Raw genomic sequence first — 72,089 nt, 5'->3', positions numbered from 1 at the left:
TTCTCAGATATCCATTTCAATGGAGCATGATCAGAAATTTACCTGAATTTTCTTCCCAGCAAGTAGTACCTGAGAGTTTCTAATGCCCACTTTATTGCCAATGCTTCTTTCTCGACAGTGGCATAGCTTCTCTTGTGTACATTTAACTTTCTGTTAAAGTAAATAATAGAATGTTTTTCACCCTCTTTGTTCTGGGACAGGACTGCAACTATCCCTACATCTAATCCATCAGTTTGTACCACAAATTCCCTTCAAAAATTAGATGTCATCAGAACTGGTTGGGTGCACAATGCTACCTTCATCTCCTGAAAAGTTTTTTCTCAGGATTCCATTTAACCATCAATTTCTGGTTGCCCTTGGTAAGTTCTGTCATTGGTACTGCAACAGTGGCAAAATAGGGTATACAATTTCTATAATACACTGTGATTCCTAAGAATGCTGTCATCTGCTGCTTATTTAGGTGTTGTGGACAATTTTGTATTGCCTCAATTTTATTAACTTGAGGCTTTATCAAACCTCTGCCAATGGTGTATCCAAGATACTTTACTTCTTCCATCCCTAGAAACATTTTTATGGGTTGACTGTCAATCCTGCCTTATGGAAGGAGTTCAACACTGCTTGTACTCTGGGTAAGTCAGACTGCCAATCAGGACTATAGATAAAATCGACATAAGCAGCAGCATATTGTCTATGAGGCCTAATAACTCTGTTTATCATACTCTGAAAGGTAGGAGGTGCCCCATGTAACCCAAATGCAACATCTTGTATTGGAAGAACTCTTCTGATGCAGACAAAGCTGTCTTTTCTATAATGGTACTTGCAAATACCATTTGGGTAAGTCTAAAGTGTTCAAGTACCTTGCTGTTCCTAATCTTTCAATAAGTTCATCCCAAGACATTGGGTAGGCATCAATCTTTGACACTTTATTCAACTTACAGAAATCATTGCATAAGTGCAAATTCCCATCTAGTTTCAGAATAAGCAATATGTGACTCTTCAATTACCCCCAACTCCAACATAATTGAATTTCTTTAGATACTGCTTCCTTTTGGGCTTCTGGTATTCTATTGGGCTCTAGGTTAACCTTAACCCTGGTCTGTGATTATGTCATGTTAAATAACTGTTGGTTTACATAGTATGTCAGAGAACAAAAACCTATTTCTTATTAGAAATTCTTATCCTTCTGCTGTTGAACAATTGTGAGCGTTTAAGCTACAGTATTGCTACTTCGGAACTCAAAGGCACTGGGTTTACTGGAAAGGCTGGAATGGCAGACATAGCTGTTCTATCCCTCCAAGGCTTTGTAAGATTTACATGGTAAATCTTTTCTGGCTTTCCTTTCAGAGGCTGGTATGCTTATTTATTTATTTATTACCAGTCATTTATGTAATGCACACATATTCCGCGGTGCTTTTCAGAGAATATTTGACCATTCACATCAGTCCCTGTCCAGTGGAGTTTACAATCTATATTCCCTACCACATGTACACGCATTCATGCTAGGGCTAATTTTGTATTATGATCCAATTAACCTAACAGTATATTTTTGGATTGAGGGAGTACCCGGAGGAAACCCACGCAGTTACGGGGAGAATATACAAACTCCACACAGTTAGAGCCAGGGTAGGAATCGAACCCATGGCCTCAGTGCTGTGAGGTAGTAATGCTAACCATTACACCGTCCGTACTACCATTACACTTTATAATTAACCTCCCATACTTTTTCTAGGATTTAAAAGGGCCCTTGCCACTAAGCCTAAAATGTAATTCCACTGTGGGAACCAAAACAAGCACTCTGTCCTCAGGAATAAAAGTGCATAACTGGGCATTGCGATTGTTCACCCACTGCTGTGCCTGTTGAAGCAAGGATTATATATATCAAGTATATATAGTCAGGCGCTGTGATGTGTAGCTTAGCCCAGCAGCTGTATAGATAAGGGATAGTCAAACCCTTAGAAGCCAGATAGAAAAAGAGATAAAATTATACAGCGCTAGATTGACACAGAATAATTTTCACAATGGATTTGTTTAATTATATAGAAAGTCAATTACACGATAAAAAATGGTTTAATAACACTATAATAAATATAGGTAGAACTTCATACCCATGTATGTCTCACTAATATGACCTTGGTGTGCTTACTGACCCTTTTGAGTTCTTGCACCAATAACAATACAGTCACTAATTAGGACAAACATAAGGATGAATCATCCAATTTGATGTGTTTTACCAAAGCTGTGTTCCAATTTGGGAGGCTCCTGTAAAAACCGGTTTGTATAGCAACGGCAGCAGATGACGGAGTCCTGGTTCACAGAGGTCAACAAACACCAGTGGTGGAGTCCTGATTTTGGCAAGTATTCTGTGTTCCAAATGGTTGAGGTCTCCAAAGAAGATTTAGAATCAGTAGCACTGTCTGCACTGGAGTCCTAGTCCACAGAAAGAAATAGGTCCACAAAAGTCCTGACTGTAGATGTATGGATGGTGATGGTGCTGGTCACAATTGATACACCCAAGGTCACAACCTGACGCGTTTCGCTGCACCAGGCAGCTTTATCAAAGGTGGTATACTATGGAGACTGATACCCCTTTTATAGGGGAAGTGATGTCATAACAGGAGACAACTGGTTCATAATTGGCACAATTGCATTTCTTTCTTACTAATAAAAATCACATAATACTATAATAAATTCATTTACATTTGCATTCAAAAGCTATTTCATTATATGCAGGATTAAAAATGAAACTGTAGACGAGAGTGTTTTATTTCTATTTCTATTTCTACTTTCAGCAATGCATTCAGTCATGTGATCTTAGATGCAATCACATGTGAAGGGACATCCAATGACAAAGGTCACAAATGGTCATGTGGATAAAGTCCGGTCACATGACCAGAAGTTAACCACAGTTGCTCTAGTCAGAGCTATTGTATATGTGACGTCCGACCATGTGACCGAAGTCCCGATCACATGGTGTTGGTCACATGTTCATAATAGCCAATTACAAGACCTGATGGTTTCAGCATGAGAAGTGCGGTTGCTAGGCAACCCGTCTCTATGAGGGAAAGAATAATCTCTCAAGAACGGGCATATATCAAAAGATCCCAATGGGTCAGATAGATGTACGTATAAACACACAGAATAAAAACTTAAATCATTCAAAGATCCTTAGAATCGGGTCTCTTGCACTTATAACATCCGGACACCTGATCGGAGTCCCGATCATGTGACATTGGTCACATGTTGATGTTTACCAATCGAAGTGACGTTTATGTCGTTGCTAAGCATCGGAATCTCTGCAAACATCTTGAAAGGAGAATAAATATGTGACATTGAAACACATGACCGGAGACCCGATCACGTGACAATAGTAATAATATACAAAGCACCTTATAGGGATGGTTTTAGTTGCAACTCTTCTATAGTTTTTGCAATAATTAAAAACACACATATACAACAATAAGAAAAATATATGAATAAAAACAAAAAACAGAAGGACAGGTAAACATTATGGTCTGATACTTGATATATTTACTAAATAACCAAAGGCACTAGTAGGTATGAGAGGGTTTTTTTATATATATTCTCTCGTTAAAGTCTAACAAAAACCCAGAATACAGTTTATAATATGGTGCTAAGTTCTAAGGCTTCATTCAAACCTTCCGGGTGTAAGGAGTTTAGTTGAAAGGTCCAGTAAATCTCTTGCTTACATAATTTGGCAAATCTATCTCCTCCTCTCTTCGTAAGCGGAATATGTTCAAGGCCAATAATTTTCAGAGTTTCAGGATTCCCCTGGTGATGCTTACTAAAGTGCTTTGGTATGCTATGATTGGTTATCTTATTCAAAATATTTTTTCTATGTTCAGTAAAGCGGGTTTTTAAGGATCTGGTGGTTCGGCCTACATACAATAAGTTACATCCACAAACTAAAACATATACTACCCAGCTCGTATCACCTGTAATAAAGCTGGTATTATTAATTTCTTTATCTGTAGTTATATCTGGTAATTTTGTAGTTTTATTTAGTGCATGATTACAAGTAATGCATTTAGTTTTCCCGCATTTATAAAACCCAGTTTGTTTTGGAAACCAGGCATTCTTCCTGGAGAATGTTTGTATATTAGAGACCGGTTTCTTGATAAAGCTCGGAGCTAAATAAGAGCCCAAAGACCGATTCCTTCTAAATATGAACCGTGGTTTTGAAGGTAAAATATCTTTCAGGATTGTATAATATCTAAGAATATTATAATTATTATTAATTATTTGTTTAATTTCATTAGAACGGTTATTCAATGTAGAGATAAAGGACAATTCATTCCCTAAGGTTTTCTGTTTAACTTTTGGTTTGGTTTTGAGGAGCTGTACTCTGTCCATTTTACTCACTTCTTCCAAGGCATTGCAAAGTAGTTCCTTAGGATATCCCCTATTCTCAAAGGCTACCAACATATCAGATGCTTGTTTTTGAAAAACTGCCTCTGATGAACAATTTCCTCTAATACGCATAAATTCAACCTTTGGAACATTGGTCTTCCATGGAGTGTAATGAGCACTTTTAAAATGTAAGTAGGCATTGCTACATATTTCTTTAATATGGTTGGAGGTCTGGATGAGGCCATCTATAATGTTAAGGGTCACATCCAGGAAGGAAATGCAGGAAGGGTGATAGGTATGGGTGAATGTTAAATTAAATTGATTAGAATTGAGAGAAGTGACGAAATCATGTGCAGTTTGTGAATCACCATCCCAAATGAAAAATAGATCGTCTATGTAATGGCCATAGAAAACCAGGTGAGCGCCGAAGTCACCCCCCCACACGAGATGGTCTTCGACTGCTCCCATGTAAGGTTGGCATACCCCAGCGCAAACCTGGTTCCCATGGCCGTTCCCATAACTTGAAGGAAAAAAGTGTCAGAAAAAAGAAAGTAATTGTGCTGGAGAATGAATAATATGGAATCTAATAAGAACTGTCTGTGTCTCTCTGTGAGGTCACCGTCCTGATCTAATTTTGTTTTAATCGTTTCTACACCCAAAGTGTGGGGAATGTTCATATATAAACTTTGGACATCCAAAGTAAGAAAAGCATAGGTTGGTTTCCATTGTACATTTTGTATTTGTTGAAGAAAATGGGTAGTGTCTCGGACGTGTGACCTCAACAGAGAGACCCGAGGCTGGATGAAACTGTCAACATAGGCAGAAAGGTTGGATGTAAGAGAGTTGATACCAGAAATTATTGGGCGACCCGGAGGTGAAGTGAGGGACTTGTGTATTTTGGGAAGGTGGTAGTAGATGGGAATAGTTGGGAATGAAGGAAAAATAAATCTGTATTCCTCCCTGGATATGACCCCTGCCTCAACTGCATCTTGGAGCAGTGTTTCTAATTCCGATGAAAAGAGGGCGGACGGGTCTTTCGGCAGCTTCTTATAGAAGCTCTGATCTTCTAATTGTCTAAGGGCCTCTTTTATGTAGTCTGCCCTATCTTGAATGACCAGTCCGCCCCCTTTATCCGCTTCCTTAATAATCAATTAAATATCCTTGGTTAGCCTATTTAGTGCTTTTTTCTCTTGCTTTCTAAGGTTATCATTTTTAATCCAACCTTTATTTTTTGTATTTTTTGTACACATAGTCCTAAAGTTATCCAATGTGGTTCTGTAGAAACATTCTATATTACTACTTTTAGTAGTAATTGGAAAAAAAAATCAGACTTTCTTTTGAGGTGATCCTTATCAATATCAAAAACTTTTTGTTCCGAGGAAGGTGATAAAGTGAGATTGATATTGAAACGCCAGATGAATCAATGGACAACTATCAACATGTGACTATTGTCACGTGATCGGGTCTCCGGTCATGTGTTTCAATGTCACATGTTTATTCTCCTTTCAAGACGTTTGCAGAGATTCCGATGCTTAGCAACGACATAAACGTCACTTCGATTGGTAAACATCAACATGTGACCAATGTCACATGATCGGGACTCCGGTCAGGTGTCCAGATGTTATAAGTGCAAGAGACCCGATTCTAAGGATCTTTGAATGATCTAAGTTTTTATTCTGTGTGTTTATACGTACATCTATCTGACCCATTGGGATCTTTTGATATATGCCCGTTCTTGAGAGATTATTCTTTCCCTCATAGAGACGGGTTGCCTAGCAACCGCACTTCTCATGCTGAAAACATCAGGTCTTGTAATTGGCTACTATGAACATGTGACCAACACCATGTGATCGGGACTTCGGTCACATGGTTGGACGTCACATATACAATAGCTCTGACTAGAGCAACTGTGGTTAACTTCTGGTCATGTGACCGGACTTTATCCACATGGCCATTTGTGACCTTTGTCATTGGATGTCCCTTCACATGTGATCGCATCTAAGATCACATGACTGAATGCATTGCTGAAAGTAGAAATATAAATAGAAATAAAACACTCTCGTCTCCAGTTTCATTTTTAATCCTGCATATAATGAAATAGCTTTTGAATGCAAATGTAAATGAATTTATTATAGTATTATGTGATTTTTTTTAGTAAGAAAGAAATGCAATTGTGCCAATTATGAACCAGCTGTCTCCTGTTATGACATCACTTCCCCTATAAAAGGGGTATCAGTCTCCATAGTATACCACCTTTGATAAAGCTGCCTGGTGCAGCGAAACGCGTCAGGTTGTGACCTTGGGTGTATCAATTGTGACCAGCACCATCACCATCCATACGTCTACAGTCAGGACTTTTGTGGACCTATTTCTTTCTGTGGACCAGGACTCCAGTGCCGACAGTGCTACTGATTCTAAATCTTCTTTGGAGACCTCAACCATTTGTAACACAGAATACTTGCCAAAACCAGGACTCCACCACTGGTGTTTGTTGACCTCTGTGAACCAGGACTCCGTCATCCGCTGCCGTTGCCATACGAACCGGTTTTTACAGGAGCCTCACAAATTGGAACACAGCTTTGGTAAAACACATCAAATTGGATGATTCATCCTTATGTTGGTCCTAATTAGTGACTGTATTGTTATTGGTGCAAAAACTCAAAAGGGTCAGGAAGCACACCAAGGTCATATTAGTGAGACATACATGGGAATGAAGTTCTACCTATATTTATTATAGTGTAATTTTAACCATTTTTTATTGTGAAATTGACTTTCTATATAATTAAACAAATCCATTGTGAAAATTATTCTGTGTCAATCTAGTGCTGTATAATTTTATCTCTTTCTCTATCTGGCTTCTAAGGGTTTGACTATCCCTTATCTGTACAGCTGCTGGGCTAAGCTACACGTCACAGCGCCTGACTATATATACTTGATATATATAATCCTTGCTTTTACACATAGTGTTTCAGGCAGCAGTGATGAGTTGCTTTTCCAATTTTGACAACAAAAATAGTAGGAGACAAAATTATATACACAAATGGGATGTTATGCGGGACGTTGATCCCCAGCTTGAGGAAGGATCTCTTAGGGGAGACTTAATCAAGCTGGAGGATCTTTTGAAACTGGAGACGAGAAACTGGTTAGATTGTATTAACCTACAAAAATATATAGATAATAAAATGATCCCACGTGGATTACGTATTTTTAAATCGTCTATCTTTGGGAATGATAAGGACTTTAAGGATAAATGGGAAACCATCCTAGATAAATGTTCTATTATGCTTATGGAATTAGTAATACAGTTCCGAAATGAGAAGGTTAAATTAGCAACAGATGAAATTGATCATTTGAAAAAGAAATTAGAAACACACAGTACAACACAGGTTTTTAAAGAATATGACACAGGACACTTACTGAAAAATTACTTAAATATGAACAGACAATAACAGATACAAAATTTAGAAAATTTAAAAGGGATTTAGAGTACTACAATAAAGGAGAAGTTAGGTCCTATAAAAATAAGAGAGATCAGGGAAAACCCAGTTATTATTCACTTAGAGAGAATACTTCCAACTTTACTGGGACAAAATCTACTAGAGATCCCTCCTCAAGACGCCCATCAATAAGACAACAAGATCCTTCTAATCATTACAGACCTAGGGATTATAGGTCCCAAAATACGAGTATGAGAACATATTCTCACTCAATGGATGAGAGAACTGATGAGCAACAAATGGGAGCTAGACCTAAATGGAATGCGAACCGGAGGCCAAATCAATCTAGAGATTTAACAACTTCCTCAACTTTTTTAGATCAGGATCATCACAAACCAAGGTGGGACAATCGATCCACCTTGGAACAGACTCCAAAAAGAGGAAGAAGTAACAGTCAAGAGGGAGAAGGGGTGGGAAAAAAGAGAAACGTAAGAAATTAAATATCAAATCCAATAAATTAGAAGAGCTAAAACCAACAGGGATCTTCAACCTGTCCAGCAAAATGTTGACTAGAGACAGAGCCGGCCCTAGGCATAGGCAAACTAGGCAATTGCCTAGGGCATCTGGTATGCCTAGGGGCACAAGCAGCTTCTGCTGATTAAAATGATATGCAGCATGCCTATATTGTGTGTAGCATTTCGTATGCAGATACAGCCACAGTCGCACGCAGTATATAGGCATGCCACATATCATTTTAATCAGCAGAAGCTGCTTGTGCATCCTAGCCACATAGCAATGCAAATAAGATGCATTTTCATAAAAAATAGGCACCCGATGTTAGCAGAGCTGCCAGTTGACTCACGCCAGGAACTATATGTGTCATTATATGTATAAGGGCACTAATAATGTGCAGCATATGTGTAAGGGACATTATGTGTGTCATTATGTGTATAAGGGAACTAATAATGTGCAGCATATGTGTAAGGGACATTATGTGTGTCATTATGTGTATAAGGGCATTAACAATGAGCGGCATTTGTGTAAGGAAAATTATGTGTATAAGAGCATTAATAAGGGTTGGCATAATGTGTAAGGCGCATTATGTTTATAAGGACATTAATAATGTGTGTTATATGTGTAAGGGGCATTACTGTGTGGTATTATGTGTATAAATGCATTACCAATGTGTGGCCTTATGTGTACAAGTGCTCTAATGTGTGCGTAACTTATAGAAAGGGCACTACTGTGTGGTCTAATGTGAATAAAGAGCAATATGGTGTGGTGTAATGTGAATAAGGAGCAATATGGTGTGGTGTAATCAGAATAAAGAGCAATATGGTGTGGTGTAATGTGAATAAGGAGCAATTCAGTATGATGTTATGTGAATGAGGGGCACTACTGTGAGGAGTAACATATATAAGGTAAAGTGGTACTACTGTGTGATGTAATGTGAATAAGGGACACTATCGCATGATAAATTGTGAATAAAGTTGCACAACTGTGAGGCATAATTTGTATTGGGGGTACTATTGTGTGGCCATGCCCCTTGCCAGCAAAAACAAAAACCTTTTTGGGCTGTGAGTCGAATGTGCACACTGTTCCTATTTAAATTACAGGGGGTAGGAAAAAAGAACTGCTATGGGGGGGGGCTGATAGTGCTGGGAAAGGGGTGCAGGGTCAGAGGCGGAACTAGCGGTGGTGCTAGGGGGCACCAGCCAAAATCTTGCCTAGGGCATCATATTGGTTATGGCCGGCTCTGACTAGAGATGAAATCTCTCTTTTACAAAAAGGTCTAAAATTCTCACCAGCTGCCGAACCAAATATCTTTGATCTTTTTGTGGAGCTAAACAGGTTCATTCGAACCTTGTGCCGAAAAAGATTCTTTGCACAGAAGGGTCTAGATAAAGTTGAACCAAATCTAGCACCCATCATTCTAGATAGTACAGATGATCCAATGTTGCAGATCCTTGAGGAACTACAGCAAGAAAATCCTAATCTCACTTTATCACCTTCCTCGGAACAAAAAGTTTTTGATATTGATAAGGATCGCCTCAAAAGAAAGTCTGACTTTTTTCCAATTACCTCTAAAAGTAGTAATATAGAATGTTTCTACAGAACCACATTGGATAACTTTAGGACTATTTGTACAAAAAATACAAAAAATAAAGGTTGGATTAAAAATGATAACCTTAGAAAGCAAGAGAAAAAAGCACTAAATAGGCTAACCAAGGATACTTCATTGATTATTAAGGAAGCAGATAAAGGGGGCGGACTGGTCGTTCAAGCTAGGGCAGACTACATAAAAGAGGCCCTTAGACAATTAGAAGATCAGAGCTTCTATAAAAAGCTGCCGAAAGACCCGTCCGCCATCTTTTCATCGGAATTGGAAACACTGCTCCAAGATGCAGTTGAGGCAAGGGTCATATCCAGGGAGGAATACAGATTTATTTTTCCTTCATTCCCAACTATTCCCATCTACTACCACCTTCCCAAAATACACAAGTCCCTCACTTCACCTCCGGGTCGCCCAATAATTTCTGGTATCAACTCTCTTAGATCCAACCTTTCTGCCTATGTTGACAGTTTCCTCCAGCCTCGGGTCTCTCTGTTGAGGTCACACGTCCGAGACACTACCTATTTTCTTCAACAAATACAAAATGTACAATGGAAACCAACCTATGCTTTTCTTACTTTGGATGTCCAAAGTTTATATATGAACATTCCCCACACTTTGGGTGTAGAAACGATTAAAGCAAAATTAGATCAGGACGGTGACCTCACAGAGAGACACAGACAGTTCTTACTAGATTCCATATTATTCATTCTCCAGCACAATTACTTTCTTTTTTCTGACACTTTTTTCCTTCAAGTTATGGGAACGGCCATGGGAACCAGGTTTGCGCTGGGGTATGCCAACCTCTACATGGGAGCAGTCGAAGACCGATCTCGTGTGGGGGGGTGACTTCGGCACTCACCTGGTTTTGTATGGCCGTTACATAGACAATCTATTTTTCATTTGGGATGGTGATTCACAAACTGCACATAATTTCGTCACTTCTCTCAATTCTAATCAATTTAATTTAACTTTCACCCATACCTATCACCCTTCCTGCATTTCCTTCCTGGATGTGACCCTAAACATTATAGATGGCCTCATCCAGACCTCCAACCATATTAAAGAAGTAGGTAGCAATGCCTACTTACATTTTAAAAGTGCTCATTACACTCCATGGAAGACCAATGTTCCAAAGGGACAATTTATGCGTATTAGAAGAAATTGTTCATCAGAGGCAGTTTTTCAAAAACAAGCATCTGATATGTTGGTAGCCTTTGAGAATAGGGGATATCCTAAGGAACTACTTTGCAATGCCTTGGAAGAAGTGAGTAGATTGGACAGAGAACAGCTTCTCAAAACCAAACCAAAAGTTAAACAGAAAACCTTAGGGAATGAATTGTCCTTTATCTCTACATTTTATAACCATTCTAATGAAATTAAACAAATAATTAATAATAATTATAATATTCTTAGATATGATACAATCCTGAAAGATATTTTACCTTCAAAACCATGGTTCATATTTAGAAGGAATCGGTCTTTGGGCTCTTATTTAGCTCCGAGCTTTATCAAGAAACCGGTCTCTAATATACAAACATTCTCCAGGAAGAATGCCTGGTTTCCAAAACAAACTGGATTTTATAAATGCGGGAAAACTAAATGCATTACTTGTAAGCATGCACTAAATAAAACTACAAAATTATCAGATATAATTACATGTAAAGAAATTAATATTACCAGCTTTATTACATGTGATACGAGCTGGGTAGTATATGTTTTAGTTTGTGGATGTAACTTATTGTATGTAGGCCGAACCACCAGATCCTTAAAAACGCGCTTTACTGAACATAGAAGAAATATTTTGAATAAGATAACCAATCATAGCATACCAAAGCACTTTAGTAAGCATCACCAGGGGAATCCTGAAACTCTGAAAATTATTGGCCTTGAACATATTCCGCTTACGAAGAGAGGAGGAGACAGATTTGCCAAATTATGTAAGCAAGAGATTTACTGGACCTTTCAACTAAACTCCTTACACCCGGAAGGTTTGAATGAAGCCTTAGAACTTAACACCATATTAAAAAATGTATTCTGGGTTTTTGTTAGACTTTAACCAGAGAATATATATAAAAAAACCCTCTCATACCTACTAGTGCCTTTGGTTAATTAGTAAATATATCGAGTATCAGACCATAATGTTTACCTGTCCTTCTGTTTTTTGTTTTTATTCATATATTTTTCTTATTGTTGTATATGTGTGTTTTTAATTATTGCAACAACTATAGAAGAGTTGCAACTAAAACCATCCCTATAAGGTGCTTTGTATATAGAGATATAGGTTACTTAGCAACCGTATGAATCCGTTTGGATTGAAACACCAGATGAATCAATGGACAACTATCAACATGTGACTATTGTCACGTGATCGGGTCTCCGGTCATGTGTTTCAATGTCACATGTTTATTCTCCTTTCAAGACGTTTGCAGAGATTCCGATGCTTAGCAATGACATAAACGTCACTTCGATTGGTAAACATCAACATGTGACCAATGTCACATGATCGGGACTCCGGTCAGGTGTCCGGATGTTATAAGTGCAAGAGACCCGATTCTAAGGATCTTTGAATGATTTAAGTTTTTATTCTGTGTGTTTATACGTACATCTATCTGACCCATTGGGATCTTTTGATATATGCCCGTTCTTGAGAGATTATTCTTTCCCTCATAGAGACGGGTTGCCTAGCAACCGCACTTCTCATGCTGAAAACATCAGGTCTTGTAATTGGCTACTATGAACATGTGACCAACACCATGTGACCGGGACTTCGGTCACATGGTCGGACGTCACATATACAATAGCTCTGACTAGAGCAACTGTGGTTAACTTCTGGTCATGTGACCGGACTTTATCCACATGACCATTTGTGACCTTTGTCATTGGATGTCCCTTCATATGTGATCGCATCTAAGATCACATGACTGAATGCATTGCTGAAAGTAGAAATAGAAATAGAAATAAAACACTCTCGTCTCCAGTTTCATTTTTAATCCTGCATATAATGAAATAGCTTTTGAATGCAAATGTAAATGAATTTATTATAGTATTATGTGATTTTTATGAGTAAGAAAGAAATGCAATTGTGCCAATTATGAACCAGCTGTCTCCTGTTATGACATCACTTCCCCTATAAAAGGGGTATCAGTCTCCATAGTATACCACCTTTGATAAAGCTGCCTGGTGCAGCGAAACGCGTCAGGTTGTGACCTTGGGTGTATCAATTGTGACCAGCACCATCACCATCCATACGTCTACAGTCAGGACTTTTGTGGACCTATTTCTTTCTGTGGACCAGGACTCAAGTGCCGACAGTGCTACTGATTCTAAATCTTCTTTGGAGACCTCAACCATTTGTAACACAGAATACTTGCCAAAACCAGGACTCCACCACTGGTGTTTGTTGACCTCTGTGAACCAGGACTCCATCATCCGCTGCCATTGCCATACGAACCGGTTTTTACAGGAGCCTCACAAATTGGAACACAGCTTTGGTAAAACACATCAAATTGGATGATTCATCCTTATGTTGGTCCTAATTAGTGACTGTATTGTAATTGGTGCAAGAACTCAAAAGGGTCAGTAAGCACACCAAGGTCATATTAGTGAGACATACATGGGTATGAAGTTCTACCTATATTTATTATAGTGTTATTTTAACAATTTTTTATTGTGTAATTGACTTTCTATATGATTAAACAAATCCATTGTGAAAATTATTCTGTGTCAATCTAGCGCTGTATAATTTTATCTCTTTCTCTAGCTGTGCCTGTTGAGCCTGTTCCACGTGCTCTCTCACGATTGGCACCACTGCAGCAATCCTCTCCTGCATCTCAAGCACATATTCAAAATAGTTTGTAATCTCAATCTCTTCCATCTTTATCCACCACTTTCTTTAATGTGTATTTTAAAGGTTTGTTAAACCTCTCCACTAACCCATCAGTGTAAGGGTGATATACTAACTCAGGAATTTTAAATAAGCATCATTCTTTCATGATTTTTTACATAAATGTGGTATCCTGTGAGGATTTCCTTAGGTATTCCCAATCTGATATAGACTATGTCTAGATCACTAGCAATGGTCCTTGTTGACGTATTGCGCAATGGTATTGCTTCCGAATATCTGGTAGCATAATCCACTATCACCAAAATATATTGATGGCCCCTGGCAGATTTTATTATAGGCCCAACAAAATCCATAGCTCTTCTTTTAAATGGAACCTCAATACTGGGTAATGGGACAAGCAGAATTTTAAAATGTGGCCTTGAAACATGATATTGACATTCAGGGTACGATGCACAATATTCAGATACCTCTTTATGGATCTCTGGCCAGAAAAACCTCAGTAAACTTCTCTCAATGTTTTTTTTCTAACCCTAGATGGCCGGCAGTTATGTGACCATGAGCTAGGTCTAACAGGACACTTGATTCAAAAATTCCTGGCATAGTGCCATGTGAGAGTATGACAACCTACTATCATGGTCTACAGGGTTTCCATCAACTAAGCCTTGGGAGTTTTTTTAGAACTGGTGATGATGCCCATAGCAACCAATCAGATTCTATCTATTATCTTCTAGAAGCAGCTAGATAAATGTGAAGTAGAATCTGATTGGTTGCTATGGGCAACATCACCAGTTCTAAAAAAAACTCCCACCTTAGTAAATATACTCCAATCACTTTTACATTATAGGCCCTTTAAAGGACAAGCTGGGAGTCTTAATAAAAAATGATAATGATATACTGTAGCGGGAAAATTAAATTAGGTTTTTCTCATCAGTTTTTATAAGAGAGGACTAGATGCAGGTATTAACACACAATCTCAACAAAGATAATATTCCACTGCTAAGTGCTTATTTAAGTTTGGATATAGCATGTGACCGATTAAAAAAAAAAATAAGATTAATAAGTGACATGGTCCCGTCAGAATTCACCCAAGCATTCTCATGGACCTTCACTCTGAACTAGCAAGACTGCTATTTTTGATCTTCCATGACTCACTTACATCAGGCATGGTTCCCAAAGACTGGCGTATAGCAGAAGTAGTGCCAATATTCAAAAAGGGAAGTAAACTGGGTAATTATAGACCAGTTAGTGTTACATGTATTGTGGGGAAAGTTCTTGAAGGTATTCTAAGGGATAGTATATAGACGCTCCTTGAAGCCAATAAGGTTATTAATAGGAACCAACATGGATTTGTGAAGGATAGATCATGTCAAACAAACTTACTAGGCTTTTATGAAACAGTTAGTGTGAACCTTGATCAGGGTAATGAGGTGAATGTAATAATTTTAGATTTTGCTAAAGCTTTTGACACATTACCAATTTACCGCACATGAGACTTATCTATAAGGTACAAGAACTAGGGCTAGGGAGCACACTATGCACTTGGGTCAGAAATTGGTTAGATAATAGGGAGCAGCGCATTGTGGTAAATGGAACTTTTTCAAATTGGACTGAAGTACTAAGTGGTGTGCCACAAGGGTCTGTACTTGGACCACTATTGTTCAACATTTTCATTAACGATCTAGCAGTAGGTCTAGAGAGCATGGTATCAATTTTTGCAGATGATACCAAATTGTGTAAGGTTATAAATACGGAGGGGGATGCTGAGTCTCTTCAGAACGACTTAGTTAAAATGGAAGCATGGCAGCAAAATGGAGAATGAGCTTCAATACAGACAAGTGTAAGGTAATGCACTTTTGTAGCAAGAACAAAAATAACACCTACATACTAAATGGGGTAAAATTAGTAGACTCTGTACTGGAAAAAGACTTAAGTGTTCACATTGATAGCAAACTAAGCAGCATTACCAAAAGTAGGATTGCACCAAAGAAGGCTAACAAGGTATTAGCATGTATAAAGTGGGAAATTGATGAAAGAGATCAGAGTGTTAAACTCCCATTAAGTAAATCCCTAGTGAGGCCTCATCTTGAATACTGTGCACAATTTTGGGCACCATACTACATAAAGGATATCTTTGAACTAGATAAGGTTCAGAGGCAGGCGACCAAACTAATTAAGGGGGTGGAAATGCTGGAAACGCTGGAAAATGAGGAAAGGCTTGCAAGGCTAGGCATGTTCACACTGGAAAAGAAGAGACTAAGAGGGGACATAATCAACATTTACAAATATATAAGGGGACAATACACAGAGCTTCCGGGGGATTTGTTTTTAGTAAGATCAACACAGAGGACATGTGGATACGCGCTTAGGTTAGAGGAGAGGAGATTTTGCAAACAGAGGCAAAAAGGTTTTTCACAGTAAGGACAATACGTGTTTGGAATTCCCTGCCTGAGAGAGTAGTAATGGCAGACTCGGTCAACACTTTTAAGAATGGGCTAGATAAATTCCTAATGGAAAAGGACATACAGGTTTATGGTGTGTAGTCACGCACTATAGTTATAAAAAAGAGGAATAATTAATAAACACAATGACCGACATTAGCAACAGACAAAATTAGTCCTAAATATAATACTATGTTACTATGTTACATTCTCTCTAGCTTTTACCAGAGTAGGGTCATTTAATTGCAAAAATCTATTTTCTGACTTTAAGATCAAGCAGATGATCAACTGGTTCAGAAACATTTTCTATTTCAATAGGAGGTATATACCCACTAATGTTCTTATCATTCTCTGGCTCCCCATTTATGCTTAAGATAGGGCACATTTCATACTCGGAAAATACTCCCATTGCCACTATGTCAGTAACATTCTCAAACGGGTCTGGGTAATTTTCTTTTTTAACAAATCGGCTTTTCCATGGCTTCTGGAAGTGGAAGTCTTTCCACAATATCACATCATAAATCAAGCCAGAACCCAAACCCACAAAGACTACAGGGGAAACACACTGCGTTTCTATGTTCACCCCCGCAGTAACATAATGCCGACTATCCCCATGTATGCAAGGCACACCAACAGTTTTCTCTTTATGGTTTAAGGAATTTCCCAATACGATTTTCTTAAAAGTAACCAGGATACCAGAATATAACAAAAGCCTCTACCCCGTTGCCTTCTATAGTGACTTAACACATTTGCTTACTTGTCTCAGAGTGTTGGGCTGCAGTGCAGGCTAGCTGAGTAAAGAAAGACACTCTATGATTGACATAAGCAGCATCACATTGCATCTATATATATATATATATATATATACACACACACCTTTTATGGCCGAGGCTGCTGCTGACTCAGATGAAACCTCATACTGTGATTAAAGTAGTCTTCCAGATGTCCTTTGCACCCTAGCTAAAGAATAGGTGTTCCCATTGTTGCTCCAGAAGTATAATGAAATATCTCAATTATCCCACACATGACAACTTATATCAGTGTGGCAGGGATGGCATGAACAATCCTGGCATGAATATAAACAGCAAGGTTGTATCTGGAAAGAATCCAGCAGGGTACTTTGTTTGGTCAAGTCTAAGAAACAGCAATCATGATTGCAGACACCTGTCAGCTTGTTTTAAAATGGAGTCAGACAGAAGGAACAGGGTGTCATGACCCGGAGTATTACAAAATTATATCTACCACTGCAGAGTCTCTCCAGGTTAGCGCTGCGGTCCGCTCTCACTGTGCCCTCATGGATAGCACTGAGATCTATGCGTGGGAGTTGCTTTCAGTAGATACAAAGCTCTGCTCAGAAGTTCTCAGCAACATGCCGGGGCCAGACATCTCTCTCCACAACACTCCACTTCCTCTCCATTTCACCAGAGACTCAGGCCTACTTCATCCATGCCAAGTTCTCTCAAAAATGTTGGCATGGGTGGAGCCATATTGGAGGAAGTCATCTCATCGTTCTTAGCCGTTTCGCCTGCTGCTTTCAGTCAGCTGATCACAGCAGCCAATAATAAGGTACTTACACCTATAAAGCGAGCAGCTTGGACACTCATAAATCATCAGTACAACTTTGCTTCTTCAGTGAATGCAGCTCTGTGCTTTGCTCCCTGATACTAGGGTTTCAGAATGGCTCCAGTCCATTTTATCCAGTTCCAGTCTGGTTATCTCCACTCTCTGTTACTGCTACAGTTATACTAGCTCAGTATCTCTAATCTGTTTCAAATCCGGTCACTATCCGGTTTACAGTCCAGTTTCCAATCCAGTTCCAGTCCGGGAACTATCCTGGTGCCAATCCATTCATTGTTCTAGTTCCAGTCCAACTCTATTCTAGATCTAGTTCCAGCATCTCAGCCTACACTAGCAGTCTGCCATCATATCTGCATTCAGCTGGGAATTCAAGTATCACACTCTGCTTTACAGTAAAATGATTTATTTGTAGTCTCACTCCTTTGGGCCAGCCACTGCTAGAGCTCCAAAGTTCGTTTAGAGTTCACTAACCCACACTTCAACCTGTGCATATCATTCCATGAAATAGAGTTGGATTACACCTCCATGCTTCAGCTCCAGCCTCTCACACCAACCCAAGGCAACCCAGACCCACAGGCATGACACAGGGCTTCTGACCGTGAACTAGTTGCCAAGGTGATAGGCCAGGAATAGCTAATATTAGGGGTCCTGATTCTCAGTGGTCTCTGGAGAATTTACACCTCTGTCTGCAAAGATCTGCTGTGAACTGTTTTGTGACCTGTGACTTGCTCATTACTACTAATGTTCAGCGGTGAACTGCCTGTCTGTGGAAATGCTGTGAATAAATGTGTTTGGAACTTTTACCCAGTGTATGTGATCCTTGTCACATTGGATTCTACTAACGTGTGTTAACATTCCAAAGTAAGTATAAAAACAGCAAACTCCTGGGAAGGTGTAATTATGGACTGTGATCACTGCTTAGGTGCATTAATAAGTAAAATGATCAGATCCAGGAATTACAGTGCAAAAAATAAAAAGAACAACGTTGAAGTGGTGCATCTGAGGCCCATCTCATTTCACATTCACTGGGACTAGATTGTTTTATGAAAAACAAGCTTTAATCTACCAAAGTGTGAGTCCTTTGTTTCAACTGTTCTGTGCTGTAAATTGCACTAAACCATATGTCGATTTTCATTTTTAGAATAAAGAATGTTTTGTATCTCTTCACATTGATTAGTTGTAATTAGGGATGTGCGCCGGGCCATGCTGGATTTGGATTTGGTTCTGATTCGTCATCCAGTTTTGGATTTGCCAAACCACCGTGACTGGCTTTATATTTGGATTTGGATTTAAATTTTTTGGAAAAATTGATAAAAAAGCTGAAATCGCTTAATCTGGGCCTTTTTTGTTCCTTAGAACAGAAGAGTATTATTAACCTCACTAACATTAATTTCCAGTAATTTCAGCTCAATTTTGACCACTTCACAGCTCAGAATATTGTTTTCACCAATATTGGCCAAAGGCTGCGGTATACAGTGTGGGTTGGATACAGTCCGGGTCAGATATAGTGCAGGTTGGATACAGTGTGGGATGCAGGACAGGTTGGATACAGTGCAGGATGGATACAGTGTGGGTTGGATATAGTGCTCATTGGATACAGTGTTGGTCAGATACTGTGTGGGATATATTACTGGTTGGATACCGTGTGGAATACAGTGTGGGTCATAAACAGTGCAGGTTGGATACAGTGAGGGCCAGGTACAGTGCAGGATACACTGCAGATTGGATGCAGTGCAGAATACACCGTGGGTCGGATACAGTGTTGGTTGGATACTGTGCAGGTCAGATAAAGTGTTAAATAAATTGCTGGTTAGATACAGTGTGTGATACAGTTCAGGTCAGATACATTGCTGGTTGGATACAGTGTGTGTTGGATACAGTGTGCGTTGGATACAGTGTGGAATGGATATAGGGGGTCATTCCGAGTTGATCGCTCGCTGGCTAGTTTTAGCAGCCATGCAAACGCTATGCCGCCGCCCACTGGGGAGTGTATTTTAGCTTAGCAGAAGTGCGAACGCTTGTGCAGCTGAGCTCTGCAAAAACAGTTTGTGCAGTTTCAGAGTAGCTCTGAACCTACTCAGCGCTTGCAATCACTTCAGCCTATTTGTGTCCGGATTTGACGTCATACACCCGCCCAGCGAACGCCCAGCCACGCCTGCGTTTTTTCAAACACGCCTGCATGTTTGCAAACACTCCATGAAAACGGTCAGTTGACACCCAGAAATGCCCCCTTCCTGTCAATCTTCTTGCGGCCGTCAGTGCGACTGAAAACTTCCGTAGAACCTGTGCACAACCACAATGGGCTTTATACCCGAACGTCATGCGTGCGCATTGCGGGGCATACGCATGTGCAAAAATGCTGTTTTTTAGCCTGATCGCTGTGCTGCGAACAAAGGCAGCTAGCAATCAACTCGTAATGACCCCCATAGTGTGGGATACAGTCTGGGGCGGATATAATGCAGGATATAGTGCAGAGCGGATACAACAATAGTGCACTTACTGTAACAGGGGATGCCAGTGGTGTGTCCTCAGTGCATAGTGTCAGCAATGCAGGGGTACTGGCAGAGTCATCAGTGTGGGGTTGCAGGCGGTGTCGTTACTGCTGGGGTGCTGGCGGTGTTGGCAGTGATGGTGGTGTCCTCAGTGCAGAGTTGCTGGTGGTGTCGGTACTGCTGGCTGTGTAGGGGTGGCAGGGGTGTCCTCACTGCAGGGGTGCTGGCAGTGTCCTCAGTGCGGGGTTGCCGGTGGTGTCAGTACTGCTGGGTGTTGACAGTGTTGGCACTGTATGAGTGTCGGCGGTGTCCTCAGTGCAGGGGTGTCGACAGTGTTGGCAATATGGGAGTGACGGCGGTATCCTCAGTCGGCAGTGTGGGGGTGCCAACTGAGTCAGCCGTGCAGGGATGATGGTTGTGTTGGCAGTGCAGCAGTGCCGGCAATGTCCTCAGTGAGGGGTGCTTACAGTGGCGGCATTGCTGGAGTGGCGGCGGTGTCCTCAATGGGGGCTGTCGGCAGTGCGGGAGTCCCAGTGGTATCCTCAGTGCAGGGGTGACGGCAGTGTGGGGGCGTTGTCAGTGCAGGCGGTGGCTAAAAATTGGCCTTGGGGATCCGGAGATATCTTACTTCAAAGCAGAGATCCCCATCCAAGACTGTTAATTGCTCTTCCCAGCCAGATATATCAGGTTCTGTCTGACTTAGAGTCTTTCAGAGGGTATAGTCCAAAAGCTGGGACTCTCCCCTTGAGGTGGACACTGGCAGCTCATCTCTACTGTGCCCAGAACCAGAGCCGGCCTTAGGCATAGGCAAACTAGGCAAATGCCTAGGGCATTTGGTATGCTTAGGGGCACCAGCAGCTTCTGCTGATTAAAATGATATGCGGCATGCCTATATTCTGTGTGTGACTGCGGCTGTATCTGCATACGAAATGCTACGTTGGAGTGTATTCCTGGATATCACTGTAATGTAGCATTTCGTATGCAGATACAGCCATAGTCACACACAGAATATGGGCATGCTGCATATCATTTTAATCAGCAGAAGCTGCTTGTGCATCCTAGCCACATAGTGATGCAAATAAGATGCATTTTCATAACCAAAAGGCGCCCAACATTAGCAGAGCTGCCAGCTGACTCATGCCAGGCATCTCCTGCAGAACTAGCGGCGGTGCTAGGGGGCACCAGCCAAAATCTTGCCTAGGGCATCATATTGGTCAGGGCCGGCTCTGCCCAGAACCAAAGGTATCAGCCTTCCAGCAGCTGGTCCCTGCTCCAGCTCCACACTACTGGTATGCAGTTTTATAATTTTGTCAGTGGATTGCTCCGGCTCCTGAACATTGTTCCCCAAGTCCCCAGTACCTCCTGCAAAGTGGGATTATCTAGTTTGTTAGCTTTCTTGAAAGCTAAGAAATCTATTTCCTGGAAATGGAGATATCTGCGTCAAGCAAGCTGCCCTCCCACTGGAAAATGATGAATATTAAGCCCACTCCACTATCCACCCCTCCCATACATTTTTAAACAACCCCTAACACTCTGGACATCATGTACCAGGGCCCCTTCATTCAGCCCAATGCCCCCTTCTACAGTACTCCCTCCCGCCCCATCTCCTACCATCTATGTAGTTAAGGAGAAATTAGCAGAAATTACTGTTCCAGGTTCTACATGCTGATAGAAGATAGAACACCACCTACCACCCATGGGACATCAAGGCTGCTGCTGATAGCACCCCCCTCCCCCTTCCTTACTGCTGGAGGATAGGTAGGGGCCCCAGTGCATTGCTTTGCCCAAGGGCCTACACTGCTGTTAAGACAGCCCTGTTGGGGTGGTTTGGATGGGCTGGCTTAGGGGTGTCCCACGCCATAGACTTGAACCCTTACAATGTTAGGGACTTACCCAATATAGTTACCTGGATGCGGTGGGTAAGCCCCATAACCCTGGCCCAGATTATGCAAACAAAAAACAAAACAAAAAACCCTCTATTTATTGCAATATGTATTACAATTCTAATTAATAATGTTTGAATAGTGCAGCTGTATTTAATCCATAGCATTACATGTTCACTCCTGATTCAAGCCCCTTACAATATTTGATGTATTTCCTGCTTATATTCAACTTTTTAAAGGAACATAAATAGACAATTAATATGAAAAAATGTATTTCAACTTTTAATGCCTCATATCATAAAAAAGTGCAAACAATGAAGTACAAAATCATTTATATTAACTTTGAACACCTGAAATCAAAGAAAATGCATACAATGTATGTAATACAAAACAATGTATACTCCCAGCCATATACTGTACATGAAACCTCACCTGCATGCTTTTGACCAGTCCTTGGAAATAACATTTGTGTGTGAACAGTAGACAGTAATATGCCACACATCAGTGTCTCCAATAAATAATGATGCCACTTATTAGTGTCCCGATACATAATATGCCACACATCAATTCCCCAATACATAATATGCCACACATCGGTTCCCCAATACACAATATGTCACACATCAGTTCCTCCAATTCATAATTTGGCCACAGAATTTATAATTCTGCCCCCCAACAGTACCCCATTACATAAATCTGCCCCACTTCAGTGCCCCGTTACAGAATTCTGCTACAAATCAGTGCCCCAAATTCATAATTCTGACACACATTAATGCCCCAAATTCATAATTATGGAACACATCAGTGCACCAATTCATATGCGTAATTATGTCCACATCAGTTCCCCAACACACAATATGCCACACATCAGTTACCCAGCATACATCAGCTCCCCAACACACAATATGCCACACATCAGTTACTCAGCATACATCAGCTACCCAACATACAATATGCCACACATCTGTTCCCCAATACACAATATGTCACACATTAGTTCCCCAACACACAATATGTCACACATCAGTTCCCCAACACACACTATGCCATGCATCAGTTCCCCAACACACATAAGTTCCCAATTTGTAGTATGGCACACATCCATATTCCCAATACATAATTATGCATGCATCAGTTCATAATTAAAAATGTACTTGCTATTATAGGGCCTGATTCAGCATGGATTGCAAAAGCAAAATCTTTCTCTAATGGGCAAAACCATGTGCAGTGCAGGTGGGGAAGATATAGCATGTCTTTATTTTTACACTGCAATTTAGATTTCAGTTTGAACACACCCCACCCAAATCTAACTCTCTCTTCATATTTGGGTGGAAATCATTATCATCCTCGCTGTTTGAAAGTGTATAACAACAAGAGAGACTCATGTATAGTTAAAAACTTTATTACACATCTACATAATTCTTTCTTTTTATGGTAACATCCACACGAGAGGAAGGAATGCCTTGTTGAAGAAAAACAGAACTCTATCTACATAGTAGAGGGGAATCTACCCGTGGAACGTATTGTTAAGTACTAACCATTTCAATATTGTAGCGCCTGTAACTGTTTGAGTCCTACACATCCTTTGTTTTAAATCTGCACCCAAATCTAACTCTCTGCTCGTGTTACATTTGCCAAACCTGCAGTGCACATGGTTTTGCCCATTTAAGAGAAAGATTTTGCTTTTGTGATCCATGCTGAATCAGGCCCAATATTTACAATTTCTCACATGAATAAGCATAGTAATCTGCATCAAAATACTGGGGGAGATGTATTATACTGCTGGCTCTGGACGTTATTTATGTGGACCTGTGTCACCCCCTGATCGTGGTGAACATATCCAGATAAATATGGGGTGCAGGGCATACTGTACTCTGGGCCCCCCTCTACCAGAGGGACCACCAGCTAGAGCACAATCACATCAATAGCTCTCGCAGTTACCGATTTTGCCCCTAACAACCCTTCATACATCTCCCCCGCTGTACCTTATTAAATTATACTAACAGGAAATACAGCACTAAATACCGATAAGTCCTTATGACAAAGAAAATAAATAATGCACAGCTGTTCAAATGTAATCTTTCACAACAATGTTTAGATTTACTGTTCCCAAAGATGTTTTGTACAAAATAAACTGTGCAGCAACTTTGTCATTTAGTAGGCCTATGGAGTTAGTTTCTTTTTTTTATCATAACAAAAATTGCAAATAGACTTCTATGAGGAGCAGCAGGTCAGATATTTAAGTAATTACAGGTTGACTTGAGTATCCCATATCCAAATATTCCGAAATACGGAATATTCCGAAATACAGAATTTTTTTGAGTGAGAGTGAGATAGTGAAATCTTTGTTTTCTGATGGCTCAATGTACACAAACTTTGTTTAATAAATACACAAAGCTATTAAAAATATTGTATTAAATGACCCTTAGGCTGGGTGTGTAAGGTGTATATGAAACATAAATGAATTGTGTGAATGTAGACACACTTTGTTTAATGCACAAAGTTATTAAAAATATTGGCTAAAATTTCTCTTCAGGCTGCGTGTATATGGTGTATATGAAACATAAATGTATTCTGTGCTTAGACTTAGGTCCCATCGCCATGATATCTGATTATGGTATACAATTATTCCAAAATATGGAAAAATCCGATATCCAAAATACTTCTGGTCCCAAGCATTTTGGATAAGGGATATTCAACCTGTAATACAAACCCCTAATGAAAAGCTCTGATTCCTATATAACATTATTCAGGTTACTATTGTGTAATATCTGTAAGTGGCAACAAAATATCTGCCACTCACAGATATTTCACAATAGTAACCTGTATAATGTTATATAGGAATCAGAGCTTTTCATTAGGGGTTTGTAGTAATGACTTTAATATCTGACCTGCCGCTCCTCATAGAAGTCTATTTGCAATTTTTGTTATGATAAAAAAAAGAAACTAACTCCATAGGCCTACTAAATGGCAAAATTGCTGCACAGTTTATTTTGTACAAAACATCTTTGGGAACAGTAAATCTAAACATTGTGGTGAAGGATTACATTTGATCAGCTGTGCACCATTTTTCTTCTTTCTTTCTTTCTTTCTTTCTTTCTTTCTTTCTTTCTTTCTTTGTCAGAAGGACTAAGTAGTATTTAGTGCTGTATTTCCTGCTAGGTCCAGTATATTTTAATAAGGTACAGCGGGGGAGATGTATGAAGAGTTGTTAGGGTAACTGGTTCTGCTCAGTATCTGGATGATAAATCTACACTGTCTAGATAGACAGTCAATAGGTCGACACCATATGGCCAACATGGTCAAAAGGTCGACACGATCAAAAGGTTGACAGGTAAAAGGCAGACAGTGATTGTCACAATCTGCTTTGTGAATCCGTTGAGTGCTAACAGAAATAGTAGATGCTTCTGCAAGGAGAAACTGAGGAGGATGAATGTAATTTCTTCTCATATACATTTACTTTTATTTAAGAAAAGACATATAAGATGTAAATACTGTATTTGGTAGAATAAAGATGAATAATTCTGGAAGACCAGAATGCAGAGTATTTGTGGAGCAGAGTTAATTGCAAGAGTTCGCATAATAAATGATTATTGATGTGGCTAAAGAACACTTGAAAGAGCTTGTACAATGGATGTTTGTTTAACGTGATTAAAGAACACTGAAGGAGTTTTGCAGAATGGATGATTATTAGACGTGGCTGAAGAGCACTGCAGGACTGCTGGGAAATCCTCTACACATAGGACTCAGGAAACACTGTCCTGAGTGGCAGGCTGTGACCCGCAGGGCTGGGGTAACCACTGGCAGTTGTGCAGCAAACGACAGCTGAGGTGACAATTCTGTGGAGCTGAAAATCCAAGGTACACTGGAAAGGAACACAGGTGGACCTGTGGGAGCGCAGAGCTAAGATACCTGTACTGAGATAAAAAAATAAAGCACTGGTATGGTTTGAAACTGTTAAAAACCACTACTAATGTCTGGCGCTATTTTTTATATATACAGTTGCGGATGGGTGCCTGTATCCACAATCACACCCACTCCGCACAAGTATCTAGGATATAATCCAATATTATTATTTCTTATAGCTCGTAAAATCTATACAGCAGCAACAAAGGTATAGTGGCCTGTGGATATGGCCAACACAATCCCACCTGATTGAAACCAGATGTAAACTAGAACAAACTATATAACCCCTTGCGCTATTAGACTTAATTAGAGGCAACAGGACATGAATACACTCGATAAAGTAATTGTAAGATAGTTTTAATATCTATAAAATCAATCATATAAGAACACACAGAAAATTCATCAAAGAATGAAATAATTAATATGCACATATAAATAAAACCAAATCAATAATTAAATAATAAAACTACTAACTGAGCATAAGAGGTGGATCATATAGCTAATAGTGACCACAGTGGGCTATTCAATGCTCATAAAATTGATAATGTCCTTGTTTTTGTTCCCAAATAGGACAGTCCCATTAGATGTGCTCATAAATATTTCATGATTAGATATCATATGGTGTGATATATATGGAGCCTTTGTTTATATATCTACCAATGAATGGACTTAACCGATTGCTCACATAAACGGATGGTTCTTTACTTATGGGAGAGATGTTCAAAAATCATGGAGGAATTGGTAGACCACCCGGGGCTTAGTGCACCGCAAGCACCTGTAGAATAAAGCTCCCGTTTTCCAACCAGCTTCAGTGGGAGACGGAGGACGCCACTCGTGGTAATTGGAAAACGGGAGCTTTATTCTACAGGTGCTTGCGGTGCACTAAGCCCCGGGTGGTCTACCAATTCCTCCATGATTTTTGAACATCTCTCCCATAAGTAAAGAACCATCCGTTTATGTGAGCAATCGGTTAAGTCCATTCATTGGTAGATATATAAACAAAGGCTCCATATATATCACACCATATGATATCTAATCATGAAATATTTATGAGCACATCTAATGGGACTGTCCTATTTGGGAACAAAAACAAGGACATTATCAATTTTATGAGCATTGAATAGCCCACTGTGGTCACTATTAGCTATATGATCCACCTCTTATGCTCAATTAGTAGTTTTATTATTTAATTATTGATTTGGTTTTATTTATATGCGCATATTAATTATTTCATTCTTTGATGAATTTTCTGTGTGTTCTTATATGATTGATTTTATAGATATTAAAACTATCTTACAATTACTTTATCGAGTGTATTCATGTCCTGTTGCCTCTAATTAAGTCTAATAGCGCAAGGGGTTATATAGTTTGTTATGGTTTGAAACTGAACTGCCCCCTTTTACCAGAGAGCTCAGCCTGTGATTGGCTGAAAGAAACCAGAGACCAAATCCCATTGACACACAATGAATTATTATTATTATTATTATTATTATTATTATTATTATTATCCTTTATTTATATGGCACCACAAGGGTTCCGCAGTGCCCAATTACAGAGTATATAAACAAATAATCAAAACAGGAAAACAGCAACTTACAGTTGATGACAGTATAGGACAAGTACAGGGTAAATAAACATAGTTACATCAGCAGATGACACTGGAATAAGTATCAGGTGGCAGAAGACTGCTGGATGTGGTACAGTTGAAGATTATTAAAGTAAGAAAAAGGATAAGCACATGGGGAAGAGGGCCCTACTCATGAGAGCTTACATTTTAAAGTGTCTCCAACATGGCGGACCCTAGTACTGCAGACACACCAGAGAAGGGTATCTTGCTCAGGCAGCATCTCTGCACAGTGCTCCAGAGCATGGGCTCTTATACAGGCAGCCTCCCTGCACAGTGCTCCAGTGGCAGCAGGCCCCACAGTCACCAGCTCCCTCTCAGCTGCAGCACACCAGCAGCCCTCACACACCTCTGCTGCCGCAACGCTAGCCATCCGACAGAGAGCCCCTGGAAACCATCACCAGAGGTGAGTCCCCAGTCCATGACAGTGATTAAGGTTGACAGGTACAAAAGGCCGACAGGTTCAAAAGGTCGACATGACAGTGGTTGACACACATATGGTCAACACTGGTTTTTTGGGGGGGTTTCACATATTTTTCAACTTTTGCTTGATTTAGCATCGATGTGGACTACGATTGTGAATACTAACCTGCCTGAAGCGAGGCAAGCGAAGCAAGCCCGCGAGGGTCTACATGTGCAATAATTGTGGTCACATATGATGAAACATAGAAAATGACACCAAAAATACTTGTCAACCTTTTTTCTGTGGACCAGTTCCACGTTGACCTTTTGACCCTGTTGAACTTTTTGTACCTTTCAACCTTTTCTATCTACTTTTTCCATGTAGACCTTTTGAGTACTAGCTGATTAGAATAACGATGAACATGCTCACACTTAGGGCCTGAGGCAGACCTGATCACTCCTCTTCAAATTTGCAGAGGTTTGCAATCACATAGTCGCTGCCCAAACAGGCAGAATACCCGCCCCATGCAAGTGTGCGTATGCCTTGCGAAAAGCTCTGCATATGCCGGTGAGCTGCAAATCCGTTTGCAAATCACTCACCATCAAATGTTCTTTTCCAGTCTGTGCAGTCTGCGCGTAGCCCAGGACCTACTCCTACAGTGGGATAGCAACAGGCTGTTCGGGGGCCAGAGCTAACTTCACAAACCCTCCCTGGAAACGCTTAGAACACTTGCGTTTTCCCTGACACTCCCAGAAAATGGCCAGGTACCAACCAAAACATCTGCCTCCTGCCAATCAACTTGTGTATGTGGCACCCCACCAAAAGAACCTTCTCCCCTTGTACATTTACTGTGGCGTGCCTTGTTTATATTTATACTGTGTATATATATATATATATATATATATATATATATATATGTGTATGTATGTATGCACCTGATCTATTGTAATAGTATATATAGATATAAATGCATAAGATGCCCTGTATGTTATGCCCCTTATACATTGGTGACAGTGAGGTATGTCATCAGCCATCCTGTGACCACAAAATGCATTGGTGGCAGTGTATAATCAGGGACTAAGCACCCAGTGAATCCAGCACTTGTGGAGAATGTGGCACCCCATCATAGCTGCCACAAGCTGTAGTGTGACTTTTGTGCCCCTTCCTCTGCTGAATGCATCCCTGACTGGACACTATTAAACTTACAGCAGGAATAGGGTTACATGTGCCTTGAGTGCTGTGTCTGGCATGGGGACACTGACCAACAAGCAACAGGCGTATTGATCCCAGATAGAGAGACAGCTTGTGCAGTGGCAGTTGCAGCTGTCTTCAGACACAGTTGGCAGTTGGGCAGCAGCCATCTTATGGTGCCCATACACTTGTGAGATTATCGGTACTAGCCTTCGATTTCGACCACATCTGTGAGAGAAATTGGGGGATTGTATGCACATTTTAAGTACCTCGATGCACGGACACGCTGGTTGAATCTCGTGTCTCAAGATATTATGTGCTGCACTTAAAATTTCTCGAATCGGGGCATGATCGCATGCTGTTTTTTACCACTTTCGATGTATCACACCGCGATGTGCAATATGTGAAGACAGGAGACGACTTCCTGGCCACTCCTCTTCCCCTCACTGCGCACATGACTGGAGAGGAGGCTGCAAGCACGCTGCTGAGCTCCCAAACACCGCACAAGGTAGGCAGGCTATAGCACTGGCCGCCAGTGATTATTCCTTTTTACCAACACTGCCCACCCTTTATGCTGCTTTACCCACGTTTATATAGGCCCCTGCCCAAAATGCTGCGCCACTGCAAGCCCCAGCCAGCCACGCGCTAAACGCCATTATACTGCACCACTGACCACCAATGATTATTAACAACACTGCCCACCTTTTCTGCTGCTCTACCCACAATTATATAGGCCCCCTGCCCAAAATGCTGCACTACTGCAAGTGCCCCATGCGGCCACGCCCTAAACGCCATTATACTGCGCCACTGCAACCCACATCCCACCGTTATGCTGCTGCACCCTGCACACCAATGTATTCTCACTACATATTTCAGATAACTCACACCAGTAACTAGAAAACAAACTTTATTTAACCAGAATAATGGAACTTTAACTAGAAAACAAACTTTATTTAACCTGAATTGTTTTTTCAAGTTTTTTAATTTTCCTTTTTCTGCAGCTGTCCTATGAGAACTGTGACTTTCTTTCTGGCTTCATCAGCCTGTATCGCGAGGAGGAGTGTCTGTGGCTGACGTCCTCACCGGACTACAGCAACAAGCAGAAGAGGGAGGCTGCTTATACACGCATTGTGGAGTACTCCAAGCCCACCTTCTCTGCTGCCTCGGTGGCCTGGGTCCGAAAGAAACTCGCCAATCTACGGACAGTCTTTGTCAAAGAAAATCACAAGGTGGAGGAGTCCAAGAGGTCCGGGGCTGGTGCAGACAAGGTGTATGTGCCGCAGCTGTGGTACTTTAAAAATCTCAACTTCCTCCTGGAGAAAAGGTCTGCTAAGGAATCCATGGTGGTGGCGGCCGAGTTCGAGGAGGGAAGTCTGGGTGTGGAGGAGGCCGAAGGGGTAAGTTGCCTTTTAAATTGTTTTTACCTAATACATTCCTCCTGCCATGCCACAGCTCCCTCCCCATTGAAGAAGGCATTATATTTGTCCCTGACCTCTTTTGCCCTTGCAGTGCCGCAAATAGTTGCAACAGGTGGTTTCCCGTCTATTGCACCACCACAGTTTGGGTAATTCCAGCGCCTCTCAAAGTCCTCTGCAATAGCTTGCCATTCTGCCACGCTTGTAGGGAACTGTAAAAGAAAAAAAAATAGTTTGACTATCCACTAAATATGTTTCTCTATACACTACAGACACCTGAAGAAGACCTCTGCCGTACCCCTGCCCTCATCAACACATCCCCTGAGGAACCAACCTCTCCGCCGTAACCTACTGGCAAGAGGAAGCAATGGAAAACAAAATTTTTGAAGACCCTCTCCTGTTCACAGCTGCTATGTAAACCAGATGAGTTTGACAACTTTGCTTCATGTCAGCAAAACTATGCGGAAGGTTTCTGCGCAGCAGCACGTAGAGTGCCAGCGCCTGGTGTCGCAGGTTTTGTACCAAACACTCTCAGGGCATCTGACACCAGAGTGGAGCATTCATAGCCCAGAACCTCAAGCACCTGCTCCTCATCTCCCATTTGTCACAACTGAGGGCTGGAGACCGTGACTGGGAGCCTCAGTTGTAGGGGTTGACGGGTACCTGAATGTTGGAGGAGCGATGGGACTCCTGGACATGCGTAAAGACAGTAGCAAGGATGCCCGAAGGCGTGACCACGACAACTGGAAATATCTTTCAGTGATTTTATTAAATGAAAGTCATAAAACGTGCAAAAACAATAGAAAGTCACAAGTGGAAATTTAGGTGTGCAACTGGTTAATACCAGTAACCTGGAATGTAGAGAAAAGTTCTGTAAACTGTAAATGAAGCTAGGGTTCGCTGGAAAACTGTAGTTGTTGAAGTGTGGCTGCTGGAAAGCCGGAATACAGACACAGGTGAGTAAGGTGATGTTGTAGAGGGATAATCACAGAGGTGTCGTGTTACACCACAGAGTGTAACACAGAGGAGTCAGGCTTGAATGCAGGAGAGTTCACTGGAGAATCTGTAGAAGACTGCACACAGGAACCACTGGAGACAAATGAAGCACTGCAGAGAAAGTCCATGGAAGAACTGCTCACTGGAAACACTGAAGACCATTGAAGCACTGACCTCTATCTGGCCCAGACACAGGATACTTATACCTGCAGCTATGCAGGCATTGGCTGGGCAATAAACCAGAGACCAGAGTGCAGCTGCTGTGTAATCAGGCTGGGAGCAGAGTGCAGCTGATTGGCTGAAAAGTAACATGTGATGAAAACAAACATGGCTGCGCCCATGTTTGAACTTGGAGGGAAAGACTGTTTGTAACTTGCATGTGAGTTTTAACCATGAAGCTGCCAGAATCACAGTAAAGAGATTTGAGACAATGAGATGCAGCATGCTGCACACAGACAGCGCAGATGGAATCCAGGCTTGGGACACTGGGACAGTCTCAGGAGGCATTTGGAAGGTAAATACTAATAAGGAATTACCTGGATCGTGACACCATTGACTTTCAGTTCACCACCACCCACCTACCCTACATTAGGGTGGCCAATCCCGGGATCGGGATCAGCGGGATCCCGGGATTTGGGGCCAAAAATGCCGGGATTTGAATCCCGGGATTGGAGCCTTCAATCCCGGGATTCACGTGCGCATGCGCACTACTGATTCTTGACCGGGCAGCGCCGCAGAGCACTAGCGCTCGGCTCAGCCTCAGATGCTGCCCGGCCCTGGCTGCCCTGCTGTGTGCGGCGTGACGTCAGCAAGGTCACGCTGCACTGCCCCATCAGCCATGGCCGCTCCTTCCGCCCTCCAATGCGCCTGCCTGCCAGCCAGCCAGCCAGCCCTCCTGCCCGCCACAATTTGAAAGTAAAGAGGACTCTAAAGCAGGTGCACTGTGAGTGATACTCACGCTGTGCTGCCCTGCTGCCTGCCTCTGGAACTCAGTGACCCCTCTACTCCATAGTGAGTATTATATATATCTATATATATATATATATATATATATATATATAGAATTAATTAATGCTGCAGCACTCTGAGTCTTTTAAACATCAAAGGTGTATTGGAAAAATCACATCATGATTTTTTCAGTACATTTGTGATGTTTAAACGACTCAGAGTGTTGCAGCATTAATTTATCCCATTGCTTCCATCACTTTATTCCCTGAAGCAGAGTGCCAGGCTGTATGTACCATAATATATATATATATATATATATATATATATATATATACAAACAAATATAGAAAACCACAGCACTCGCCACCCCAGAAGCGGGGTGCAGTGTCTGCACTCACCACTCATAGGGTGGGGTGCATGCAGCCCATGGCCACCTACCCAAATACATACAAAATAGAGAATTCAGCACTCACCATAGCAAGCTCACTTGTCCTCACAACATCAATAAATAAATGATGGGGGTTTAGTTGGTGGATTGGCCAATGCACGGAAGCCTGCATACCGATTTTCAAGGTACCCCACCTTCATGCAGGTCCTACACTATCACAAAGCCTAAAGAATTAAAACCTGGCAACTGTATCACATAATATAACTGCAAATATGCCCACTAGGTTTAATGTATGCCTGCCACATATCTGGTGGCTTTTAAAGGCATACTAGTCACCTGACACAGCTGATAAATTACTAAGGAGCAGCTGACACAGGTTTAGAACAATTAAGATTACACAGGGGTGCATGAAAAGGCCTGTGACCATGGTTAATAAGAGTTAACCAAAGATTAACCCCAAAATAAACAAACAAATATAGAAAACCACAGCACTCGCCACCCCAGAAGCGGGGTGCAGTGTCTGCACTCACCACTCATAGGGTGGGGTGCATGCAGCCCATGGCCACCTACCCAAATACATACAAAATAGAGAATTCAGCACTCACCATAGCAAGCTCACTTGTCCTCACAACATCAATAAATAAATGATGGGGGTTTAGTTGGTGGATTGGCCAATGCACGGAAGCCTGCATACCGATTTTCAAGGTACCCCACCTTCTTGCAGGTCCTACACTATCACAAAGCCTAAAGAATTAAAACCTGGCAACTGTATCACATAATATAACTGCAAATATGCCCACTAGGTTTAATGTATGCCTGCCACATATCTGGTGGCTTTTAAAGGCATACTAGTCACCTGACACAGCTGATAAATTACTAAGGAGCAGCTGACACAGGTTTAGAACAATTAAGATTACACAGGGGTGCATGAAAAGGCCTGTGACCATGGTTAATAAGAGTTAACCAAAGATTAACCCCAAAATATACAAACAAATATAGAAAACCACAGCACTCGCCACCCCAGAAGCGGGGTGCAGTGTCTGCACTCACCACTCATAGGGTGGGGTGCATGCAGCCCATGGCCACCTACCCAAATACATACAAAATAGAGAATTCAGCACTCACCATAGCAAGCTCACTTGTCCTCACAACATCAATAAATAAATGATGGGGGTTTAGTTGGTGGATTGGCCAATGCACGGAAGCCTGCATACCGATTTTCAAGGTACCCCACCTTCATGCAGGTCCTACACTATCACAAAGCCTAAAGAATTAAAACCTGGCAACTGTATCACATAATATAACTGCAAATATGCCCACTAGGTTTAATGTATGCCTGCCACATATCTGGTGGCTTTTAAAGGCATACTAGTCACCTGACACAGCTGATAAATTACTAAGGAGCAGCTGACACAGGTTTAGAACAATTAAGATTACACAGGGGTGCATGAAAAGGCCTGTGACCATGGTTAATAAGAGTTAACCAAAGATTAACCCCAAAATATACAAACAAATATAGAAAACCACAGCACTCGCCACCCCAGAAGCGGGGTGCAGTGTCTGCACTCACCACTCATAGGGTGGGGTGCATGCAGCCCATGGCCACCTACCCAAATACATACAAAATAGAGAATTCAGCACTCACCATAGCAAGCTCACTTGTCCTCACAACATCAATAAATAAATGATGGGGGTTTAGTTGGTGGATTGGCCAATGCACGGAAGCCTGCATACCGATTTTCAAGGTACCCCACCTTCATGCAGGTCCTACACTATCACAAAGCCTAAAGAATTAAAACCTGGCAACTGTATCACATAATATAACTGCAAATATGCCCACTAGGTTTAATGTATGCCTGCCACATATCTGGTGGCTTTTAAAGGCATACTAGTCACCTGACACAGCTGATAAATTACTAAGGAGCAGCTGACACAGGTTTAGAACAATTAAGATTACACAGGGGTGCATGAAAAGGCCTGTGACCATGGTTAATAAGAGTTAACCAAAGATTAACCCCAAAATATACAAACAAATATAGAAAACCACAGCACTCGCCACCCCAGAAGCGGGGTGCAGTGTCTGCACTCACCACTCATAGGGTGGGGTGCATGCAGCCCATGGCCACCTACCCAAATACATACAAAATAGAGAATTCAGCACTCACCATAGCAAGCTCACTTGTCCTCACAACATCAATAAATAAATGATGGGGGTTTAGTTGGTGGATTGGCCAATGCACGGAAGCCTGCATACCGATTTTCAAGGTACCCCACCTTCATGCAGGTCCTACACTATCACAAAGCCTAAAGAATTAAAACCTGGCAACTGTATCACATAATATAACTGCAAATATGCCCACTAGGTTTAATGTATGCCTGCCACATATCTGGTGGCTTTTAAAGGCATACTAGTCACCTGACACAGCTGATAAATTACTAAGGAGCAGCTGACACAGGTTTAGAACAATTAAGATTACACAGGGGTGCATGAAAAGGCCTGTGACCATGGTTAATAAGAGTTAACCAAAGATTAACCCCAAAATATACAAACAAATATAGAAAACCACAGCACTCGCCACCCCAGAAGCGGGGTGCAGTGTCTGCACTCACCACTCATAGGGTGGGGTGCATGCAGCCCATGGCCACCTACCCAAATACATACAAAATAGAGAATTCAGCACTCACCATAGCAAGCTCACTTGTCCTCACAACATCAATAAATAAATGATGGGGGTTTAGTTGGCCAATCCACCAACTAAACCCCCATCATTTATTTATTGATGTTGTGAGGACAAGTGAGCTTGCTATGGTGAGTGCTGAATTCTCTATTTTGTATGTATTTGGGTAGGTGGCCATGGGCTGCATGCACCCCACCCTATGAGTGGTGAGTGCAGACACTGCACCCCGCTTCTGGGGTGGCGAGTGCTGTGGTTTTCTATATTTGTTTGTATATTTTGGGGTTAATCTTTGGTTAACTCTTATTAACCATGGTCACAGGCCGTTTCATGCACCCCTGTGTAATCTTAATTGTTCTAAACCTGTGTCAGCTGCTCCTTAGTAATTTATCAGCTGTGTCAGGTGACTAGTATGCCTTTAAAAGCCACCAGATATGTGGCAGGCATACATTAAACCTAGTGGGCATATTTGCAGTTATATTATGTGATACAGTTGCCAGGTTTTAATTCTTTAGGCTTTGTGATAGTGTAGGACCTGCATGAAGGTGGGGTACCTTGAAAATCGGTATGCAGGCTTCCGTGCATTGGCCAATCCACCAACTAAACCCCCATCATTTATTTATTGATGTTGTGAGGACAAGTGAGCTTGCTATGGTGAGTGCTGAATTCTCTATTTTGTATGTATTTGGGTAGGTGGCCATGGGCTGCATGCACCCCACCCTATGAGTGGTGAGTGCAGACACTGCACCCCGCTTCTGGGGTGGCGAGTGCTGTGGTTTTCTATATTTGTTTGTATATTTTGGGGTTGATCTTTGGTTAACTCTTATTAACCATGGTCACAGGCCTTTTCATGCACCCCTGTGTAATCTTAATTGTTCTAAACCTGTGTCAGCTGCTCCTTAGTAATTTATCAGCTGTGTCAGGTGACTAGTATGCCTTTAAAAGCCACCAGATATGTGGCAGGCATACATTAAACCTAGTGGGCATATTTGCAGTTATATTATGTGATACAGTTGCCAAGTTTTAATTCTTTAGGCTTTGTGATAGTGTAGGACCTGCATGAAGGTGGGGTACCTTGAAAATCGGTATGCAGGCTTCCGTGCATTGGCCAATCCACCAACTAAACCCCCATCATTTATTTATTGATGTTGTGAGGACAAGTGAGCTTGCTATGGTGAGTGCTGAATTCTCTATTTTGTATATATATATATATATATATATATATATATATATATTATACATACACAGTACAATCCCGGGATCCCGGGAATCCTGGGATTGAGCATTTTTCAATCCCGATCCCCGGGGTTGGAAAAACGGCCCGGGATTGGCCTCCCTACCCTACATCTACTACTCCACATCCCAGCTATCATACCGGTTATCCACAACCGCAGGCCCAATCCAACTACCCTTCCTCCACTTTCCATCCTCCTCAAACCCCTCCTCATCAAACTATCCACCCTCCCCGTTTTTGTCAACCCCCAACCCCATCCACGCACCCTTCCCCCACTTTCCAATCTCCTCCTCAAACCAGCTACCCTTCCCAAGCCAGCCACACATTCCCCGTCTCCTCTGCAATTATGACCTCTTTGATGTCACAGGGGGGACAAGTAGATGAGGAGGAAGAGACAAATCTCTTTCAAATGTAGGGTGATTCTCAATTATTGGTGCCCTTGTTATACAGATGTGGTGCAGTCTGATACTACAGTGAGTGTCAATGCTTTCAGGCGGACAATGCACACATGCTGCTAGGGACAGGTTGATGGTACCAGGTACCATCTTCCTGCCCCTAGCTGCATGTGTGCATTGTGCCCCTGGCTGCGGTGCCACTCAACACCACAGTATCAGACTGCACCACATCTGTTGCTATATATAACATTCCTGCTGCCCTGGTATATACTGTGATAGATCTGTTGCACTATGATATACAGCATTTTAGTGGAGCCACTTTCAGGTGGACAATGCACACATGCAGCTTGGGTCCGGTTGATGGTGTCGGGGTGCCTGAAGCCGGGCCTACCTGCATGTGTGCATTGTGTCCCTGAAAGTGCTGCCACTCAAAAAACAATGTATATCATACTGCACCGTATATCATACAGCACTTATATATTGCAACAGATGTGGTGTTTTTTTGATATTACGGCATTGAGTGGCACCGCAGCTGGGGGCACAATGCACACATGCATCTTCCTACCCCAAGTTGCATGTGTGCATTGTGCTCCTGCCTGTGGTGCCACTCAACACCGTGGTATCAAAATGCACCACATTAGTTGTTATACTGTATATAACATTTTTTTTTCCATTTAATACATGTAATGATGCCCATGTGGTACATCATGAAAACTTTATACTATTAGCTGACATTTAGCCATGTCGGCCACATATGTCTTGAAATAAAAAGAACATATTTTTTTAAAGCAAATTCATGTGCTTCATCATGAAAACTTTATATTGTTTGAAAAAGTTCAGCCATGTTGGCTGCATATTTAAAATAAAGTTATTGGCATTTTTTTACGTTTCTCAAATGGAAATGCTGACCTATATATATATATATATATATATATATATATATATAGCAACAGATGTGGAGCATTTTGATACTACGGTGTTGAGTGGCACTGCAGCCGGGGGCACAATGCACACATGCAAGTTGGTGCAGGTTGATGGAACCGGGGACCCATCTTCCTACCCCAAGTTGTATGTGTGCATTGTGCCCCTGCTTGCGGTGCCACTCAATGGTGTAGTATCAAAATGCACCACATTTGTTGCTATATATAGCATTTTGTTATCATGTCCTAAATGTAATAATGCATAATGAAAACTTTATACTGTTTGAAAAAGTTCAGCCATGTTGGCTGCATATACAATTATGTATTTAAATAAAAAGCATATATTTTTTCTACGCAAATTCAGTTTGCAAAATAAAATATTTTGTTATACAACAAGCAATGTATGGTGTAATTTTCTTACCTTGCAGTACTTATACTGAAGCACTTTGATGATAGCCATGCAGGTTTCAGGTATGATGTGTCCCAAAGCCTGCGCAGAGATACGGGTCCTATACTTCAGGTCCTCAAACGACTGTCCAGTAGCAAGGAACCGCAGGGTAGCCACGAGCCTCTCCTCAGCAGGGATAGGAACCCGCCATTTGATATCCCGCTTCTGTATGAGGGGGGGTTTACCAGACGCAGCAACTGCTGGAAGGTGTCATCATTCATGCGCAGGAAGTTGCTATAGTCATCCGGGTTGTTGTCCCTGACCTCATCCAGGAGGGGCATGTAGGAGCGAGTAGGCCACTTAAGCAGCCACTCCTTGGTCCAGCAAGATCTCTGTTGAAGTCAAAAATATAACATAGAGAGAACATACAGACTCCACACATATGAGTCGCTATGCTTGCAAATACGCGCAGCGAGCACAGCAATATACGGTAACATACGCATTTACACAGACATGCCACAGAGTCACTCTTATTAGAACAATGGATATTCCAAGCATGTGATGGACAGGAAACTCAGGCCAGCCCTTTTGATGTCTTCAAGGCTGAACCATGTTTGCCTATGAACCGATCAGTGACTCATCATGAATGAGAAAGTTCCCTCCCCTAGACTAGTCTGTGCACTCCCCCAAACTACACAGTGTGTTATTGAAGAGACACAAGGAAGCGTGCTTTTTCCCCTGGGTCCGGAACGAGATGGTTTTCTTTCAATACTCTGCTCCTTTGAGCATGGAGGGGGAGCGTAGTGAGCATTGAGGGAGATGGTATTGTATGCTGGCCTGTAACTGTATGTATTTGATTTAGTTTGTATTAACTGCTTACTGTATAAATTGTAACCATGTAACTATATATATATATATATATATATATATATATACTGTACATTGTTATATATTGAATACATATCCTTTTAATAACAAATATATACATCAATGAGCTTTGGAACTCAGACAATGTGTGGGTGTATTGTTTTCTCTTAAGGGATGCAGTGTTTTGCGACGTACAGCGCCCTTTTATCGTATATGGTAATAAGATGCGCCTGGCGTCCGCAATATATATTAGAGCCAGCATTTTAAATATTTGTTAGAAAGCAATTTGGCATTTACATCTCTCTCTCTGCATTTGCTGGGCCCTCTCCCTGTCTCCCTCTCACCTTCAGCACAGAGTAGCACATGAGAGCATGATAGCGAGTAGAATCCATCTCTACACACACACACAGCAGAATAGAAACACTTTGTAATGGGAGCAGAACAAAGCAGTGCATGGTAAATAGCAATGTGGAACGAGCAGCAGGTATAAACTAAAATTCTCTAGTCACAGAGTAAACAGAAGTGCACAGACTATAAAATGGCTGCTTGTTTATATATCCCATATATAGGCCAGCCCTCTATTTAAATTTTTCTTAATCTGGCAGATAAATCTGGTGTGCTTTTGGGCAGCATGAGATGCGCTCGAATTCGATCATCCGATACCACCCGATTTCTGGGCGTAAGGGGCATGAGATAAATCTCAGGATTGTATGCGAATTGAATGCACTAAAAATGCACTTTCAATGAGATTTGTCTCAAGGTGTGCTTCAAGGGAAATCGGGGCCGATATCGCATCGAAAGCAATCGCACAAGTATATGGGTACCATTAGAGGGACTCATAGCAGCAACTTGGAGCAGAGGCAGCTGCTGGTGTGTGACAGGAGTGATTTACAGCTTATGTAAAGCCAGCTTTGATTCCCGTGACCGGAGATCATCATTGTAGCAGCCAGTCAGTAATACTAGCCTCCTGTGGGGATCCCACTGCTTCCAATGGTGCTGGCTGACAGGCATCTGACAGAGCAGAACAGTAATGTGCTCTACTGACCATGTGGCTGGGAACTAGGCAACGCAGCCTACCCTCCCTTTTGAAGGACAGCCCTGGAGGTAGCCCTGCTTTGGAATAACAGACGGTGGGATTACCCTTTCAGGAGGGCTGCCATTATTAGTTATTACCCACACATAGGAAAGAGCTAAGAGGACACCTTACCAGCAATTCTCCCCCTTCTACCTTTATTAACCCTTTTAGTGCCACAGTTTAGGGGTTAAAGAAGTTCAATAGTATATATCTACTGTGCTGCTGTGATACTTTTAGTCTTAAGTACTGCACTGTCAGAGAGGTCCAAGGAGGGACACTTCTGCCGTACAGAGACATATTGGTTGCCTACAGACCCATCTAGACCAGTACTCGGAAGAGAGCAGCAGCCACTGCGTAGCTACTAATGTGTTACATATTAACAGTAAAATTTGAGTAGTCCCTGCAGAAAGGAGATACACAGTGTCAGTTGTGCAGATTCTGTCTGAGAGACCACAGATTAGGGACCATGAACAAGGATCTGGAGACTCTGGGGGTTATTCCGACCTGATCGCACGCTGCCGTTTTCTGCAGTGGGGTACACTGGTATTCCACATGGAACAACATCGGGATGTAGAGTTGGATCTTGATCAGAGGCACCAACAGGCTAAAGCTTTGACTGTTCCCAGTATGCACTGCACCGCCTCCTCTATATCCCCACCTCCAGGCACTGGAGCTCAGTTTGTAAATTGGTGCCTGCAGTGCAGGCAGCTAACAGGGAGGGCTGGGCTAGGCAGCCCTGATAAGAGCTTTTCTTACAAGAAAGAAGACTTCAAGGACCGCAGCATAGGCACTTGGTGCTATATGTCATACTGACATATCGTGCTGCGGTTTCATCACCTCCCCCAGCGGCACTGTATACTCCCATGCCCTGGTTGCCGGGTACTTACAGCAGAGGTGCTCCAGTCTCATCAGGCACACATACCGCCGCTGCTCTCCTGGATCACGTGGCCGCACGATAGGGAGGAGGTAAGAGGGTCCTCCAGGCGGGACCCGCCAAAATCAAAATGCAGTCGCGGTCTCCGGAGATGGGCCGCGCCGCTGGCGTGGACACTGTGGCCATGCATGGACCCCACTATATCCACCAGGGCAAGGAGCACAGGTCGAATTTAATAAAAAAACATTTAGTACAGGCTCCATATTACCCAATGGTGAAGTCCAGCAGAGGGGATGAGGCTCTGACCAGTAGCCCCTCCCCCAGCCCCAGGCGCCATCTTTAGCAGATGTTCCTGCCGGGTGTGGATCATTGCATCGACAGTGTCTAGGTCGACAATGTTTGGGTCAACCACTATAGGTCGACAGTCTCTAGGTCGACAGGGTTTGAAGGTCGGCGGGGTTTCCAGGTCGACTTATTCTAGGTCGACAGGTCAAAAGGTCAACGTGAATTTTTCTATTTTTTTGGTGTTGTTTTCTCCGTACAGTGACCGGGAAGCCCAATTAGTGCACCGTGTCCCCTCGCATGGCTCACTTCGCTCGCCATGCTTCAGGCAGATTACAGTTCCAATCGTAGTCCACGTGGATCATTAAGTATGAAAAAGTAAATTTTTAAAAAAACAACTCATGTCGACCTTTTGTCGACCTAGAACATGTCGACCTAGAAACCCTGTTGACCTTGAAAACATGTCGACCTAGTAACTGTTGACCAATAGTGGTGGACCCAAACATTGTCGACCTTGACACTGTCGATCTTCAGACGGGATCCTGTTCCCACCCTGGAGCTGCATCTCTCTCTCTCTCCCTCACTCCCTGTCAGCGTTTGGGCACCATTACATAGAGCTGCACTGATTCTGGGCCTGCTGGGCACTGTCTCCTCTGTAAAGCTGCCTGCCTCATCAGCGCTGTGCATTTACAGGACACTTAAGTATTCTACATGTCGTTTAGACAGTGTTAGTTAAGAACAAGTGCATAACTACAGAAATATTTAGTACAAGTATCCTGTGATATACATCCAGTATTTACTGTGCATTGTTATATCTGTATACATATATAGCTTTACTTAGTATTGCTAGTCCAGTGCAGTTTTATTGTTGTTTGTAATAATTTCTGCATTGTACATGTGACTGTGTGTGCCAATAGCTGCTGTTTGGTTCCTATTCCATGTATCTCACACATATTGCTATCCCTTTATTCTGTACCCTGATGGGGGCTAAGTGCATCAGGGTCCTATATATATATATATATATATATATGTATATATATAGTGTTTCACAGGATATACTTGGTAATTTTCTCTGTGTATTTCAATAACCTTATACTACTTAAAACCTCCGTTTGTGATCTGCATTGCAATCACACTCCACAGTGGGTTTTTGTCAGGTACTGTGTCTGGCTATATTGTACTGTTACGCCCTAGAGCTACATTCTCCAATAATGTCTGCGTCACAGGGCGGGAGATCTGTGGCTGATCCTGGGTCATGGAGTGCTGATGCCGCAGATTTATCTGAGGAAAATATTCCTGCTGAGGGTCCAAGTATTGTGGTTTCTGTACCCCTCGGTCATCCTGCAGTGTGGTTGGTACACCAGGACCCACCTTAGGCTGCTTTTTCTAATTTACTGACTACGCTAGTAACGAGACTTGCGCCCCCTGTGGGACCTCCTGTGCCTGTACAATCACATATTGTCCCTGTTGTAAATCCACCATGAGTGGATTCTCTGTCGACTCAGTTACAGCAGTTAAATCAGTCTTTGGTTAAACAAAAGCCTGACCCTCGCCCCCTAGTACTAAAGGGTTATCTAAGCAGGCCATTTCTTCCTCACAATCCACAAATGTTTCGGATACTGCTATCCAATGAAGATGGCGTATATACTGACCCATCAGACACTGATGCAGATGCTTCTGATGGGGAATCTACAACACAGGTGGATGTCCCTGACCTCTTGGAGGCTATCAAACTGATTTTTCAGATTGATGATGAAACTGAACCTCCAGACACGTCTAAGAAACCTGATAAGTTCAAACATCAGAAGGTTACTAAATTAGTTTTGCCACATTCTGACCATTTAGTTGACATAAGTCAGGAATCCTGGGAGTATCCAGGAAAGAAATTCTCCCTGTCTAAAAAGATGCTAGCTCGTTATCCCTTCGCTGCAGAGTTAAGTAAAAATTGGGAAAGACCACCGCCGATGGACTCACGTGTTGCACTTCTGGTGGTGTCTTCCACTCTGCCTGTCACTACCGTCACCTCTCTGAAGGAACTGACGGATAAGCGCGTGGAGGGTTGCTTGAAGTCTATTTACACTCTTGCAGGTGCTGTGCATAGACCTACTATAGTGGCTTCTTGGGCTGCAAAAGCTATTGAAGCCTTGGTTCAAGAAGTTGAAGCGAAGCTACCTCCTAATTTTTCTGATAATGCCAGACAGTGTCTATCATATATTACCACAGCCTCTCATTACATCAGGAGGCTCCTCTGATGCCGGTGTGCTGGCAGCCAAAGCATCTACTATGCCTATTCTGGCTCACCGGATTCTGTGGTTGTGGTCCTGGTCTGTGGATCTGGACTCTAAAAAGACCTTGGAGGTGATCCCTTTTAAGCGAAATATACGTTATGGTAAGAACTTACCGTACATAATGGTATTTCTCCTATGTCCACAGGTTTCCACAGGATAACAATGGGATATGATGGAGTGACAGCAGATTGGCATCAAACGATTACAAGCTTTCAGTCCTCCCAGGATGCAACAGGCTCATATATATATATGCCCACCAACTGGCTCAGGCAAATCAGTTGTATTCCAAAGCATTTAGACAGGAGCATTATGTAGAACCCTATTCAGGCAAGAAGAACACACATGCACACCCTTCCATGCAAGAGGGAAGAGTTTAGTGAGTATAAAGATTCTCAAATTAGGTGCATCAGGGTGGGATCCCTGTGGAAACCTGTGGACATAGGAGAAATACCGTTATCTACGGTAAGTTCTTACCATAACATATATTTCTCCGGCAGGGTCCACAGGTTATCCACAGGATAACAATGGGACTTCCCAAAGCAAATATTAGTGGTGGGAATGCTCCTGATTGGACAGGAGAACCTTACACCCGAATTCAGCGTCATGAGAGGCAAAAGTATCCAAGGCATAATGTCTAATGAATGTGTTAATGGAAGACCATGTGGCTGCCTTACATATCTGTTCTGCTGAAGCACCATGTTGTGCTGCCCATGAAAGACCTACCTTATGTGTAGAGTGAGCAGAGATATTAGCCGGAACAGGGAGATCAGCTTGAGAATATGCTTCTGAAATCGTCATTCGAAGCCATCTTGCCAGCATCTATTTAGTAGCAGGCCATCCTCTCTTGTGAAATCCGTAGAGAATGAAGAGAGAATCTGTTTTTCTGATGGCACTGGTATGATCCACGTAGATTCTTAATGCACGGACTATGTCCAGCGACGCTTCTCCCGCAGAAAGTCCCTAAACCTGAAAAGCCGGGACTACAATTTCTTCGTTAAGGTGAAACTTAGATACCAACTTAGGAAGATAAACAGACCTAGTTCTGAGAACTGCTTTATCTGGATAAAAAATCAGAAAAGGAGATTTACATGACAGCGCTCCTAAATATGACACTCTTCTAGCTGATGTCATAGTCAGTAGAAAGAGAACTTTAGCTGTCAACCATTTAAGATCCACTTTATTAAGTGGTTCAAACAGAGCAACTTGAAGAACTTTGAGAACCAGACTTAAATCCCAAGGCACTGCAGGAGGAACAAAAGGTGGTTGAATGCACAGCATTCCCTTGAAAAAAGTACGCACATCCTGTAAATTGGCAATTTTCTTTTGGAACCATACAGTCAATGCTGATACTTGAACTCTCAAGGAAGCCACCTTCAAACCCTTATCCATTCCTGCCTGAAGGAAATCTAAGACTCTGGATACTCTGAACGATTTTGGATCCATACTTCTTTCACTTCACCAATGAATATAGGTTTACCATATTCGGTGATAAATGCAAGCTGAGGAGGGTTTCCTTGCTCTGAGCATAGTTTGAATCACTTGTTGTGAGAAACCTCTTGACTTCAGGATAGAGGTTTCAATAGCCACGCCGTCAAAGACAGTTGCTCCAGATGCCTGTGATAACAAGGACCCTGCATCAGTAGATCTGGATGTTGAGGGAGCAGAATTGGAGCAACCATCAACAGCCTTTGTAGATCTATGTACCAATGCCTTCTGTGCCAAGCCGGGGCTATTAGAATCACGGCACCCCTTGCCTGTTTTATTTTCCTCACCACCCTGGGTTACAGGGAGATTGGAGGAAACAGATATGCCAGATGAAAGTCCCATTTCACTGACAGTACATCCACAAAGAACGCTCCGGGATCCTTTGTTCTTGACCCGTATGCCGGTACTTTGTTGTTCAGACAGGATGCCATGAGATCTATCTCTGGCAACCCCCACTTGCTTACTAGAGTCTGAAAAACTTCCTGGTGTAAAGCCCATTCGCTTGTTCGAATGGTATGTCAACTGAGAAAGTCCACTTCCCAGTTTAGCACTCCTGGAACGAACACTGCGGACAATGCTGGAAGATGGAGTTCTGCCCACTTTAGTATGTAACTTACCTCCTTCATTACTTTTTGGCTGCGAGTTCCTCCCTGATGGTTGAGGTACGCTACTGCAGTTGCATTGTCCGAACAGATTTGGACTGGTTTTCCTTGCAGAATGTCCTTTGCCTGAATCAGTGCCATGTATATGGCCCGGAGTTCCAAAAGGTTTATTGGCAGGCAACTTTCTTCTGTGGTCCACATTGTCCCTGGAACCATAATCGTACGGACACTGCTCCCCAGCCCTGAAGACTGGCATCCGTCATCAGGATCTCCCAATCTGATACCCAAAAGGGTCTCCCCTTGTCTAGATGGGATGTCTGCAGCCACCAGGCTAATGGCCTTTTTACCTTTACTGGAAGTACCATCGTCTGTTTCTTTATTGTCTGATGTACTCCATTCCATCTGGCCAGACTCAGATGCTGCAGAGGTCTTGAGTGGAATTGTGCATACTCCACCATGTCGAATGTTGACACCATCAAACCCATCACTCGCATTGCTGTGTGAATTGATATTGTTTGGCTGTGTAACAATTCCTGAGTCATTAACTGCACCTTGTATACAGATGGGTCCACATTTATCTTGACCTTTAATAGGATTAACTGAGACTGGCCAGTCGAACTTAATCCCCTGCTGTAATGACTTAATCCCCTGCTGTATTGTTCTCTGTATTGTATTGCAGCTGAGAACAATAGATGAATGGTTTATGCTAATAAGTCATGTTGTGCCTAGGCGCAGAAAACTAGCAAGATAAATGTGGACCCATCTGTATTTTTTCCCGAGGTAAAAATATTTTCTGCAGACTTGAATCCAATACAGCCCCCAAGTGAATCATCCGGAATGACGGAATCAGAAACAACTTTGCCCAATTTATAAGCCATCTGTGCTTCTGTAGACAAGTTATTGTTTGTTGTAGATGGCTCAAGAGCAATTCCTTGGATTGTGCCAGGATTAAAAGATCATCGAGGTATGGAAAGATTCTTATCCCCTGCTTGCAGAGGTAAGCCGCTATGACCACCATGATCTTGGTAAATACTCTCGGGGCTGTGGCTAACCCAAAGGGTAAGGCCTGGAACTGGAAATGTTGCTGGAGGATGGCAAACCTGAGATAACACTGATGGGACAATGCTATAGGAACATGCAGGTAAGCATCCTGTATATCCAGAGATACCATGTAATCCCCTGGTTTCATGGCCAAAACTATGGAGCGTAACGTCTCCATGTGGAACCGTGGTACCCAAATGTATTTGCTTAACATTTTGAGATTGAGAATTGGCCGGAATGACCCATTTGGCTTCTGAACCAAAAATAGGTTGGAGTAAAAACCCTGTCCCCGTTGTGCATGGGGTACTGGAATAATTACTCCTGACTGAAGCAATTTCTGAACTGCTTCTTGCACGGCTCTGGCTTTCTTCTCTATATGAGACGGACTGGTGCAGAAGAACCTTCGAGGAGGATGCTTCTTGAATGGGAAAACATAACCCAGAGATACTGCTTCTTGCACCCAAGCAGCTGTTGTCGACTGCTGCCATATGTGTGCAAACTGAAGAAGTCGGCCCCCTACCCTGGGGTCCCCCAGGCGGAGGCCCGCACATTAGGCTGATGGCTTATGTTCTGGTTTGGAAGCAGGCCCTCTGGTGGCCCATTGCTTCTTTGCCTTACCAAACTTATTGTGCTGGGGCTTTTTAGAATCATTTTTCCCTTTTGTTTTTTCTTGCCACCGAAATGGCCGAAACCCCGAACCCCTAGGCCTAGGGTTATAATTGGCAGGAAACTTGACCTTCTTGGATTCTGCTTCTGACTCCAGAATATCTGTCAACTCCTTACCAAAGAGAATATTCCCAACAAAAGGCAAAGCTTCCAGAACCTTTTTGGAATCTGAATCAGCTTTCCATGTTCATAGCCAAATTGCTCTGTGAGCAGCTACCATTAAGGCTGATGCTTTGGAAGCAATAGTACCCATATCCATTGCTGCTTCTTCTAAGAATACCGCAGGCTGCTTTATGTGAGCTATATGGGATTCCTACTCCCTAGTAGGTGCCGAAAGCCCATTTTCCAGTTCGTCAGCCCATTCAGTTACCGCCTTTGCCATCCATGCTGAGCCTGTAGCTGGCCTTATGACTGCCCCTGACAGAGAAAATATATTTTTCAAAAACCCATCCACTCTTCTGTCTGTGACATCATTTAATGATGTTGACGGTAAAGGCAATATAGACTTTTGCACTAAACGTATGACGTGCGTATCTACCTTAGGAGGCACTTCTCTTTTTAAACAGTCCCCAGTTGGAAAAGGGTAATAAGAATTCCATTTTTTTTAAATTTTATATTTCTTATTGGGTGTAGCCCAAGCTTCCTCCATAATTTCCGTCAGCTCTTCTGACCCTGGAAACTCGACTCTAACTGTTTTGGGATGTTTAAACACAGGTGCCTTAGTTTTTATTATTAGCTCTGCTGAATCCTCTAGGGGCAGAATAGCCTTCCTTCATTGCTCCAATTAACTCAGCTATACCCTCTGAACTGATACCTTATACCTGTTCTTCATGTGGTGAAATAGAGTATATGGAGCTATCCTCATCTGATGTATCATCCTGTGTAGCCTGTGAATTAGATGATATATTTACCCTTGGTTTATCAGCTTGTAGACTTGTAGAAGCTGTTGGGGCTATACCATAAAAAGGGAGCTGCATGTATGAGTTAATAGTGTACCCTACTGCTGAGGTTGAAGCTGTAGTTACTAACCTTTCAGCTATACTAGACAAGGTTTGTGCAAACATAGACCAAGGCGGATCTAACTGCCGTTGAACAGGAATCTGCCTTGCAATCTGCTGAAATGCAACACAATTTGCACATAACCCATCATGTGTCAGATGCTGAGAGGATAATCCCACTTTGCAGGATAAACATGTTATGAGTGTTGGTGTTACTGTTACTGTAACCTCGTCACCTTTGCCACTCTTAGACATAATAAATAATCAGTTTTTCACAGTATACTACACAATCTGTGACTGTAATCACTTTACTTAATTTAAAGTGATATCAATCTGACCCCAAGCACCGACATTGAGGCTCAGAAGAAACCAATGACAAACATATATAAAGTCAGCAATCACACTAGCAGTCAGTCACATGTTATATATTAGTCATATAAGCAATTTATCAACTACAAACACATTTCAAAGTATGTAGGAGTACATTTACTGAATTCTGTTCTATACAGTTATTTAACGTCTTCAGACGCATTGTGAAGAAAACCACAGTAATGTACACAGACTCATATGCAATAGGCACTAAAGTTAACTATTCATATTGACAAAAGTAGATAGAAATTTAGTGCTGTATAACCCGTACTCCGTAGAGTGGGATACTGGGAGACTCACCTCACTTCCAAGATTGATCACGTTAGCAAACGCTGAGTGGATCCAGATGCTACTAGTGTACACAGCCGCTCCGGGAACTTTTAGTGGACACAGATGCTCAGTGAACGCCTGTGCATGCAGACGCACCGGTCTGCGACCCAGTCTCCTTGCGGTAACACTTAGTGTACACAGACGCAGCTGTCTATGCTGTGACCGAGACCCCTCGTGGTAGCGTCTGAGACGGATGTGAGGCAACAGTTCATGGCGGGAGACTTGCTGAAACTGGTCATGAACTGGGGGGAGGGGTGACCAGGAGAGCGTCTGACTCCCCACCGCTGACATCAACCCTAGGGATCTCAGCCTCATACTAATCCTGGTGCTTTATGATCCCTAAGGCCTAGCACTGGAGCACCTGTGGTGGCGGCACGCCAGCCACTGTTTGGTAGTCTCCTCCCATTACAGTGCAGCTGTGTCCGTATTCCCCTTCTAAGTGGAACCGATGCCTTACCTGCTCCCCGTGCTCCTGCCCCAGCCTGGTAACGTCTGCTGGACCTGCTAGCTATATACGACACAGACGCCCGTCGAGACAGCACTTGTACTGTGGGTAAGTGTTGTTGCAACCCAGCGGAGAGTTGTTGGAGCGACTCTTTCCAATATGCGTGTAAGACGCTGTTAGGAAAGATCACTCAAAAAAAAACATAGTAAGACTATAAAAATAAAATAAGAAAGCTTAGGGCTGCCAAACACAGCAGCCCTGTGACGATGGTCCAGCTCCTGCCGCACCAAACAAAAAACTGATTTAGAAACAAAAATTCTCCATAGAATGAAGAAAAAAGAAGTGCTGGTATTTAAATACTATTGATTTTAATAATTATAATGCATCATACATGGGTATAAAAACAATCAATATTTTTGTAATGCACCGAAGTAAATTACCGGGCGGTAAGTAAAATTCCCCCCCTCTCTAAAAAAGCACATTCAGGGAGTTCACAATAGAACTATAATATATCTGTTCTTTATAGGAGCTTAGAGTGTCCAGATGAAGGTGATTAGTATCACCTAGATGGGATGCTTAAAGCCCGAGCACAGTCTTATAAATGTAAAGATAAAAAGTCCTCCCGGCCGCTGGTAGCTAATCCTTTTAATGTGGACATATCCAGAGGAACAGTAAGAATGCCTTGCTATGATTAGTATTAGAATTGCAGTGACTCCCCGATCATATCATCAGCATTACGCTAGAGTTGAGCACATCACAGCAGGCATATGGAATAGAGAGCACTCTCCTTTCCCCAGTCTCGGGCTGCTTATTTACGGTCTTATGTGAAAAAGCGTTGCTCCTGCTTTAGACACTGTCCCAGGCGGAAAACAAATAGGACGGTGAGCACTCTCCCACTCCCCGTATCGGGCTGCACGCCGCACATGGTCCACACCACAGGCACCGCTCCCACCTTGATCACTGCGCCAAGCACAAGGCGCAAACGTCCTATACCTCTCTTATGGGGGAATCAATAAAAGCTGGCTGGTAACGTGCAAGTAGTTAACGCGTTTCCCAGCCTTACGGTCAAGTCGGCGGCTTCCTCATTATGTTCTGAGGAAGCCGCCGACTTGACCGTAAGGCGGGGAAATGCTGCATTTCTAATACTAATACTAATCATAACAAGGCATTCTTACTGTTCCTCTGGATATGTCCACATTCAAAGGATTAGCTACCAGTGGCCGGGAGGACTTTTTATCTTTACATTTTTAAGACTGTGCTCGGGCTTTAAGGATACCATCTAGGTGATACTAATCACCTTCATCTGGACACTCTAAGCTCCTATAAAGAACAAATATATTATAGTTCTATTGTGAACTCCCTGAATGTGCTTTTTTAGAGAGGGGGGAAATTTTTACTTACCGGCCGGTAATTTACTTCATTGCATTACAAAAATATTGATTGTTTTTATACCCATGTATGATGCATTATAATTATTAAAATCAATAGTATTTAAATACCAGCGCTTCTTTTTTCTTCATTCTATGGAGAATTTTTGTTTCTAGTTTCATGTCAAGTGGGAAGAGTATACCCACTAAAGAATCAGCATGTATTTAAAAAGCATCAGCTGGCTTGGGCTTTTTTTATATATAAAAAAACTGATTTGCCTGGATATATGGACGAGCCTATTGCATCCTGGGAGGACTGAAAGCTTGTGATCGTTTGGTGCCAATCCGCTGTCGCTCCATCATATCCCATTGTTATACTGTGGATAACCTGTGGACCCTGCCGGAGAAACATCCTTTTTGGGGAAGATCTGAACAAGATTGTTGCTGACTTAGCGTCTTCTAAAACTGCTTGTCTGCCGACTACTAATCCTTCTGCTCCGAAGGCTAAAAGTACCACCTTTCATTCCTTTCAACCTCCAAGTAAAGCAAAGTGTCAGGCGTACCCGAAACAGGCTCACAGTTCCAAAACCTCAAAGTTCAAACGTAAATGTTCCTGGGCTGCCCGTCAGCCCGCTTCAAAACCAGACAAGCCTACTGCATGACAGGGCGGGCCTCCCCCTGGGGCACCCCAGGATGGGAGGCCAACTTCTGCAGTTCGCCCAGGTATGTTTACAGACCACTTCAGACGCCTGGGTGAGGGAAATCGTCGCTCACGGATACGCCATATCTCTCAAGAAATGTCCCCTTCGCCAGTTTTTCTCGACAAATATCCCTTTGGATCCGTTGAAAGTAAAAACTCTAAATTTGCTGTACAATCCCTCCTGGACACAGGAGTGATAGTCCCGGTGCCTCTGGTTCAGGGAGGCAAGGGATACTATTCAACACTGTTCCTAGTTCTGAAACCGAATGGATCCTCACGGACCATTCTCAACCTCAAGTCTTTGAACAAATTTGTGAAGGTATCCAAATTCTGTATGAAAACTCTCAGCTCTATTGTTCTGTCCTTGGAGCCCAAGGACTAGATGGTATCCCTGGACATACAGGATGCTTACCTACATATACCTATTGCCACGTCGCATCAGCAATATCTGCGGTTTGCTATTGACAACCTACATTATCAATTCCAGGCCTTGCCTTTTGGACTGACCACAGCTCTGCAAATCTTCACCAAGGTCATGGCGGTCATGACGGCCCTTATCTGCCGTCAGGGTATCAGAATCCTGCCGTATCTGGATGACACGTTGATCCTGGTGAACTCCCCAGAGGTTCTCCTGGGTCATCTGGAACTGACGGTGCAATTCCTGCAAGCCCACGGGTGGCTCATCAACTGAAAGAAATCCTCGCTGGTTCCTGCTCAGAGCATGGTACAACTGGGGTTGTTACTGGACACACACAACCAATGGTTGTTCTTGTCTCCGGAGAAGGTCCTGAAACTTCAGGACAGGATACAATGCTTCCTCTCTCGCCCTCGTGTGTCAATACACTCGGCGATGCAAGTACTAGGCCTCATGGTGTCGGCTTTCAACATGGTAGAGTACGCTCATTTTCATTATCGCCCTCTGCAGCGGTTAATCCTTTCCAATTGAGACGGCCTGCCTCACCGGATCAGGTCTCACATGACTTCCTTGACTCCGGAAGTTTGTCTGTCTCTGAACTGGTGGCTCCAGGACCAACGATTGAGCAGGGGTCGTCCCTTCTGGATCTACAACTGGGTCCTCCTAACGACGGATGCCAGTCTGCAGGGTTGAGGCACGGTGTTGGAGCAACACTCTCTTCAGGGTCGGTGGACTAGGGAGGAATCTCTCCTTCCAATAAACATTCTGGAGTTGCGGGCAGTGTTCAATGCACTGAAACCGTCCCTGCCTCTGGTACAGAACAGGCCTGTTCAAATACAGTCGGACAACGCCACCACGGTGGCTTACATAAATCATCAAGGCAGCACTTGAAGCCACATGGCAATGATGGAAGTGTCAAAGATTCTTCAATGGGCGGAACGCCATCTGCCAGCTATATCGGCAGTGTTCATTCCGGGGGTCCTCAACTGCAAAGCGGACTTCCTCAGTCGTCAAGACGTCCCCGCTGGAGAGTGGAGCCTTCATCCAGAAGTATTTCAACTCCTAGTGGACAACTGGGGCATACCAGATGTAGACCTGATAGCGCCTTGACACAATCACAAGGTTATGGTCTTCGGTGCAAGAACAGGGGATCCTCAAGCAGCGTTTGTGGATGCCCTGGCAATTTCATGGAACTTTTGGCTGTCATACGTGTTCCCTCCAGTGTCACTCCTGCCCAGGGTAATAAGGAAGTTCAAGCAAGAAGGAGGATTACGACTTCTAATCGCTCCAGCGTGGCCCAGACAACATTGTTCTCAGACCTGCAGGGTCTCTCGATAGAGCGTCCTCTTCTACTTCTGCAACACCCAGACCTCGTTCAGGGCCCTTGTGTCTACCAGGATCTGGCCCAACTGGCTTTGACGGCGTGGCTCTTGAAGCTTTGACGACTTCAGTTTGGATTTATTATAGGGTCTGGAATTCTTACTTCACCTGGTGTGCGGCTAAGAATTATGATGCGTACAAGTTCAGTACTGCCAAACTTATGGCTTTTCTGCAACAGGTCCTGGACTTAGGCCTCCGTCTGGCATCCATCAAGGTTCATATTTCAGCCTTGTCAGTATGGTTTCAGAGAAAAATTGCGACTCTGCCTGATGTTCATACTTTCACTCAGGGTGTTTTATGGATTCAACCTCCCTATGTTCCTCCTGTGGCTCCTTGGGATTTGTTGGTTGTTCTGGATGCCCTACAAGAGTCTCCGTTTGAACCTCTTGCATCTGTGGACCTTAAATGGCTTACACTTAAGGTCTTATTTATGCTAGCTATTGCCTCTGCTAGAAGGGTTTCAGACTTGGGTGCCATATCCTGTTGGTCACCCTTTCTGATTTTTCACCGTGACCGCGCGGTTCTTAGAACTCGCCCTGGTTATTTGCCTAAGGTGGTGTCGTCTTTCCACATTAACCAAGAGATTGTGGTTCCGGCCTTTATCTCTCCTGGATTGTTCTTCAAAGTACGGTCTTTGGATGTGGTATGGGCTCTCCGTATATATGTGAAGAGAACCGTCTTTCTTAGGAGATCTTATTCTCTCTTTGTCCTTTTGGTTTTCACAAACACAGCTGGCCTGCGAATAAGCAGACCTTGGCCAGATGGATCAGAATGGTTATTGCACAAGCTTATGTACAGGCTGGACTTCCAGCTCCTGCTACTATCAAGGTACATTATACTCGGTCTGGCGGCCCACTGTGGTGCATCCCTATAATGATTGTGCAAGGCGGCTACGTAATCCTCAGTGAACACGATCATCAGGTTCTATGCCTTTGATACTTTTGCCTCCCAGGATGCTTCCTTTGGATGCCGGGTTCTTGTGCCCGCTACAGTGCATCCCCTCCCATGAGGAACTGCTTTAGTACATCCCCGATGTTATTCCCTGTGGAATCTCACAAAAGGAGAAGGTACCAGCGGCTAATGCCATTCAAACCCAAGGAAGCTAAGTGCGTCAGGGTGGGCGCCCTGTGGAATCCAGTGTACCTCGCAGAAAGAGATTTAACAATGGTATTATTACCATAAATCTCCTTTTTTGCAGCGCAGCGATCAGGTCACTACTGTGCATGCGTATGCACCACAATGCACAGGCGCATCGTATGGGTACAAAGCGGATCATTGCTGTGCGATGGATTTAACAAAGAATCCATTCGCACAACCGATTGCAAAGAGATTGACAGGAAGAAGGCATTTATGGGTGTCAACTAACCGTTTTCTGGGAGTGTTTTGAAAAACGCAGGCGTGTCCAAGTGTTTGCAGGGCGGGTGTCTGACGTCAATTCCGGGACCGGACAGGCTGAAGTGATCGCAAGGGCTGAGTAAGTTCTGAGCTACTCAGAAACTGCACAAACTATTTTTGTACCGCTCGGCTGCACATGCGATCGCACCCTTGCACAGCAAATAGACACTCCCCCTCTGTCGGCTCCAAACGTGACTTTGGAAGGTTCACGACCCACTCAAGATCCTGGAGTAGGCGAGCTGAGAGAGCAATACTCTGTAACAGCCTCTCCCTGGAAGATGCTTTTAGCAGCTGATCGTCCAGACAGGGGTGTATCTAGGGGTCCAAGCGCCCCTGGCAAAGTAAGGGGCTGGCGCCCCGTGCCCCCTACACACATTTGAAATAAGGTGTGAGTATTGGAAATGGGGCATGGTCTTATGGGGGAAGGGCGTGGACACAATAGTACTTCCAAATCAAATTATGCCACACAGCAGTGTTCCTTTTTCACATTACACCGGACAGTAGTGTCTCATATTCACGTTATACCATCCCTTCCCCCAACCCTAACCCACCCTTCCCAAACCCTGACCGTAACCCCCCCCCAGCCTCTTCAGTGGTGCCTAACCCTAACCCACCCATCCTAATCTCCCTCCCTGCAGACTAACCCTAACCCTACCACCCCCGCAGCCTAACCTTAACCCTCCCACGTGGCTTGCCAGTGGAGACTTTGGCACCAACTCGATCCGGATTTTGGCATTCAGCATCGCTATCTATGTTGGGATGCCAGCATCAGCATTCCAAGCAGTTTCGGGATGCTGGCATCAGCTTTCCGACTGCCGGGATGCCAAACGCCGGCATCTTGACTGCATCCCGAATGAAATGCTAATGATATGCTGTGAGATGAGCCTCAAATGGACCCAGTCATTAACCAAACACCATTAGTTGGATGGTAGAAGTGCTTCCTGTTAGAAAAAACATCAGGGTGCCATCGCTTCCAAGATAAAATGATCAATTATACAATTAACTGATCTACATTTCCTTGAACATGGCCTTGAAATAGGTAAGATATAGTATGTATTTTCTTTATTACACTCAAGTTAAAGTTTTCGCTTACTTACTACTTACTTACATCTAACATGCATGAAAATTGTGTAGTTTTCCAGGTACTACAGTCCCTTCTCCCAAACACTAGAGATGAGCGGGTTCGGTTTCTCTGAATCCGAACCCGCCAGAACTTCATGTTTTTTTTCACGGGTCCGAGCGACTCGGATCTTCCCGCCTTGCTCGGTTAACCCGAGCGCGCCCGAACGTCATCATGACGCTGTCGGATTCTCGCGAGGCTCGGATTCTATCGCGAGACTCGGATTCTATATAAGGAGCCGCGCGTCGCCGCCATTTTCACACGTGCATTGAGATTGATAGGGAGAGGACGTGGCTGGCGTCCTCTCCGTTTAGAATTAGAATAGATTAGAGAGACACTTGATTTACTAATTTTGGGGAGCATTAGGAGTACTCAGTAGTGTACAGTGCAGAGTTTTGCTGATAGTGACCAGTGACCACCACTTTTATTTATAATCCGTTCTCTGCCTGAAAAAAGCGATACACAGCACACAGTGACTCAGTCACATACCATATCTGTGTGCACTGCTCAGGCTCAGGCCAGTGTGCTGCATCATCTATTATCTATATATAATATTATATATATCTGTCTGACTGCTCAGCTCACACAGCTTATAATTGTGGGGGAGACTGGGGAGCACTACTGCAGTGCCAGTTATAGGTTATAGCAGGAGCCAGGAGTACATAATATAATCCGTTCTCTGCCTGAAAAAAGCGATACACAGCACACAGTGACTCAGTCACATACCATATCTGTGTGCACTGCTCAGGCTCAGGCCAGTGTGCTGCATCATCTATTATCTATATATAATATTATATATATCTGTCTGACTGCTCAGCTCACACAGCTTATAATTGTGGGGGAGACTGGGGAGCACTACTGCAGTGCCAGTTATAGGTTATAGCAGGAGCCAGGAGTACATAATATATTATATAGTGAGTGACCACCAGACACACAGTGCAGTTTATTTAATATATCCGTTCTCTGCCTGAAAAAAGCGATACACACAGTGACTCAGTCAGTCACATACCATATCTGTGTGCACTGCTCAGGCTCAGGCCAGTGTGCTGCATCATCTATATATATTATATATCTGTCTGACTGCTCAGCTCACACAGCTTATAATTGTGGGGGAGACTGGGGAGCACTACTGCAGTGCCAGTTATAGGTTATAGCAGGAGCCAGGAGTACATAATATTATATTAAAATTAAACAGTGCACACTTTTGCTGCAGGAGTGCCACTGCCAGTGTGACTAGTGACCAGTGACCTGACCACCAGTATATAATATTAGTAGTATACTATCTCTTTATCAACCAGTCTATATTAGCAGCAGACACAGTACAGTGCGGTAGTTCACGGCTGTGGCTACCTCTGTGTCGGCACTCGGCAGCCCGTCCATAATTGTATATACCACCTAACCGTGGTTTTTTTTTCTTTCTTTATACATACATACTAGTTACGAGTATACTATCTCTTTATCAACCAGTCTATATATTAGCAGCAGACACAGTACAGTGCGGTAGTTCACGGCTGTGGCTACCTCTGTGTCGGCACTCGGCAGCCCGTCCATAATTGTATATACCACCTAACCGTGGTTTTTTTTTCTTTCTTTATACATACATACTAGTTACGAGTATACTATCTCTTTATCAACCAGTCTATATATTAGCAGCAGACACAGTACAGTGCGGTAGTTCACGGCTGTGGCTACCTCTGTGTCGGCACTCGGCAGCCCGTCCATAATTGTATATACCACCTAACCGTGGTTTTTTTTTCTTTCTTTATACATACATACTAGTTACGAGTATACTATCTCTTTATCAACCAGTCTATATTAGCAGCAGACACAGTACAGTGCGGTAGTTCACGGCTGTGGCTACCTCTGTGTCGGCACTCGGCAGCCCGTCCATAATTGTATACTAGTATCCAATCCATCCATCTCCATTGTTTACCTGAGGTGCCTTTTAGTTGTGCCTATTAAAATATGGAGAACAAAAATGTTGAGGTTCCAAAATTAGGGAAAGATCAAGATCCACTTCCACCTCGTGCTGAAGCTGCTGCCACTAGTCATGGCCGAGACGATGAAATGCCAGCAACGTCGTCTGCCAAGGCCGATGCCCAATGTCATAGTACAGAGCATGTCAAATCCAAAACACCAAATATCAGTAAAAAGCCTCTTTTTTTCTTTGCGTCATGTGCTGTTTGGGGAGGGTTTTTTGGAAGGGACATCCTGCGTGACACTGCAGTGCCACTCCTAGATGGGCCCGGTGTTTGTGTCGGCCACTAGGGTCGCTAATCTTACTCACACAGCTACCTCATTGCGCCTCTTTTTTTCTTTGCGTCATGTGCTGTTTGGGGAGGGTTTTTTGGAAGGGCCATCCTGCGTGACACTGCAGTGCCACTCCTAGATGGGCCCGGTGTTTGTGTCGGCCACTAGGGTCGCTAATCTTACTCACACAGCTACCTCATTGCGCCTCTTTTTTTCTTTGCGTCATGTGCTGTTTGGGGAGGGTTTTTTGGAAGGGACATCCTGCGTGACACTGCAGTGCCACTCCTAGATGGGCCCGGTGTTTGTGTCGGCCACTAGGGTCGCTTATCTTACTCACACAGCGACCTCGGTGCAAATTTTAGGACTAAAAATAATATTGTGAGGTGTGAGGTATTCAGAATAGACTGAAAATGAGTGTAAATTATGGTTTTTGAGGTTAATAATACTTTGGGATCAAAATGACCCCCAAATTCTATGATTTAAGCTGTTTTTTAGTGTTTTTGGAAAAAAACACCCGAATCCAAAACACACCCGAATCCGACAAAAAAAATTCGGTGAGGTTTTGCCAAAACGCGTTCGAACCCAAAACACGGCCGCGGAACCGAACCCAAAACCAAAACACAAAACCCGAAAAATTTCAGGCGCTCATCTCTACCAAACACTGACACTTTTTTATTATCTTCAACAACAAATAGGTCTATAGCACTGTGCTATATAACAATTGCTGTGTACCTGGCGAGAGTCTGTTACTGCCGGCGTGGTGCTGGTGTCGGTCAGCACCAAACTGCATAAGTGATCAGACTAGTGTCCGGCAGCACCGCACTTGTAATCAGACTCAAAATAAACTACAGTCCCTGCTCCCAGCAACAAGGGCTGCTGGGAGCTGTAGATTATTTTGAATATGATTACAATTGCTGTGCTGCCGGACACCGGCACCGCTTCAGCAGTAACAGACTCTCACCAGGTACAGTCTGATATTACTACTTTTCTACCCTTTGGCCACGGGTGGCACTGCCTGGCGGCGCCCCCTCCTTGCCTGGCGCCCCTGGCGAGTGCCATCCTGGCCAATAGGTAGATACACCCCTGCGTCCAGATATGGAATTATGTTCACTCCCTGTCTGCGGAGGAGTAGCATCATCTCTGCCATGACCTAGGGGAATACCCTCGGTGCTGTGGAGAGGCCAAACGGTAGTACCTGGAACTGACAGTGACAGTCTAGCAGCTCAAATCTTAGATAAGCCTGGTGAGGCAGCCAGATCGGAATGTGAAGGTGTGCATCCTTGATATCCAGGGATACTAGGAATTCCCCCTCCACCAGACCTGAGATCACTGCTCTCAGAGACTCCATCTTGAATATGAATTCACTCAAGTAGGGTTCAATGTTTTTAGGTCTAATATTGGCCTTACCGAACCATCCGGTTTCGGTACCAAAAACGGGTTTGAGTAATAACCTTTGTGTTGTAGGTGAGGTGGAACTGGAACAATTACATTTGTTTGGCAAATGTTTGAATAGCTTCCAGCAGTAGTGTACTTCTTGTCTGAGAAGCTAGTAATAATCTGTGAGGTGGGAGTATTAGAAACTCCAGTCTGCATCCCTGGGCAACCTAACCGTTTCCAGGGGTCTAGGCAGGATATCGCCCAGATGTTTAACTGAAATCTCTTTAGTCTCCCTCCCTCCTGCCTGATCCCCAGGCAGTGAGGTCCATCGACAAACCGAAGGGTTTGAGAAGGCAGAGTCCGAAATCCGTTCCTGGGAAACTGGCCGTGAAGGTTTTCTGGATTTTCCCCAACGTCCTCTAAAGGTAGTGGAGAAACCCTTGGACTCATGTTTAAACCTTGCGGTTGGAACGGATTGCAGTGTAGGTGTAGGATATAATTTCCTGGTCTGTGCAGCTGCGGATGGAAGATATGTCGACTTACCCGCAGTTGGCATTAACATTCACGTATCCAGTGCGTCCCAACAGGGCCTCACATGTGAAGGGCGGATCCGCCATACCTTTCATGGATTCTGTATCTGCAGTCCATTGGTGTAGCCACCGTCCCCTGCTTGTTAACATGGTTTCTTCATGTTGCATGCTGGTTGGCATGGTTTCTTCATGTTTCATGCGGGTTAGCATGATTTCTTCATGTTGCATGCTGGTTGGCATGGTTTCTCCATGTTGCATGATGGTCAGCATGGTTCTCTCGACGTATGTCCGTCTCCTCTGGCACAGTTTCTAGACTGAGTCTGGTAGGAGGGGCATAGATGGAGGAGCCAGCCCACACTGTTAAACTCTTAAAGTGCCTATGGCTTCCAATGGACCCATCTATACCCCATGGTACTAAATGGAACCCCAGCATCATCTACGGACTACGAGAAAAGGATTTACTGGCAGGTAATTAAAATCCTATTTTTTTTATTGTCTTATTAAGTATGCCTAATAAATTGGGTCCTATAGAGTAGTTTAAACATGTATTCATTAATCCCACCTTGGTAGAATTCGAGTGGCAATCTACAGTAATGTGACACAAAAGTTAAGCTAAGTCACATTGCTCATACTTCTTTTGTTTAAATCCAACACTTTTTTGAAAGTCAATTTACAAAACAAAGGACATGCAGTGAATTGATTTTGGGAAAAGTTCCAACCTTCAGGCTCTCTAAACATTAATTTAAAAGACCCATTTATAATATAAAACATTTTTACAATAACCTTCGCTGCTCACTTTATTGATTGAAGCTGTATAACCTGTAGATAGATTGTGTGATATATTAAAACTCACTGATTTACAGTTGCAGGGAATAGAAATACCAACTTTTGGGCTCAGAAATACAGTACCATATAACATCCTAGTATCTAGCATGGGGCGAGCAGGGCACGTGCCCTGGGCGCCGTGGCAGCCCCAACAGAGGGGGGCGCCACCGGCACCTGCACGGCCCGCTCGCCCCATCGGACAGGGATTCCGCCGGCGCTACCCGCGGCGCTCTCCCTGTCTCCCCGGCTGCTGTGCCTGTCACACTGGACAAGCAGCGGCAGCCAGGAGCCTCCCCCTACTCCCCCCCCCAGCAAAGTGTACATTGCGCGATCGCGCGTGCGCGTTCGCGGAGGTACGCGCGGGCGACCACGGGGGTGCGCGGCCTCAGAAGTGCAGGTGAGTGCCGAGCGGGGTTTATACTTTCCTGTCTGGAGAGGAGTGGGGAGGGGAGTGGAGGGTAGGGGAGGGGGGTGCGGGACAGTGTGTGTGTGTGTTAATTGTGTGTGTGTGGGACAGTGTGTGTGTGTTAATTGTGTGTGTGTGTGTGTGTGTGTGTGTGTGTGTGACAGTTTGAGTGTGTGTTAATTGTGTGTGTGGGGGGGGACCGTGTGCGTGTGTGTTAATTGTGTGTGTGGGACAGTGTGCGTGTGTGTTAATTGTGTGTGTGTGGGACAGTGTGCGTGTTTGTTAATTGTGTGTGTGTGTGGGACAGTGTGCATGTGTGTTAATTGTGTGTGTGTGGGACAGTGTGAGTGTGTGTTAATTGTGTGTGTGGGACAGTGTGCGTGTGTGTTAATTGTGTGTGTGTGTGTGTTAATTGTGTGTGTGGGACAGTGTGAGTGTGTGTTAATTGTGTGTGTGTGGGACAGTGTGCGTGTGTGTTAATTGTGTGTGTGTGTGGGGGGGGGCAGTGTGCGTGTGTGTTAAGTGTGTGTGTGTGTGTGTGTGTGTGTGTGTGTGTGTGGGACAGTGTGCGTGTGTGTTAATTGTGTGTGTGTGGGGGGGGCAGTGCGAGTGTGTGTTAATTGTGTATGTGTGGGTGTGTGTGTGTGTGTGTGTGTGTGTGTGTGTGTGGGACAGTGTGCGTGTGTGTTAATTGTGTGTGTGTGTGTGTGTGTGGGACAGTGCGAGTGTGTGTTAATTGTGTGTGTGTTAATTGTGTGTGTGTTAATTGTGTGTGTGTGTGTGTGTGTGTGTGTGGGACAGTGTGCGTGTGTGTTAATTGTGTGTGTGTGTGTGTGTGTGTGTGGGACAGTGCGAGTGTGTGTTAATTGTGTGTGTGTGTTATTTGTGTGTGTGTGTGTGTGTGTGTGGGACAGTGTGAGTGTGTGTTAATTGTGTGTGTGTGGGACAGTGCGTGTGTGTTAATTGTGTGTGTGTGGGACAGTATGCGTGTGTGTTAATTGTGTGTGTGTGGGACCAGAGGCGTCACTCACCTCTGTGACACCCGGTGCGGCAGCGATGATAAAAGGGGCGGGACTTCGCGGGAATGGGCGGGGCTTAAATAGAGGGTGCGGGGCTTCACGGGCGGAACCCGTTTTTAAACAATTGCAGGCACGCAAAGGGGGCGGGGCTTTGCGGAGGGGCGGGGCTTCGCGTCCCGACACCCGTTTTTTTTTTCACTGGGGGGTGTGGGAGGTGAGGGCTGACTCTCGGGAGGTGCTGTCCCTGCAGTGCTGGCTCCTACAAAGTGACAGGAGCCGAGTGCTGCACATAATATAACAGTGCAGCACTCGGCTTCGGTCACTCTGCAGGAGCCGGCATTTTGGTGTCACCCCTCGGCGGGTGACACCCGGGAGCGGGCCGCACCCCCCGCACCCCCCTTGTGACGCCACTGTGTGGGACAGTGTGCGTGTGCGTTAATTGACAGGGATACCACTGACAGGGACACCACCCCCATGTCAGCGAGGCACCTGTTATTGGACAGCGGATCCAGTGCTGGATCCGCTTGTCCAATCACCCACACGCGGTGCAGGAGGAGACGGGTCCCGGCGGTGAGTGGCGTCTGCAGTGTGCGCCCCGTCCCCCATCCTCCTCCGCTGCTGACAGGAGCGGCGGTGTGCGGCTCTCCCCTTCCTCCGCCGACTCCGTCCTCCTGGCGTGGCCCTGCAGTGTGTGCGGCTCTCCCCAGCAGCAGCAGGTTAGTCTCTCTCTCTCTCTCTCTCCCCCTCCCCTCTCTCTCTCTCTCTCTCTCTCTCTCTCTCCTCCTGTGGATTGAAGTTTGTAAGTATAATTTTCATTTTTACAGGTGCCCCTATTGGATTCTACTGGACAAGTGGACGTGACCGGCGTGGGATGTAGGTAAGTAATCTGTCTCTCATTTTTATAGGTACCCCTATTGGATTCTACTGGACAAGTGGACGTGACCGGCGTGGGATATAGGTAAGTATGTGTGAGTGTGTAAGTGTGTTTTAATAAATTTTTACTGTCACGGTGTGTGAGTTGTGTTTTTATTTGGGAATTTTTTCTGTTGTAGAACTACAGGTACCAGCGGGCCCATTATTTCTCCGCATGCTGGTACTTGAGGTTCTCCAAGTACCAGCAAGTGGGGGAGGCTTGCTGTGCCTTGTAGTTCCACAACAAAAAACAATATTCTTTTTTTTACACACATGGCTATCAGCCTCCCATCCACCGCCCACGGATGGGGGGGACAGCCTCGGGCTTCACCCCTGGCCCTTGGGTGCCTGGAGGGGGGGTGACCCCTTGATTTAAGGGGTCCCCACTCCTCCAGGGAACCCCGGCCAGTGGTGACTAGTTGGGGGGGTAATGCCACGGCCGCAGGGACCTACATAAATTTGTCCCCCGGCTGTGGCATTATGTCCCTGGCTAGTGGAGCCCGATGCTGGTTTTAAAAATACGGGGGACCCCTACATCTTTTGTCCCCCGTATTTTTGGAACCAAGACCGGACTAAGAGCCCAATGCTGGTTGTCTAAATACGGGGAACCCCTGTCCAATTTTTTTCCAGTATTTAAACAACCAGGACCGGCTCAAAGAGCCCGAGGCTGGTTATACTTAGGAGGGGGGACCTCACACATTTTTTCAATTTATTTTTTTAACCCACTCAGACCCTTCTCCATTAAGTTAATGGAAGCCCTGGACAACAAAATTGCATTCATGTCCTCCTCCCACTCCCTTCCCAGTCCCAAACACTAATTATTATTTTTTTCTATAAAAATGTACAATATATCACAAGTATGATGAGCAGGCAGGCAGCGGGCATTGGCGGCATCGGACTGAGATACAAATTAGTCGCGGAGGGCTGGGTCAGTTGATGGTGAGCGAGTTTGTAAGCCATTGGTGGTGGCAGCGGGCATTGGCTCAGAGGCAGTAGCGGGCATTGGCTCGGTGGCGGTAGGGGTCATCGGCAGGATTCGGCAGACATTATGGCTGTATTGCCTCACTGCACGCCACTGACCTCACCGCACGCCACTGGTGTGTGGGACAGTGTGCGTGTGTGTTAAGTTTGTAAGCCATTGGTGGTGGCAGTGGGCATTGGCTCAGAGGCAGTAACGGGCATTGGCTCGGTGGTGGTAGGGGTCATCGGCAGGATTCGGCGGACATTATGGCTGTAGTGCCTCACCAGCCACTGACCTCACCGCACGCCACTGGTGTGTGGGACAGTGTGCGTGTGTGTTAATTGTGTGTGTGTGGGACAGTGTGAGTGTGTGTACATTTTTGCAGTCCAGTGTGTGTGGGGGAGGGGAAAGTATGAGAATGTCTGTGTAGTCTGAGTGGGTGTGTGTGGGGTTTGGGGGTGGCCAGTCTGTGTGTGTGTAATCTAGCGTGTGTGTGTGTGTGTGTGTGTGTGTGTGTGTGTGTGTGTGTGTGTGTGTAAGTAAGGGGGAGGGGCAGTCTGTGTGTGTGGGCGGGATGTACTAATGACCATTTACCGAAGAGGGATATGTATTAAACCACAGGCATGGAGATGCCCTTCTCACTCACCATACAGCTGGGTGAGCGAGCCGGGCGGGTGGAAAGTCAGCAGCAGGGGCAGCATGCCGGATATCAGCAGCCGAGGGTGAAGGCTGTAAGGCACGTGCGGAGCCCAAAGCCGGAGATCAGCAGCATGTTGACCGGCAATAAGCAGCTTCTGCTTCCGCGTTCAACATGCTGCCGATCTCCGGCTTTGGGCTACGCAGGGTTCGGGGGATGGGTGTCCTCTGCCGGTGAACTGCAGCTCCGAGGGTGCGGGCTCCGAAGGCTTTCAGCACTGTTGAATATCCAGCTGCCTCAAGTATGTACAGCCCGCACCCTCTGCTGCTGATATCCGGCATGCTGCTGCTGCTGCTGGGTCCCCCCCCGCCCGGCTCGGCCACACAGCTGTATGGTGAGATGGGCATCTCAGTTCCCGAGGTTTAACACATATGCCTCAATAAATGGCCTCTGCGGTAAACGATACTAATGCTTACCGTGACAGTAACAGCGGGGAGGACGGCGCACATCGGGATCCTGCAGCAGGAAAGAAGAACCCCTTCGGAGCGCAGCAGACCACACTGAAAAGGGTGCATACCCGGTGCGGTGCTCTGCATCCTGGGTGGTGCCGAAGATGTGGAGTGTCGGAGGTGGCAGAAACGCCGCAGCTTGCGGTGAGAATCCGCTGCAGCCCTTCTGCTGCTAAACTCTGCAATTAGTCTATTAAGGGGGTGGGCTCCCCTCACCATAGTGCCCCACAGGCCTTGTTAATTCTGGGGGTAGGATCCCCTCACTCTATAATGTGAATTTTGGCTCATACCGTGTGCTATAATGTGAATTTCGGCTCATACCGTGTGGGGTAATGTGAATTTTGGCTCATACCGTGTGCTATAATGTGAATTTCGGCTCATACCGTGTGGGGTAATGTGAATTTTGGCTCATACCGTGTGCTGTAATGTGAATTTCGGCTCATACCGTGTGGGGTAATGTGAATTTTGGCTCATACCATGTGTAGTAATGTGAATTTTGGCTCATACCGTGTGGTATAATGTGAATTTCGGCTCATACCGTGTGCTATAATGTGAATTTTGGCTCATACCATGTGGGTAATGTGAATTTCGGCTCATACCGTGTGCTATAATGTGAATTTTGGCTCATACCGTGTGGGGTAATGTGAATTTCGGCTCATACCGTGTGGGGTAATGTGAATTTCGGCTCATACTGTGTGCTATAATGTGAATTTTGGCTCATACCGTGTGGGGTAATGTGAATTTTGGCTCATACCGTGTGCTGTAATGTGAATTTCGGCTCATACCGTGTGGGGTAATGTGCATTTTGGCTCATACCATGTGGAGTAATGTGAATTTTGGCTCATACCGTGTGGGGTAATGTGAATTTCGGCTCATACCGTGTGCTATAATGTGAAAGGGGCACCAGTACTAGATAGTATAAGGGGTCCTACTACACTGAAGGACACGCCCCTTTTGAGTGACCGCGCCCCTTTTCCGGAGCGCGCGCGCCTTCGGGGCGCGCATAATTGCTATCTGCACTCTTTCATTCCGCCTTCAAAAATTCAACTTCGACCACTGCACCTACATCTATACATACACACCCTGACATCTTTATATACAGTGACACCGGTGGCGTCTGCACATACTTTCCTTTTGTATTTTTTTTTTATTATTATCATTTTATTTATTTATTATTTTTATTATTATTTTTTATTATTATTATTTTTTTGGCGGGGGGGCGCCATTATTGATCTTGCTCTGGGCTCCAAAAACCCTAGCTACGCCTCTGATCCAGTATGTGCTAATACAGTATACACGTGTGTAGAAATTTATATTTTAAAACACATTCATTTGATATGATGGCAAACATTCTAACTAGGTTTTATGCACATTTGTCATTGTAATGTAGAACAGAGGTATTTCAAAACAGATTCTCATAAAAGTGAGGTTTGGGCACTCACCATTCATGATTTTAAAAATGTGCATAAAGCTTTAAATATGCATGTCGATCCATTCTCATATACATAACACGGATTTATAAAACATGGATTTAGGCTAAATCCACATTTTTCATGCACGTGTTAAAGAGATCTTTGCATAGTTCATAAAATTTGCACCATCCTGTTCAGTACAATGTTAAAGAATTTTCCAGTTCCATCGATCATTAAATAATAAATGTACAGTATTATATAGTTCATCAGGGGCAAACGCAGGATTTATGGGGGGAGGGGGTTCCGTATGTATATTTTTTGACAGACACAGGACTTCACACTATTCATAAACCCAATAGTTGACAATAGCCATCACAAATCACACACATAGGCTGCTGTACGTACGTACATACATACATACATACATACATACTTACATACATACCACAACACACACAGAGGCTGCTGCACATAAAACAATAAACAGTATGCGTTACACAATACACACATACTGTAGGCTGCTGCACATACATACAGTACATACATACAAACAAACAAACATACACCACACAAGTACAGTACTAGGTGCAGAGAGGAGTAGACTAGCAATGGCATTAGAGAAAGGACGTAGAGAGAGCTTCTTTGGCTGATGCTGAGCATGCGCTGTTTCTCAGCAGCTCCTAGGCTCCTCCGTAGGCAGAGACTGTTTCCTCCATTCCCTCTACTTCCTCGACTCCTTGAGCAGATAAAACAAGAGGATGTGACTGTGATCCTTGTGGCTCCATATTTGCCCTGCAGGGCATGGCACGCAAATCTCCTCTCCCTCCTCATCAACGATCCTTGTCCTCTCCAAGACTACCTTCTTCAGCAGGGTCCCTTTGTTTATCCGGACTTACAGCACTATATTTAATGGTGTGGCTGTTGAGAAGGCATTGCTGAAGATAAAAGTTACCCCAGAAGTAGTAATTCCCACTATGCTTTGGGCAAGGAAGGAAGTGACTTCGCAAGTTTACTACAGGGTTTGGAAAGCCTACATTGTCTGGTGTGAGCGACGACAGTTTTCCGCCATGGTCTTCCATTTAGGTCGCTTCTTTCGTTTTCTCCAAGCAGGTTTGGACACGGGGTTGCACTTAGGATCATTGAAAGTACATATTTCAGCCTTGTCAATTTTTTTTTTCCAGAGACATCTGGCTTTTCTTCCAGAGGCCCAGATGTTTCTACAGGGAGTGCTGCGACTCCAACCTCCTTTTGTACCACCTACCACGCCCTGGGACTTAAATTTGGTGTTGGAGTTTCTTCAGTCTCCTTTGTTCGAGACCCGGGAGACTACAGACTTAAAATATCTTTCCTGGAAGGTGGTTATTCTCCTGGCTTTAGTTCCAGCTAGGAGGGTCTTGGAGTTATGGGCTCTGTCCTGCCGTCCTCCATATCTGTTTTCATGAGGACAGGGCGGAATTGCAAACCTGGCAGTCATTTATGCCAAAGGTGGTTTCGGCTTTTCATATGATTCAGTTAATTGTGGTACCGGTATTACAGGAAGGTTCTCCTACCGCACAGGCTTTGGATGTGGTGTGGGCCCTTCGCATTTACGTTCAGTGTATGGCCCGTCTGCGAAAATCGTACTCACTTTTTGTCTCTAGCTACAGTAGGTGTATCAAGTTCACCATTAGGCTTATGTGTCATCCTCTCACCCTCTACCTCCTTCCATTACGACACACTCAACATGTTCGGTGGGCTCTTCCTGGGTGGCAGACCAGGGAGTCTTCGCCTTGCAATTGTGTTGTGCTGCTACCTGGTTGGGTAAAAATACTTTCATTAAGTTTTATAGGTTTGATACCTTTGCAGCTTCCAAAGCTCAGTTTGGACTTTCTGTTTTACAGTGACAACAGCACTCTCCCACCCGTGATGGGAGCTTTGGGACATCCCCACTGTAACCAGCTATCCAAGTGTCCCCTGTGAATGTATGAGAAAACTGGATTTTGGTACTACGGAGTCCATAGGGAGCACTGGATGCCTGCCCTGTGCTCTCTCTCCTTCCTGTAAAACCGTGTTCTTATGGTGTGTATGGTTGTTGTGACTGTTGTATATTTACAGTTCTCCTGTTCTGTTTTTTTCCCAGTTCTTCTATTTTGGTTTCTTCCTTGTTCTTTTCCTCCTCTCCAGCTATGTTCCGTCTCTCTTTGGGCACAGTTTTCTAGACTGGTTTGAGGGGAGGGGCCATAGAGGGGAGGAGCCAGCCACACACACATTAAAAATTTAAAGTGCACCAGCTCCATGGAACCCATCTTTACTCCACTGTAACCAGCTATCCCAGTGTCCCCTATGGACTACGAGAAAATGATTTATCGGTAAGTACCAAAATCACATTTTTTATGGATCTCTTGCAGTGGCGGAACTATCGCCAGTGCAAGCAGTGCCTTGCACTGGGGCCCGGCACTGTCAAGGGGCCCAAAGCAGTGCGGCATGTAATGAGTCAAACTGACTCATTACATGCCACTGTGTGCTGCGGGCCACCGCCGCCCGCAGCACACAGCCGCTCGCCGAGGAGAGGAGTGTAGCGGCCAAGGGGGAGAAGGAGGAGGAGGGAGGTGGAGGAGGGAGCCGCAGCAGCGCTGTGTAATTGGTGGAGGCGCTGCTGCTGCTGTCCCTCTCCTTCACCATAGGCTGTCCTCTGCCGTTGTGAATGCTGGGAAGCGCACCCCAGCATTCACAGCGGCGGAGGACAGCCTATGGTGAAGGAGAGGGACAGCAGCAGCAGCGGCTCCACCAATTATATTGCGCTGCTGCGGCTCCCTCCTCCCCCTCCTTCCTCCTCCTCCTTCTCCCCTGCCCGGGATCTCTGCCAGAAGAAGCTGCACCAAGGAGCCTGACTGCCAGCGGAGACAGTAAGTATAATCTATTCTTTCTTTCTTTCTTCTATATATTCTACCTGCCATAATGTGTAAAAAAGGGGACGCTGTCTGCCTTAATGTGTAAAAAGGGGGTCGCTGTCTGCCTTAATGTGTAAAAAGTGGGACGCTGTCTGCCTTAATGGGTAAAAAGGGGACGCTGTCTGCCTTAATGTGTAAAAAGGGGGACGCTGTCTGCCTTAATGTGTAAAAAGGGGGACGCTGTCTGCCTTAATGTGTAAAAAGGGGGACGCTGTCTGCCTTAATGTGTAAAAAGGGGGACGCTGTTTGTCTTAATGTGTAAAAAGGGGATGCTGTCTGCCGTAATGTGTAAAAAGAGGGACGCTGTCTGGTGTAATGTGTAAAAAGTGGGACGCTGTCTGCCTTAATGTGTAAAAAGGGGACACTGTCTGCCTTAATGTGTAAAAAGGGGACGCTGTCTACCGTTATGTGTGAAAAGGGGACGCTGTCTGCCTTAATGTGTAAAAAGGGGACGCTGTCTACCGTAATGTGTAAAAAGGGGACGATGTCTAACGTAATGTGTAAAAAGGGGACGCTATCTGCCGTAATGTGTAAAAAGGGGAATCTGTCCGCCGTAAGGTATAAAAGGGGCTCTACTTGGTGTAGTGGTGCAACTGTGCAGCGTAATTTGAATAATGGAGACTACTGTGCACCGTTATATGAATTGGTATTATTTTGTGGCCACACCCCTTCTCCATGAAGCCACGCCCCTATATTTTTTGAGCGCGCCTACACCACGCACTGCCCCTGTTTTGCGTAGGGGGGGCTCCAATGCTGTTTCTTGCACACAGCGCTAAAATGTCTAGTTACGGCACTGTTGCTAGGTATCCATTTCTCTGGCCCTGAGCAGGTCACCCTCACCAGATCCTCTCCAGGGGTGAGGGGTCGACTTGGATGGGATGAGGTGGGGAGGGCCCAATGCATTTTGTTGTGCCTGGGCCCACCGCTCGCTAGTTCCGCCACTGATCTCTTGCACCCAGTATTGATCAGGTGCAAGTGTTGATACTAGTGGTGAAAGTTACAGCTCTGGACAGAAAAACAGTTGTCATTGCAGCTGGGGTAGAGCATAGACGAAGCACGTGAAGCATAAGCTCTGCGTGCCACTAGAGGTGTGACAAACTTTGTCAACACCTCTCCAACAAACTGCCTATGCAAGGACAGCCCTATTAATACATTATTTAAGCAAGATCAAGAAGAAAACCACCATAGATTCAGCAACAGAATACCGTCTGTGATCACAGAGCAGATACCAATAAAAAAAATAATTCTTGCCTAACACGGGTACTTATTAATCACACCTCGTATATTCATTATCTGTAGACAGGGGTGTAATTAGACCTTTGTGGGCCCCATAGCAAAATTCTGAAAGGGCCCCCTCTGCACTCCACAAGAGCAACAGGTAGCACAGGGGGGGGGGGGGGGGGTGTTGGCAGAGAGGGGAGTGGAGGGCAGCACCAAGCAGGGTGTACACTGAGGTGTCAGCTATACCAACACACATTATATATATATATATATATATATATATATATATACCGAGTGTATTTCCAGACCACAGATCCAGAATAGAGGGCACTCACCAGTCCAACTTCAGTTAAAGGGATTTATTGGTACATCAAAGTCAATTCATAATGTCGACGTTTCGGCTTAAGCAAGCCTTTTTCAAGACAACCAAGGAGACATCTGCTCAGCATACCAGGAATAAGCATACTGTCAACCTCTCACGGGCTCCCCTATATACTGCACACAATCAATTAATTATCTTAATTACCGGAAGTGCATTACCCCATTAGCACACCACAGGTTCTCTATATTGTTTTTCTCCATCATCAAACGTCTATACAGTGCACATCGTATAATCATGACATAGGATACATAGGCATTATATATGAATAACGAACACACATCAATATCTGGACTAATTACAGTACTAACCGGGGTTTCTAACTATCGTTCATACCGGAAGTATCCTCTTTGCGTTCCACCGGCATCACTGAGCCTATCTCC

Source organism: Pseudophryne corroboree, chromosome 8 (genome assembly GCF_028390025.1).
Source record: "Pseudophryne corroboree isolate aPseCor3 chromosome 8, aPseCor3.hap2, whole genome shotgun sequence".
NCBI classification, from domain to species: Eukaryota; Metazoa; Chordata; class Amphibia; order Anura; family Myobatrachidae; genus Pseudophryne; species Pseudophryne corroboree.
This window is presented reverse-complemented; position numbering follows the sequence as displayed.